The 72,089-nt window shown below is 41.2% G+C and overlaps 2 protein-coding genes and 1 long non-coding RNA gene across 3 annotated transcripts in view; all 3 read left to right on the plus strand.

Annotated features, from left to right (window-relative positions):
* Window positions 1–2,800: 2,800 nt before the first annotated feature.
* LOC311059663 lies at window positions 2,801–6,055 on the plus strand. The gene is made up of 3 exons (XR_014602185.1): window positions 2,801–2,932; window positions 5,359–5,435; window positions 5,994–6,055. It is a non-coding gene; the product is annotated as an uncharacterized lncRNA (long non-coding RNA).
* Window positions 6,056–19,190: 13,135 nt separating this feature from the next.
* Window positions 19,191–56,097, plus strand: LOC311060302 (uncharacterized protein; the record flags this gene model as incomplete). The annotated part of the gene is made up of 19 exons (XM_084078439.1): window positions 19,191–19,194; window positions 20,323–20,379; window positions 23,995–24,051; window positions 42,437–42,588; window positions 43,169–43,288; window positions 43,675–43,819; window positions 44,086–44,228; window positions 44,400–44,536; window positions 44,725–44,818; window positions 45,941–45,993; window positions 46,958–47,063; window positions 50,101–50,313; window positions 51,909–51,990; window positions 53,300–53,416; window positions 53,733–53,896; window positions 54,692–54,818; window positions 55,399–55,509; window positions 55,689–55,947; window positions 56,073–56,097. 19 exons carry the CDS (start codon window positions 19,191–19,193, stop codon window positions 56,095–56,097), a joined length of 2,166 nt encoding a protein of 721 aa, XP_083934565.1.
* Window positions 56,098–57,258: 1,161 nt separating this feature from the next.
* The window catches only part of LOC311060303 (zinc finger RNA-binding protein-like), a gene marked incomplete at its 3' end in the record, with an annotated part of 91,409 nt that continues 76,578 nt past the window's right edge, over window positions 57,259–72,089 (plus strand). The window contains exon 1 of the mRNA XM_084078440.1: window positions 57,259–57,385. The remainder of the gene's footprint in view (window positions 57,386–72,089) is intronic.

The raw sequence follows: 72,089 nt of genomic DNA on the forward strand, positions 1-72,089 counted from the left end.
TAGTTGTGATGTAACTGTTTAACTGTGTTCAAAGGCCAGGGAAAATAAGTAGTAGAAGTCTTTAATAGTGATTTATAAATGTCTATGGACTGAGAGGCTCTTATATTAAAAGAAAGGCTATTCCAGAGCCTCAGGGTGTCCACAGTGAAGGCTCGGTCGCCTCTAGACCTTTTGTTAGTCGTGAGCTCAATTAGTAGCAACTGATCAGCTGACCTTAGGGGTCTGCCTACCTAACTACTCTAACCAACCAATGTTCAAACATACATAAGTGACAACCCCTCCTTACCTAGTGTGTTAACAAAGGTTCTGCCTACAGTACATGGTGTCTATGTATAGAGGCCTCTGTGTTTCCTGTTCCAAGGCAGCAGCATATACAATACAAGAAGAAGAACAGATGTATAATAAATACCTAAAGTTGCATGACATTCTCATGCATGTCTCTACTACTGTAATGTACTTAGTTCTGTCCTTCATAAGTAAAGCACTGACAGAGTCACACTACAACTTGTTCAGAGTTTTAACTATAACCAAGATGAGAAAACATATCACTACAGGTTTAATATCTTTACACTGACTCCTGGTAACTTTTAGGATTGATTTTAAATGTGTTTTAATAGTTTTAAGGCACAATTGTTTATCACATTCATACCTTTTAGATCTCCTGTCCAAATATGTTACAAATCGTCCCCTCAGGTCATCATACTAACCTTCAAAAATGTATTATTAAAAACATGTTGAAGCATCTTTCTGCTTACATACAGTATAAGACAGGCAACCATCATAGATAGCTTTAAAAACAAGCTCAAAGACCCACTGTTTCACTCTTGTGTTTATGTTGATTCCATTGTATTTGTTGTTTTGTTCTTGCTATTTTCCTGTATTGTTTTAATTAGATCTTTGTCTCCTTTTGATTTGTTCTTCATCTTGTTTTTAATCTGAATGTTTGTGTTGTTTAATGTTGTGTTCATGTTCTTTTGCTTAGATTTCTCTTTTGTTGTTGTTTTTATATATAAAGCCCTTTGTGCTGCATGTGATGTGATGTGATGAAAGGTGCTTCCTGTATACTAATAAAGTTTATTGTTATTATTATTATTTCCACAGACTAGTCAGGTGATGAGGATCCACCAGACATCACTGTAAAGCAGAGACAGCAGTGTTTTTAGAACCAGCAGCCTCTACAGACCTCTGCCACAGCAGATCAAGAAACAACCAACTGTACCCGTAGACGAGACAGCTAGACCACACCACTCCCAGGTCCTACAACACATGTCTCTGAGGTATACAACCTTATCAACTTGTCCAGTGGGGGGTCTGGACCCAACTAATGATTTAGGGGTTTATCTTTAATGTTCTCACTCAACAGTAAACAAACCAACATACAGTAGTGTTTGATTTTAAAATAGTTTTAATAGTTTTTAAGGCACTTCATTGTTCTAAGCCCCTTCATACCTTTTAGATTGCCTGTCCAAATATGTTCCAAACCGTCTCCTCAGGTCATCTAGTGCTGACCTCCTCAAGGTGTCAAACATGAAATATAAAAAATATGTTGGAACAAGCTCCCATAGACCAATTATTTGTTTACAAACATTGAGACTGGACGCACATGTAATGAGTTCCCAACAGATCCCCAAACCTGCTGTTTTGGGGTTCTGCTGGTTTCAGTTCATTCAACCTCCTCTGTATGTAGGCTAGTGAGGTGCGCCCTAGCGAGACATATGTACTTCATCGCGCACCGAGAACAGCTGACATACAAGCTCACAACCGCGTCACGGTCACGGATGCGACTGCTGTGAGCTTGGAGATCTGCTATTCTCGGCCGTTCTCTGCGTGGAAGACCTTCTGGTGTCATGATCACAGACCGCTCCCTCCGTTCTTATGACAGACAGACAGACTGGAGGAGGGGTTTGGAGGACAACTGCTTTGAGTTGTTATCATTATTTACACACAACAGAAACCAAGGATTATATATTTCAAGAGGCAGAGATCACAGTAACAATCCTAAGCATTCTTCCTCCATACTGGGAGAAAAACAGCATCTGAAAGTTTGATGGGAAGCATTTTTACACGTGAGGCTGTGACCACTTTAACATTACATCTTATGAGCGGTGGGGTTCTTTTGCTGCTGACCTGTGCGCGCATACTGTTTCATATCAGTGTGACGTTGTCTGATAAGGCGTCTATTACATATAAGACAGACAACGACCACAGATAGCTTTAAAAACAAGTTCAAGACCCACTTTTTTACTCTTGCTTTTAGCTGATTACATTGTATTTGTTGTTTTGTTCCTGGTATTTTCCTGTATTGTTTTAACTCATTCAATGCCATGCTTATTTATGGCAGTTTGGCTCTGAGTGCCACAGGCAAAATTCATTGTAAAAAAAAAAAGTGCTTAGGAAGCGAGATACAGCCTTTTTAAGTTATAGGTTAAACAAGGAGTGGATGGAGCAGCACATCTTCAAATCATCATATTTTGGGTTCTGAACATGTTTTTTTTTTCTTTCTTTTTTTTTCCCATGACGTCATGTGGCGCACGGGGCGTCAGGCCACGTGACGTCTTAGACGTCATGTGGCACAAAATGAGTTAATTTGATCTTTGCCTCCTTTTAATTTGTTCCTGATCATGTTTTTGGTCTGTTTTTGCTTGCATTTCTCTTTTGTCGTTTTTTTAAATATATAAAGCCCTTTGTGCTGCATGTGATGTCATGAAAGGTGCTTCCTGTATACAAATAAAGTTTATTATTATTTCCACAGACTAGTCAGGTGATGAGGATCCACCAGACATCAGTGTAAAGCAGAGACAGCAGAACTAGCAGCTGCTACAGACCTCTAACACACCACAGATCAACCAGATGAAGAAACAACCATCTAGACCCAGAGAGGAGAGACAGCTAGACCACACCGTGTCCACATCCTACAACACATGACTCTGAGGTATACAACCTTATCAACTTGTCCAGTGGGGGGTCTGGACCCAACTAATGATTTAGGGGTTTATCTTTAATGTTGTCACTCAACAGTAAACAAACCAACATACAGTATAAGTGTTTACAGGGTATCTGTATGTTTATATTTAGATTACGTAAGAAAGATATTGTGAAAATAGTAGATCTACAAGCTCACACTGCGAGGCGTTATGAGCTTGTAGATATTTAACTCACAGGACCCATTTCAATTCGCTTACAAGCAGGGTCGTAGTACAGAGGATGCAGTTGTCACATTGGTTCACGTCATCTCTAAACATCTTGACAAACCAAAATCCTATGCTAGAGGACTTTTCCTAGATTTTTCTTCTGCTTTCAACACAATACAGCCGGACTTGCTCCTCACTAAAATGGTTCAGTTACACATTAATCCTTTTGTTATTCAGTTTTATCTTAAGTTCCTCACTGACAGAATTCAGTATGTAAAGGTAAACAAGACACTCTCCTCTCCCATCAGGACCAGAGTTGGTGCACCCCAAGGTTGCATTAGCTCTCCTGTATTGTTTACTCTTTACACGGCAGACTGTAACACCTGCGAGTCAAATCAGTTTCTTCTGAAATATTCAGATGACTCTACGCTAATAGCTCTGATGACTGACAGTGATGACCCGAAACAGTACCAGTGTAGCGTTGACCGGCTTGTGGAGTGGTGTGACAAAAATAATCTGATTATCAACACTAAGAAAACTGAGGAAATTATATTTGGTCCTGCTCCCGGTGATAAGACACCACCGGTGACAATCCATGGTTCAGCTATTGAACAGGTCCCATCTTACAAATATCTGGGGGTGATGATAGATGCCACCTTAGCATGGTCATCTCATATTGATTATATTTGTAAGAGGATACAGCAGCGTATGTACTCCCTACGCCGACTTAGATCGTTTGGTGCTAGCAGTCAGATCTTGTCTCTTTTCTATGCGTCTGTTGTTCAAACTGTGATGTTGTACTGTAGCACGGCCTGGTTTAACAGCCTATCAATGGTATATAAGAACAAACTGTATAGCCAAATTAAGATCTGCGCTAAAATAGTTGGTAGGCCAGTCGAGGCTGTGTTACGTTCCTTTAAAGAGGCCCAGATCAATAGTATGCTTAGACTGGCAAAGAGCATCTCCTCTGACCCCTTACATGTTTTAAATGATGAATATCAACTGATGCCCTCCGGGAGGCGGTTTAGAGTCCCTAAATATAAGAAAAACAGGCTAAAGAACTCTTTTGTACATCAGTCTGTTCTGCTTTTAAACCAAAGTCGGTAAACCAAGAGGATTTGTTCTACTGTTCTTGTTTCTGTCTGCTTCTGTGATGTATGTCCTGTAATGTACTTTGTGTAATGTATTGTGTATGTCCTGCCTGTATCTTGAACGGTGACGTCATGGACACAAAGCAAATTTCGGTGAAAGCTGACAATAAAGTTGTATCGTATCGTATCGTAGATCTGCTATTTACCCAAATCACTACTCCCAAATACCCAAATCACTACTTTACATAACAGGTTTACAAGTGAGTGTGTAAATGTGTCCTCACTCCTCACATCTATAGGCTACACTATATATATATATATATATATATATATATATATATATATATATATATATATATATATATATATATATAAATAAAAAAAGACACAGACCTCACCCCACACACCCCAAAGTGAAATGGATCTTTTTTTGGACCAGAGCCTTTATCTCTCAAGATGAGTTTAACTTTATGTTCACTAACATGTATTATTTTGTCTTATCCTGGTCAATCACTAGCATTTACAACTTATTACAACTGAACACAGTCTGTGTCTCTAGAATATAATCTAATGAAACATCAGTATAATATTGATCCAGAGTTAATTAATAACAAAGTGATCATTGTGTAAGAGAGTCTCTTTACATCCTGTTCACTGGTAGAGATTAAACTATAATAAATATGTTGTTTGTTCATAAAGTCTTTAATCTATGATCAGTGAAACATTATGAAAGATCTGTTTACTAAACAATGAACACAATAATATGTAGAATTATTATGTTTATGTTTTATCATTAACTGTTCTATATACAGCCATCTAGTTGGAGAAATCACTTCAGTTAGACTGAGAACCTGGTCCATTATATGTTGTTAGACTGCCATCTAGTGACCAAACACAGTAATGACCTAAGTACTTTATGCACATTGAACTAGACATGTAGAGAATGTAGACATAATATAATGTACACTTTAATGATATTAAAGTGTATATTATATAGAGATGAGACATTTAAATTGTGTTCATATTGAGGAGAGACATTGTAATAGTGACAGAGCTGTCATTCAGGGTAACCAGACAGTCATTCAGTTTAATGTTAATATTTATATATGTCCTCTCTCTCTCCTCATCTCATGCAGGACGTTCCAGACCAGAGCCCTCCAGACCTTCAGGTTCTGTTACGTTGACAACACGTGTGGCTTCACCTTTCTTAAGTGTAAGACCCTTCATTTGTTGAGCATGGCACCTCAGACATGCAATGGCTTTGGCAGCTGCTCTTTCCCAACCAGAGAACTTTCTTAGGTCTAGTAATGTCCCTTCTTCCTTAGTGTTTGTGTTGTACACCTGTTCCTTTTCTTCTTTTGCCTCCGTGTTATACCCCTAGCCTGGCATTGTCCAGACTGATAACGTGTATTCACCCTCTCGTTCCTCCCCGGTATCAGTCTGGACTTCAGCCTATAGGGAGTGAGTATGAGAAATAAGAAAATGATCGGGCCAATCAGTGACTGCGTCTCAACTGCTGTCCGTACAACAGTGAAAAGCATCAAAATAATGTTCTGATTTCTCATACTCTCTCCCTATTGAATAGAACGTTTGTATAGACATGTCCTCAGAGACAGAACGTTTATATAGACATGTCCTCACAGACAGAACGAAGCGTCTCTTGTGCTCCTTGTTGTACGAGTGAAGGGACTGGAGTCTGTTTAGCGGGGCTGTTGTCGTCATAGTGTCAACAGGATATACCAGTCATGTATCTGGGCTTTCCTTTTGTCAGGTTGATGGTAAGCTGCCTCTGGCTGGAGACCGGCCGGGGAGATTCCCCACAAGGACTGACAGGTGAGACACAGGCCTCAGGCAGCCGCTTATTATCCAGAGAGCTTTGTTGATGCATCATCAACCTTCTTTGATTGATTGATGTACTTTATTTAGTAAGACATGACAACAGTACATGGAAGTACAATTCACTATACAAGGTCTACTAAACTGGAAGACTCATTAAGCACTGAGCTTGTTTAAAATGAGTCCCCACACTACTGATGCGACGGTCAGGTTTTTCATACCCCGCCCTGCCCGCCCCGCCACGGAACCGAACCCGCCCCAACCCGCCCCACAAAACAATATATAAATCAACGACTCGGCCCGCCCCGTGAGTGAGTGTGAGTGAACTGCGGCGTGACACCATACATCACACATCAGTATAAACACATTAATATATGTTTTGTTTTTTACATCTCATTCACCCTGACAAGCACTTGCAATGTTGTAGTTGAGGCATTACATTTTGTTTGACTCGGTTCCCCACATAAATGTTGTGAAAATAGCAGATCTACAAGCTCACCATGCCTCACGTTGCAAGGCATTGTGAGCTTGTAGATCTGCTAAGTTCACAATTTTTACTTCTTATAGTATTTGATGATTTGGCCAATGTTTGATTGTTTTTTATAGTATAGTTTGTTAGATACTTTTGATTCCGTAATGGTCTTTTCCCCCTTTCATTTAGGTATTAAAAAGGTCTTAAAAGTCCTTGAATTGTCACTTCACTGTGATCTGGGGAACTCCCCAAAATCATGTCGCGTCCCGACCCAGAGGTTGAGAACCACGTGCTTTGAAAGCATGGCCATAGACATATATGGGCATGGCTTCCTGCTCTGAAACCCTCTCTGCGCATCTCAACCAATCACAGCCACTTTGTGACGCGTAAACCAAGGAAGCTTTTGAACACTCCGCGGTGGCTTGAAAAACAGGATAACGGATACAGGCTTCTAAATAACCAAATTAAACCGTTAATTAAAAACGGCTAGATTAGATACAGTACATATTGTGTCATTAGCAACACAAAGGAATATAAGGCAACGCTTAGCACAAGTTAAGACATGGCTTTTTTTTAACTGTGCACTGCCTTTTATTATGTGGTTAATAGAAGTGGCTTAAACGTATTTGTGGGTGAATTTGGTTAAATGTGTGCTGTTGGCTTTAATAGCCTGTAGATCCTGTGTAGTGGAAATACTGTGACAGTCACAAGTTGACAGGCTGGGAGAGTGTGTTGTTACTGTTGTCCTCAGATTGCTGGTTTTATTGTTGTTTGAGTTAGAGGTAAAACATGCATTATTAGCCTATCTGCCTTAATAACTGCAATATAACCGTTTTGTTTTTTTAAATATTTAAGTTATAGGTAAAACATGCATTATATTAGACGTTTTTAGAGACGTTTTTAACCAGAAAAAAAACTATTAATTTCCCTTAATAACTGCAATTTAACCGAAAAATGTCATTGTAACGTGTGTTTCAGGTGGTCAGAAGAAGATGGAGGAGGATGAGAAACAGACACACATCCATGATGGAGACACCTTCAGGTTGGAACACAATGTTCTCTGAGAGTCTTTTCAGAACCATGAACCTCAGCTCCAGACAAAGCTCCTGGAACACAAACATTCATTTTGTTAAAGAAGTTAAATTGTCTGAGGAGGAAAAGCATCACTTTCATTATTTTTATCAGGTGAAAACAAGTCAGTCAGCTCCATATAATAATCATAATAATAGTAATAATATCTGGAATTTATATAGTGCTTTTCTAAGTACTCAAAGACACTTTTATGGCCACAAAAGGGGGGTTATATCCTACGTGAAAGCTTCCTGTACCCCCTACTTCCTAAAGGACCCCCAGATGGACACAGGTCCATTAGGCAGCTAAACCTTGAACATGATGTGAACATACATGTTACATCATTATCAGAGCTAAAGTTACCCTTCAGTTTGTTTATCTATCACAGGTTCTGTTATAATGTAGCATTTGAAGAAATATCGATTTAAATATAAGTATTAAATATAAGATAAATAAGTATTTCAGTCAGACAACATTTGGATTGGATTAGAATATATTTAAGCAAGCTTGAGCATAGATATAGAAAGCATGAGGAAGCATAGTTTGGCGTCAGGCATCTGAATCCATTCATTCCCTGTAAGAATAACATTCTAATGAATGTTACATGCCAAATAGCATTTACAGGGAATGAATTAAACCCCCATGGGGATCTAGAAACAGAACCTACAGGTGGATGCCGGGGAGGCGGTGGGATGAGATTATTCATGGTAGCAGCATACGTAGCAAGCAAAGGCAGCAGATCCGGCAGGATCTCAGTAACAGATCAGCAGCAGGTACGGCACGTCAGCCCAGCAGAAGAGCGCAACTAGAATGAACAGGTAGGCAGAGCAATGCTTATAACCCACCGACCAGGAGAAAAATGCATGTGACTTAGTCACCTGATCGGTTGGCCCAATCCCTGAGTTGCCTGGCCTGAACTAGCTCCGTAAATTGTGCCTCATTTAATAAAATGTTGGTCAGTGTTGTCAGTGAGCCTCTATTCTGGTTAACCTCCCAGACACTGGTCTTGTCCCAACTGTCTCATCACCTGGGGTGTAATGTATATTGGTTATTGATCATGTTTGTATTCATAGACAAAGAGCTATAGGACAGTTTGTTCTCTAAACTCAAGGCTCATCGGGGCTGAAGACATGTATGAAGAGAGTCCATCATGAAAGTCCATGAACAACAAACAGGCTTTTTTCACTGAGAAATGAACATGGAGGCTCTTTGGGTTCAAACATAATCTTTTACAAAAGTTTAAAAAGTGACCAGTGTTGATGATGGTCTGAGGACAAACATCTACTCTCTGTGTCACTTTATTTCACCATGTCACTGGTTGTCACTTTTGTAAGTAAAATACTATTCTTTGCATCCAAAGAGCCTTGATTTTCATTTTTCAGCGCACAAACAAAGCCTTTATGTTGTTTGTGTATTCATAGGCAGCAATGTATTTGTTGATTGATTGATTGATGTACTTTATTTAGTAAGACATGAGAACAACAGTACATGGAAGTACAAATTCACAATATAAGATCTACTAAACTGGAAGACTCATTAAGCACTGAGCTTGTTTAAGATGAGATCCCCATGCACACAAATCATGATGACATATAAGAGACAGACAGATATACACACTACTATACAGAATGTCATACAATCAGTTTACAGGTTACTGGTATGAAGAGTGAGAAATATGTACAAAAGAATAAAGAGAGAGGGGGGGGGGTAGGTTAGGACTTGGACAGACAAACACTGACACACACTCTTTTTTTGCTGTGTTTTAGTTTGATGAATGAATTATGAATATATCTTCCAGTGTTTGAATTCCAGGCTCTGAGGTGCATTTCTGAAAAGACAACGTTTAATACTTCACTTGTTACTGTGTGTGTGTGTGTGTGTGTGTGTGTGTGTGTGTGTGTGTGTGTGTGTGTGTGTGTGTGTGTGTGTGTGTGTGTGTGTGTCCTCCTACAGAAGAAACAGATGGGTACATCACTACATAACTCTACTCTGACACCATACTGTGTGTGTGTGTGTGTGTGTGTGTGTGTGTGTGTGTGTGTGTGTGTGTGTGTGTGTGTGTGTGTGTGTGTGTGTGTGTGTGTGTGTGTGTGTGACACCATACTGCAGTAGAAAACACATTGTGAGGAACTCTGTATCATCACAGAGACACCATGGACCAGAAGACGCTGAGTTCTACTAAAAGGTGGAGTGAGATTATAAATAATAATGTTTATTTGATTTGATACTTTTAATACAATTCAACGTAGAACCTGAACTTGTTAAAACACCCTCAGAGAGTGGAATAAAAAACTAAATGAATGATAAACTGAATTCCACAAGATATCAGATAAATGTTCAACATTAACACATTCAATCCGGGAACGTGTCCCTTTAGATTTATTGGGCTATTCAAAAATAGCAGATCTACAAGGTCATAGCACAGCACCGAGTGCCACGCTGTGAGCTTGTAGATCTGCTATTTTAAGTGTTTGTGGGGCCCTTGGCACAAAAGGGTTTGAGACCTCAGGTCCTAAACACTTAAAATAGCAGATCTACAAGCTCACAGCGCGTCACTTTGTGCTGTGCTGTGAGCTTGTATATCTGCTATTTTAAGTGTTTAGTGGGCCTCGCCTCAAGCGCAGTGGTGGAAGAATTACATTCCATTACAGTCATTTAGCAGACGCTTTTATCCATAGTGACTTACAATAAGTGCATTCAACATATGTAGGAAAACTACTAATCACCAGAAGTATGAAGTGCATTCTCTTCTAAAACATCAAATGAGCAAGAGATAAAACAAATAAGTGTATTGAATAAATAACATCCAATAAAACAAGAACATCAGTGAAATGAAGATGTATAAACTCTGTAGCCACACCCTGGATTATAAACACTAGACCATACCAGGTAAAGTGTGCAGGCCAAAGTAGTTACAAACGTGGGGTTATCCTGTCCTAATTACTCTAACCAAACAATGTTCAAACATACATAAGTGACAACCCCTCCTTACCTAGTGTGTTAACAAAGGTTCTGCCTACAGTACATGGTGTCTATGTATAGAGGCCTCTGTGTTTCCTGTTCCAAGGCAGCAGCATATACAATACAAGAAGAAGAACAGATATATAATAAATACCTAAAGTTTGCTCTGGGAACATAAATGAGGGTTACACAACAAGGCTACACAACAAGGCTACACAACAAGGCTACACAACTACACAACAAGGCTACACAACAAGGCTACACAGACAGGGCTACAAACAGATGACAGGCATGACATTCTCATACATGTCTCTACTACTGTAATGTACTTAGTTCTGTCCTTCATAAGAAAAGCACTGACAGAGTCACACTACAACTTGTTCAGAGTTTTAACTAAAACCAAGATGAGAAAACATGTCACTCTAGCTTTAGTATCTTTACACTGACTCCTGGTAACTTTTAGGATTGATTTTAAATGTGTTTTAATAGTTTTTAAGGCACAATTGTTCATCACATTCATACCTTTTAGATTGCCTGTCCAAATATGTTCTAAATCCTCTCCTCAGGTCATCATGCTGACCTCCAAAAATGTATTATTAAAACATGTTGAAGCAGCTTTCTGCTTACAGTACAGTATAAGACAGACAACCATCATAGATAGCTTTAAAAACAAGCTCAAAAACCCACCGTCACTCTTCTTGTTTTTAGTTGATTCCATTGTATTTGTTGTTTTGTTCTTGCTATTTTCCTGTATTGTTTTGATTTGATCTTTGTCTCCTTTTCATTTGTTTTTCATCATGTTTTTCATCTGTTTTTGTTTGCATTTCTCTTTTGTCGTTCTTTTTTTTATATAAAGCACTTTGTGATGTCATGAAAGGTCCTTCCTGTATACAAATAAACGTTATTATTATTATTTCCACAGACGATGAGGGTCCACCAGCCATCACTGCAGTGTGTTTTAGAACCACCGTCCTCTAAGTCTAACACAGCAGATGAAGAAAGACAGACCCGTAGAGGAGACAGACCACACCACTCCCAGGTCCTACAACACATGGCTCTGAGGTATACAACCTTATGAATTAATGAATTTTATTTGTATAGCGCTTTTCCAAACAAAGTTACAAAGTGCTTTACATACATGATTAAAAACCGCAAACATCAGCAAGAGAAAGAATAAAATAAGAAAACAAAGAAAAACATAAACAAAACAAAAAACGGCATTTTAAGGTCAGTCCATAAAACAATCCTTAGGAAAAACACTTTATATACAGATGTGTTTTCAGAAGCGATTTAAAAGAGGAAACTGACTCTGCCAACCTAAGGTCCAAGGGTAGGGCATTCCAGAGCACCGGTGCCCGGGCCGAAAAAGCCCGGTCCCCCCGTGTGACAAAGTGTGTTGTGGGAGGATCCAGGAGGGCCCAATCTGAGGATCTAAGCTGGCGAACTGGCTCATGGGGTTTTAGCAAGTCCACAATGTCACTGGGGGCCAGTCCATGTAGGGCTTTAAAAGTGATCAATGAAATCTTAAAATCTTTTCTGTAGCTCACGGGCAGCCAATGTAGGGCAGCCAGGATGGGTGTGATATGTTCTCTTTTCTTTGTATTGGTGAGTAACCTGGCTGCAGAGTTTTGCACCATCTGGAGACGGCATAATGTTTTTTTATTGATACCTGAGTAGAGAGAGTTACAGTAATCTAAACGGGATGAAATAAAGGCATGTATGACGGTTTCCAGGTCTGCAGTGGAGATGAATTATTTAATCTTGGCAATATTCCTAATCTGGTAGTAGCAGGACTGGACTACTCTTGTGACTGTGTGTGAAATGATATGGCTGGGTCAAAAATTACACCTAGGTTACGGGCAGTGAGGGTGATATTTGGAGCTAACGTGCCAAGTTCAGAGTGGAAGGAGTGGGTTGAATTTGGGGGGCCGAATAAAATGATTTCCGATTTTGTGTCATTGAGTTGTAGAAAGTTCTTATCAACTTGTCCAGTGGTTCCAGCTCGTCACGTTGTGCCGCGCTGTGAGCTTGTAGATCTGCTATTTTAAGTGTTTAGGGGACCTCGCCTCAAGCGGGTGCAATACGTTAGTCCGACAGCGCATTCCTCCGACAGTGCAGTGCTCCGACATTAAACAGTAAACCCGAACCAAACCCGCACCCTAACCCTAACCGCACGCGGATGCCACATAGTCGGAGAAAAGGTCTGTCGGATTAACGCATGCCTCCCGCCTCAAGCGCAGTGTTGGAAGATGTACTCAGATATTTTACTTATGCTATTTTAGAAACATCGTGAAAGTTTGTGCAAATCTTTGAATATATATTCTGCAAATGTCTTCTAAATCCTAACAGTTTATATTATCACAATATGTTGTTCCAGGGACCCCCAGAAACACAGATCTGAGTTAAAAATGTTAGCTTTAAAACGGATATATATTTTTTCAAAGATTTGCACACTGATATTTTTTTAATAGCCAAAGAAATATAAAATGACACAGATGCGAGAAGAGTTAAAAGACGCTTATGAGAAACAAATCATTACATTACATTACAGTCATTTAGCAGACACTTTTATCCAAAGAGACTTACAATAAGTGTATTCAACATAGGTAGGAAAACTACTAATCACCAGAAGTCTGAAGTGAATTTTCCTCTAAAACAAGCAAACAAGAGTATACCTAGTGCTAAGGTAAAAGTGTAATATATCAGATACATTCTGTCTTAAACAGATGAGACACATAGGAAAATCAAATGAGCAAGAGATAAAACAAATAAGTGTATCAAATAAACAGGATCCAATAAAACAATAAATTCAGTGAAATGAAGATGTATAAACTCTGTAGCCACACCGTGGGTTATAAACATGAGTGTGTTACTCAGGTCATCCACAAACAGCTATAGATCTGTTTGTAACCTCAGCCTCCACCATGGCTCTGAGTTGAGGTTCAGCTTCTTAGGCTGCTGACAGAGTGTTGGACACCGTAGAGCGGTGGTCAACCTTACCGTACCCATTTATACCCTTTTCCACAGATTGTGTCTGTAAAAGCCAAATGGGTGAAACATGTCTAATGGATTTGTGTGACCGTGGGTGGTGCTGTTGTCTATATAGTCGTCAAGTTCACTGTCATGAGCAAGAGGTTTGACCCGGAAGGGCAAAGGTTTTTGACCTTAGGTTACTGCAGGTTACCGCTATTCAAACAGCCTGTGGCACAAATTAATTTATCTGATCAGTGTATGGAACCCCAAAAGATGCTGTTTGCACGGTGAAGTAAATAAATAGTTTTTTGCATGAAGAAATGCCTGCATGGTATCATTAGAACACTGAGTCACAGTGAGCGGTTTGGTATCAGATCAAACATAGTGTCGGCGCGTCAGTCAGGTCCAACCACAGGTTCATCTCCTCAGTAGCTCTGTATGAGACAGGAGCTCCTTTAATAGTATCCATAAAGTAACGCTAGTCCTCCCTGTGCTCAGATGTTTGACATTCTAGTGGTCAATAAACTTTAAGTGACGGGTTGAAACAAGCTTCTTTAGTTCTCTGCCATTTTCCCTCTGCGGACGAAACTGGATCAGTACTGACACCTGCTGGACGGAGGTTGACTGGACACAGGCTGAATAAAAAAGTGATTTAAACTCTTGTTTCACTTACATTTTATTGACCACTAACATGTCAAACATCTGAGAGCAGGAAGAAAGACCTTTACCATTTTGATATGATGTGTGTAAAAAGGTAAAATCTGTACTGTTGGTGGAGGGAGAGGTTCTGATAGGAGCTCAGACGACCACAGACCACAGCACCAGTATCTACAGACCACACTACCAGTATCTACAGACCACACTACCAGTATCTACAGCACAGACAAGAGGGTTTATCAGTGTTAGAAAGCCTGTTGGGTCTACTGTATAGGGATGGATTGGTAACATAATGAAACACAGTTTGTATAACCGGATATTGAGCAATGTTAAAGGGGCTACACCATGAATTAAAAAAAAATATATTATATATAAATATTGCCCCCTAATACGTTTTAAACAGGTTGTAAGCCTGAAAAACATCCAGATATTTTTTCTCACAATCTGACTGTCTGTCATTCCAAGCTTTTTCAGCTGCAATACCAAAACGTCCTATTGGGCAGGGGGGAGCTACTGAGCAATTCTGTCTGGCCATCGTCAATGCAAAATCAGTGCAAGTGACATCACTTGCACAGCCATTCTGAAATGGCCTGTTAAGACACGCCCATTCAGGAAATCCATGAAATGAGCATGAATGACTGAATGTTAAAAAAATATATTTTTTGGGGTACAAGAGACACTGGGGAGCCCAAACAATACTAAAAACCTAAAAAAAAATGAAATTCATGGTGTAGCCCCTTTAAACAAAAAACAACAATGTTACAATTCATACAGTGCAAAAATACCATATAAATACAAGCAGTGATGCATGCATAGCAGAACATAGTGTGGTAGAGACAATAGTTGTGGTGTAACTGTTTAACTGTGTTCAAAGGCCAGGGAAAAGAAGTAGTAGAAGTCTTTAATAGTGATTTAAACATGTCTATGGACTGAGAGGCTCTTATATTAAAAGAAAGGCTATTCCAGAGCCTCAGGGTGGCCGCAGCCAAGGCTCGGTCGCCTCTAGACCTTTTGTTAGTCGTGAGCTCAATTAGTAGCAACTGATCAGCTGACCTTAGGGGTCTGCCTACCTAACTACTCTAACCAACCAATGTTCAAACATACATAAGTGACAACCCCTCCTTACCTAGTGTGTTAACAAAGGTTCTGCCTACGTGGTGTCTATGTATAGAGGCCTCTGTGTTTCCTGTCCCAAGGCAGCAGCATATACAATACAAGAATAACAGATATATAATAAATACCTAAAGTTTGCTCTGGGAACATAAATGAGGGTTACACAACAAGGCTACAACAAGGCTACACAACAAGGTTACAACAAGGCTACACAACAAGGCTACACAACAAGGTTACACAACAAGGCTACACAACAAGGCTACACAGACAGGGCTACAAACAGATGACATGCATGTCATTCTCATATATTTCTCTACTACTGTAATGTACTTAGTTCTGTCCTTCATAAGTAAAGCACTGACAGAGTCACACTACAACTTGTTCAGAGTTTTAACTAAAACCAAGATGAGAAAACATCACTACAGTTTTAACATCTTTACACTGACTCCTGGTAACTTTTAGGATTGATTTTACATTTATTTTAACTATTTTTAAGGCACAACTGTTTATCACATTCATACCTTTTAGATTGCCTGTCCAAATATGTTACAAATCGTCCCCTCAGGTCATCATGCTGACCTCCAAAAATGTATTATTAAAAACATGTTGAAGCAGCTTTCTGCTTACAGTACAGTATAAGACAGGCAACCATCATAGATGTTTGTGTTGTTTAATGTTGTGTTCATGTTCTTTTGCTTACATTTCTCTTGTGTCGTTCTTTTTCTATATAAAGCCCTTTGTGCTGCATGTGATGTGATGAAAGGTGCTTCCTGTATACAAATAAACTTTATTATTATTATAATTATTTCCACAGACTAGTCAGGTGATGAGGATCCACCAGACATCACTGTAAAGCAGAGACAGCAGAACTAGCAGCTGCTACAGACCTCTAACACACCACAGATCAACCAGATGAACAATCAACCCTCTGTACCCAGAGAGGAGAGACAGTTAGACCACACCACTCCCAGGTCCTACAACACATCGGGTCTGAGGTATACAACTTAATCCAGTGGTTCCCAAACTGGGGGTCTGTACACCCAGGGGACCCAACTAATGATTTAGGAGGTTATCTTTAATGTGCAACATATAGTTTTCTCACTCAACAGTAAACAAACAAGTGTTTACAGGGTATCTGCATGTTTATATTTAAATCACGTAAGAAAGAGGCAAATGTTGTGTGAAAATAGTAATGTAAGTAGTTTTTCACAGAACGGGCTGCGTGATTGTAGCCTAATGTATACCGGACGTGACAAAAGAACAGATCTACAAGCGCACAACGTGATGCAGTGTGATGTGTAGTTAGTTAGTACATTTGGCACAATATTTGGAATGGAATTATACCATTCTATGCTTTATTTTTGCTACACTCTTTGGGCATTGCACATAGGAGTAAGAGACTCATTATTCCGCTGAATGATTGTTATATAGGCCTGGAAATTGGCTTAGGGGGTTCCAGGCCTATATAACAATCATTCAGCGCAATAATGAGTCTCTTACTCCTATGTGCAATGCCCAAAGAGTAATTCTCATTTATACTTTGGCTTTTCAAAAATAGCAAATCTACAAGTCTGCAAGTTGAATAAATCACAGATTGAGGCTTTAAACTTAGATGTGATGAAATCTCCCTGCAGACCCATCAGGGTTTATTATAGAAGATGATTCTGAACATTTATTTTATTGTTACATAAACTTTAATCTGATCTAAATCACTGAAATCACTTCAGTCAGAGTGAGGACTTGGTCCATTATATGTTGTTAGACTGCCATCTAGTGACCAAACACAGTAATGACCTAAGTACCTTATCCACATTGTGAATGTAGACATAATATAATATACACTTTAATGATATTAAAGTGTATATTATTATATAGAGATGAGACATTTACATTGTGTTCATATAGAGGAGAGACATTTACATTGTGTTCATATAGAGGAGAGACATTGTAATAGTGACAGAGCTGTCATTCAGGATAACCAGACAGTCATTCAGTTTAATGACAATATTAATATATGTCCTCTCTCTCCTCATCTCATGCAGGACGTTCCAGACCAGAGCCCTCTGTCCTCCACCGTCCTCCACTGTCCTCCAGCACCGCCCTGTCTGCAGTGTGAACGTGTGAACCTATAGGATACCAGGTAAACATTTACATTACAGTCATTTATCAGACGCTTTTATCCAAAGAGACTTACAATAAGTATATTCAGCATAGGTAGGAAACAAAACTACTAATCACCAGAAGTCTTTAAGTGCATTCTCTTCTAAAACAACTAAGAGTATACCTAGTGCTAAGGTAAAAGTGTAATATATCAGCTACATAATGTCTTAAACACATGAGACACATAGCAAAATCTGAACAAAAGAAAAGAGTCCGCACAACGTCTTAATGCTCCCGGCAAATGTAATGAGTAGAGCACTAGAGCGGTCAACATAACAACGTTTGGGCCGATGTGGGCTTGGTCAGGTATACTGAGTAGTGTGAGGAGACTGGTAGAAGAAGAACAGAGGAGGGCAGGATACACTAATCACTGAGTGCAGGCACCCGGGGACAACACCCCAGTTTGTGAGTCTATGACACACAGACTGACTCACAGATCTATGACAGTTACATAGAATAGCCATTATTCTTTAGTGGCCATCGGGAAAAAGGGAAACATTTGTAGTAAATATGTGTCTATACCCTATACTAAATACCAGTCTACCACAATGTATATAAACATAGCTCCCTGAACCATAAACAGAGAAACCACACAGTCAGATATATATGAACATTAAACATTAAAAATGCAATAAAGCAAGACAAGACTAGTACAGTGGTTCTCAAACTTTTTCACGTCAAGGACCCCCAAATTGACACTTATTAGCCCGCGGACCCCCATTTGAAAAGATATGCCAAGGACCCCCATAAGAGAAGATTTTTACGGCTCTATAGCAGTGATTTTCAAGCATTTTAATTTCAAGGACCCCCAGTTTGACACGCATTAGGCTACGGACCCCCATTTAATGGCATTTCTATCTCTTGGACCCCAATCTAAATTGTAAAATCAATGTTAATTTAACTCTGAGAGTGTACAAATGGAACCAAATGGACCCGTTAGGGTCCATTTGGTTCCATTTGTACACTCTCAGAGTTACAGACCCATAAGGGTCCATTTGGTTCCTAACTACCATTTAGCTGGGTACCTCCTGGAACCCCCTCAAGTACCCCTGGGGGTCCCCGGACCCCACTTTGAGAACCAACAGACTAGTATACATGTTACAGAAAAGGTTTAATGTCGAATTCCTCGTTTAACCCATGAGGAGCCATAGTATTTAGAGAGTAAATGTGAAACATTTCACGTTGTAACAGGCGGCGTTCTAAATTGCCTCCTCTAGGGGGCTGTGACACCTTTTCAATGCCTGTGTAACAGAAAGTACTAATACTGTGGCCTGCTTGTCTAAAGTGTAGAGCCACAGGATTGCGTTCGTCCTCGCATCTAATGTTAGGGCGGTGCTCGCTGATGCGAGTACGTAGGGGTCTGTTGGTCTTTCCTACATACCCCAAGTCACAGGGACATTTAATAAGATACACCACATGTTTGGTACTACAGGTAATCACACCGCGTATCTTAACGGTTTTACCACTGTGGGGATGTGTGTAAGTTTTGCACTTAGTCGTAAAGCCACACTGGGAGTTGCCCACACCTGTAGTTCCCGTCGGGAATGTCATCCAAAAAGGAGCTTTGTTTTAGTTCGGGCGTATAAGATCTCACCAACTGGTCCCTCAAATTAGGAGGCTGTTTAAAAACAACAGCTGGGGCTTCTTTAAAGACAGTATTGAGTCTGTGGTCCGATTTAATTATTTGCCAATGTTTTGCACTTATTTTTTTTTAAATCAAAGCCCATGGGTGAGTATCTGAGGACACAGAAAGGAGAATTTGCCTTTTGAGGTCTGATTTTAGGTATGAGACATTCCCCTTGCGTCATGGTTTTAAAACGATCAACAGCGACATCAACCCATTCCTGTTTATACCCTCTATCTCTAAATCTGTTGGTCAAGTCAGTGGCCTGTACACTATAGCCAGCATCAGTGCTGCAGACCCTGGTGCCATATGAAACTGACTAATGGGCAGGCTTCTAATCAAATGTGTGGGGTGAAAACTATCCCCTCGAAGTAGAGTATTCCTATCAGTAGGTTTTCGATGCAGGTCTGTCTGTATGGAGTTGTCATTTTTTCATGACCAACACATCCAGAAAACTAATGCTTGTGTCACTGAACTCGATGGTAAATTGCAAATGTTCGTTGGCCGGATTTAAATAGGCATGAAACGATTTAAGAGTTTCTGCCAACCCATCCATAAAATGAACAGGTCATCGATATTAACGCTGATAAAGTAGAATATTGGAATAGTAAGGATTAACAGTAGAGTCTAGAACAAAATGTTGCTCAAAATAACCCATATATAAATGTGCGTAGTTGGGGGCCATTGTGCTGCCCATGGCTGTCCCCTTAGTTTGTAAGAAGTCATTTTTGTAGAGAAAGTCATTTGTAGTCAATACTAATTTGGTGAGCTCAGTGACACAGGCTGTGCTAGGTTTAATAAGAGGATCTCTTTGCCTCAGAAAATGTTGGTGTAAAGGCTGCTAACATCCAACGTGACCAACAGACACTCTGTGGTGGGTACTGTAGGCGCACAGACTTTAATTTGCTAATAAAATCAATCAAATCCCTGGTATAAGAGGGGAGAGAAGTAACCCATGGTTTAAGGCAATAATCAACAAAGGTAGAGACATTAGCACATATCAAAATCAAATGAGCAAGAGCTAAAACAAATAAGTGTATCAAATAAACAAGATCCAATATAACAATAAAACAAGAGCTTGTACAACTAGTTAACAACAAGTAGGCAAGGCGTACTGTGTCTTTTATAGCGCCAGGAGGCCTGATCTGTCCTAACTGTCCTCATGGTGTGTTCTTCATGTTCAGTCTGTGTGAGGTTATGTTGTCCTAACTGTCCTCATGGTGTGTTCTTCAGATAACACCGGGGCAGATGACACCGATGGTGATGATGAAATCTTCCATCTTGTCTTTGGTAAGCATGACAAGAATCCTGACTTTGGAAAGATTTGAACGTTTCAGTCATATCTAACTATTGTACTCAATCCAGTAAACCTCACCCATGATTAACACATTGACCGCCAGAGGTTAATCTCATAATGTACTCACCAGTGCCAACGTTTTATTTTTGTTTGTTGTTTTTTTCACGTCGCCATAGACCTTGTTAAAATCCTTAAAATTGAGCTGCGCACAGTGATCGACGAGGAGAAGAAAACAACAAGGAGAAAATTGAGTTTCAGTTTCGTCATTAGAACAACAAGACACTTTACATGTAGAGCAGAGACCCCACAGTCCATCCTGAACAACAAGACACTTTACATGTAGAGCAGAGACCCCACAGTCCATCCTGAACAACAAGACAATTTACATGTAGAGCAGAGACCCCACAGTCCATCCTGAACAACAAGACACTTTACATGTAGAACAGAGACCCCACAGTCCATCCTGAACAACAAGACACTTTACATGTAGAGCAGAGACCCCACAGTCCATCCTGAACAACAAGACACTTTACATGTAGAACAGAGACCCCACAGTCCATCCTGAACAACAAGACACTTTACATGTAGAGCAGAGACCCCACAGTCCATCCTGAACAACAAGACACTTTACATGTAGAGCAGAGACCCCACAGTCCATCCTGAACAACAAGACAATTTACATGTAGAGCAGAGACCCCACAGTCCATCCTGAACAACAAGACACTTTACATGTAGAACAGAGACCCCACAGTCCATCCTGAACAACAAGACACTTTACATGTAGAGCAGAGACCCCACAGTCCATCCTGAACAACAAGACACTTTACATGTAGAACAGAGACCCCACAGTCCATCCTGAACAACAAGACACTTTACATGTAGAGCAGAGACCCCACAGTCCATCCTGAACAACAAGACACTTTACATGTAGAGCAGAGACCCCACAGTCCATCCTGAACAACAAGACACTTTACATGTAGAGCAGAGACCCCACAGTCCATCCTGAACAACAAGACACTTTACATGTAGAGCAGAAACCCCACAGTCCATCCTGAACAACAAGACACTTTACATGTAGAGTAGAGATCCCACAGTCCATCCTGAGCAAGCAATGTTGCGACAGTGGCAACGAAAAACTCCCTCTTTACTGGAAGAAACGTCAGGCAGACCCTAGGCTCTAGGGTGGGGGCCTTCTGCCTCGACTGTGTGGCCACAGACCACACCACCAGTATCTACAGCACAGACAAGAGGGTTTATCATCATCTTCTCATGTCTCTACTACTGTAATGTACTTAGTTCTGTCCTTCATAAGTAAAGCACTGATAGAGTCACACTACAACTTGTTCAGAGTTTTAACTAAAACCAAGATGAAAAAACATATCACTCCTGTTGGAGCATCTTTACACTGACTCCTGGTAACTTTTAGGATTGATTTTAAATGTGTTTTAAATGTTTTTAAGGCACAATTGTTTATCACATTCATACCTTTCAGATTGCCTGCCCAGATATGTTCTAAATCGTCCCCTGAGGTCATCATGCTGACCTCCAAAAATGTTTTTTTTTTTTTAAAACATGTTGAAGCAGCTTTCTGCTTTTATGGGCCAACGGCCTGGAACAAGCTCCTATTACATATAAGACCATAGCAACCCATTGCATGTATATTCCATTACATATAAGACCATAGCAACCCATTGTTTATTCCATTACATATAAGACCATAGCAACCCATTGCATGTATATTCCATTACATATAAGACCATAGCAACCCATTGCATGTATATTCCATTACATATAAGACCATAGCAACCCATTGCATGTTTATTCCATTACATATAAGACCATAGCAACCCATTGCATGTATATTCCATTACATATAAGACCATAGCAACCCATTGCATGTTTATTCCATTACATATAAGACCATAGCAACCCATTGCATGTATATTCCATTACATATAAGACCATAGCAACCCATTGCATGTTTATTCCATTACATATAAGACCATAGCAACCCATTGCATGTATATTCCATTACATATAAGACCGGCAACGACCATAGATAGATTTAAAGACCCACTTTTTCACTCTTGTTTTTAGTTGATTCCATTGTATGTGTTGTTTTGTTCTTGTTATTTTCCTGTATTGTTTTAATTAGATCTTTGCCTCCTTTTAATTTGTTCTTCATCATGTTTTTCATCTGAATGTTTGTGTTTAATGTTGTGTTCATTTTATTTTGCTTGCATTTCTCTTGTGTTGTTCTTTGTATATCATGAAAGGTGCTGCCTGTACACAAATGAAGTTTATTAGTATTATTATTATTATTTCCACAGGTGAGGACAATGAGGGTCCACCAGACATCACTGCAAAGCAGAGACAGCAGTGTTTTAAAGGGCGGCCATAGCTGAATGGTTAGTGAACCCGTGAATGGTTAGTGGCTGAATGGTTAGTGAGCCCGCCTAGGGAGCCAGAGGCCCTGGTTGCCCCAGGTTCGATTCCTGGCCAGGTCAGCATATGTGTCGATGAAATGAAATTTGTCCCTGAGCAAGACTCTTAACCCCTAATTGCTCACAGGTTCTCATTGGAAACAAGACCGCAAGGACTTTCATGAACGACCTGTTAAAAGGAATTATACTTATCCTATAGAACACCAGCCGCTGCCGGGCTCTGACACACCAGATGAAGAAAGACAGACCCGTAGAGGCAGCTAGACCACACCACTCCCAGGTCCTACAACACATGGGCTCTGAGGTATACAACCTTATCAACTTGTCCAGTGGTTCCCAAACTGGGGGTCGGTACACCCAGGGGACCCCCCAAATGCTTTTGGGGGTTATCTTTAATATGCAACACAGTTTTCTCACTCAACAGTAAACAAACCAACATACAGTATAAGTGTTTACAGGGTATCTGCACCTTTATATTTAGATTACGTAAGAAAGAGGCAAACGTTGTGAAAATAGCCGATTTACAAGCTCACAACACCTCGCAGTGCGAGGCGTTGTGAGCTTGCAGATCTGCTATTTTAAGTGTTTAGGGGGCCTCGCCTCAAGCGCAGTGGTGGAAGAAGTACTCAGATATTTTCCTTAAGTAAAAGTAGCAATACCATGATATAAAAATACTCTTGTTACAAGTAAAAGGCCTGTGTTCAAAATGTTACTGTTGAGTAAAAGTACTAAAGTAGATCTGCTATTTTAGAAAAATCGTGAAAATGTGTGCAAATCTTTGAATATCTAAATCCTAACAGTTTATATTATCATAATATGTTGTTCCAGGGACCCCCAGAAACACAGATCTGAATGAAAAAAAATGTCAGCTTTAAAATATATATTCAAAGATTTACACACTGATATTTTTGAATAGCCAAATAAATCTAAAATGACACAGATGCGTTCGCGGTCTTCAAGGGTTGTATCAAATAAACAAGATCCAATATAACAATAAAACAAGAGCTTGTACAACTAGTTAACAACAAGTAGGCAAGGCGTACTGTGTCTTTTATAGCGCCACCAGGAGGCCTGATCTGTCCTAACTGTCCTCATGGTGTGTTCTTCATGTTCAGTCTGTGTGAGGTTATGTTGTCCTAACTGTCCTCATGGTGTGTTCTTCAGATAACACCGGGGCAGATGACACCGATGGTGATGATGAAATCTTCCATCTTGTCTTTGGTAAGCATGACAAGAATCCTGACTTTGGAAAGATTTGAACGTTTCAGTCATATCTAACTATTGTACTCAATCCAGTAAACCTCACCCATGATTAACACATTGACCGCCAGAGGTTAATCTCATAATGTACTCACCAGTGCCAACGTTTTATTGTTGTTTGTTGTTTTTTTCACGTCGCCATAGACCTTGTTAAAATCCTTAAAATTGAGCTGCGCACAGTGATCGACGAGGAGAAGAAAACAACAAGGAGAAAATTGAGTTTCAGTTTCGTCATTAGAACAACAAGACACTTTACATGTAGAGCAGAGACCCCACAGTCCATCCTGAACAACAAGACACTTTACATGTAGAGCAGAGACCCCACAGTCCATCCTGAACAACAAGACAATTTACATGTAGAGCAGAGACCCCACAGTCCATCCTGAACAACAAGACACTTTACATGTAGAACAGAGACCCCACAGTCCATCCTGAACAACAAGACACTTTACATGTAGAGTAGAGACCCCACAGTCCATCCTGAACAACAAGACACTTTACATGTAGAACAGAGACCCCACAGTCCATCCTGAACAACAAGACACTTTACATGTAGAGCAGAGACCCCACGGTCCATCCTGAACAACAAGACACTTTACATGTAGAGCAGAGACCCCACAGTCCATCCTGAACAACAAGACAATTTACATGTAGAGCAGAGACCCCACAGTCCATCCTGAACAACAAGACACTTTACATGTAGAACAGAGACCCCACAGTCCATCCTGAACAACAAGACACTTTACATGTAGAGCAGAGACCCCACAGTCCATCCTGAACAACAAGACACTTTACATGTAGAACAGAGACCCCACAGTCCATCCTGAACAACAAGACACTTTACATGTAGAGCAGAGACCCCACAGTCCATCCTGAACAACAAGACACTTTACATGTAGAGCAGAGACCCCACAGTCCATCCTGAACAACAAGACACTTTACATGTAGAGCAGAGACCCCACAGTCCACCCTGAACAACAAGACACTTTACATGTAGAGCAGAGACCCCACAGTCCACCCTGAACAACAAGACACTTTACATGTAGAGCAGAGACCCCACAGTCCATCCTGAACAACAAGACACTTTACATGTAGAGCAGAAACCCCACAGTCCATCCTGAACAACAAGACACTTTACATGTAGAGTAGAGATCCCACAGTCCATCCTGAGCAAGCAATGTTGCGACAGTGGCAACGAAAAACTCCCTCTTTACTGGAAGAAACGTCAGGCAGACCCTAGGCTCTAGGGTGGGGGCCTTCTGCCTCGACTGTGTGGCCACAGACCACACCACCAGTATCTACAGCACAGACAAGAGGGTTTATCATCATCTTCTCATGTCTCTACTACTGTAATGTACTTAGTTCTGTCCTTCATAAGTAAAGCACTGATAGAGTCACACTACAACTTGTTCAGAGTTTTAACTAAAACCAAGATGAGAAAACATATCACTCCTGTTGGAGCATCTTTACACTGACTCCTGGTAACTTTTAGGATTGATTTTAAATGTGTTTTAAATGTTTTTAAGGCACAATTGTTTATCACATTCATACCTTTCTGATTGCCTGCCCAGATATGTTCTAAATCGTCCCCTGAGGTCATCTTGCTGACCTCCAAAAATGTTTTTTTTTTTTAAAACATGTTGAAGCAGCTTTCTGCTTTTATGGGCCAACGGCCTGGAACAAGCTCCTATTACATATAAGACCATAGCAACCCATTGCATGTATATTCCATTACATATAAGACCATAGCAACCCATTGTTTATTCCATTACATATAAGACCATAGCAACCCATTGCATGTATATTCCATTACATATAAGACCATAGCAACCCATTGCATGTATATTCCATTACATATAAGACCATAGCAACCCATTGCATGTATATTCCATTACATATAAGACCATAGCAACCCATTGCATGTATATTCCATTACATATAAGACCATAGCAACCCATTGCATGTATATTCCATTACATATAAGACCATAGCAACCCATTGCATGTATATTCCATTACATATAAGACCATAGCAACCCATTGCATGTATATTCCATTACATATAAGACCATAGCAACCCATTGCATGTTTATTCCATTACATATAAGATCATAGCAACCCATTGCATGTTTATTCCATTACATATAAGACCATAGCAACCCATTGCATGTATATTCCATTACATATAAGACCATAGCAACCCATTGTTTATTCCATTACATATAAGACCATAGCAACCCATTGCATGTATATTCCATTACATATAAGACCATAGCAACCCATTGCATGTATATTCCATTACATATAAGACCATAGCAACCCATTGCATGTATATTCCATTACATATAAGACCATAGCAACCCATTGCATGTATATTCCATTACATATAAGACCATAGCAACCCATTGCATGTTTATTCCATTACATATAAGATCATAGCAACCCATTGCATGTTTATTCCATTACATATAAGACCATAGCAACCCATTGCATGTATATTCCATTACATATAAGACCATAGCAACCCATTGCATGTATATTCCATTACATATAAGACCGGCAACGACCATAGATAGATTTAAAGACCCACTTTTTCACTCTTGTTTTTAGTTGATTCCATTGTATGTGTTGTTTTGTTCTTGTTATTTTCCTGTATTGTTTTAATTAGATCTTTGCCTCCTTTTAATTTGTTCTTCATCATGTTTTTCATCTGAATGTTTGTGTTTAATGTTGTGTTCATTTTATTTTGCTTGCATTTCTCTTGTGTTGTTCTTTGTATATCATGAAAGGTGCTGCCTGTACACAAATGAAGTTTATTAGTATTATTATTATTATTTCCACAGGTGAGGACAATGAGGGTCCACCAGACATCACTGCAAAGCAGAGACAGCAGTGTTTTAAAGGGCGGCCATAGCTGAATGGTTAGTGAACCCGTGAATGGTTAGTGGCTGAATGGTTAGTGAGCCCGCCTAGGGAGCCAGAGGCCCTGGTTGCCCCAGGTTCGATTCCTGGCCAGGTCAGCATATGTGTCGATGAAATGAAATTTGTCCCTGAGCAAGACTCTTAACCCCTAATTGCTCACAGGTTCTCATTGGAAACAAGACCGCAAGGACTTTCATGAACGACCTGTTAAAAGGAATTATACTTATCCTATAGAACACCAGCCGCTGCCGGGCTCTGACACACCAGATGAAGAAAGACAGACCGGTAGAGGCAGCTAGACCACACCACTCCCAGGTCCTACAACACATGGGCTCTGAGGTATACAACCTTATCAACTTGTCCAGTGGTTCCCAAACTGGGGGTCGGTACACCCAGGGGACCCCCCAAATGCTTTTGGGGGTTATCTTTAATATGCAACACAGTTTTCTCACTCAACAGTAAACAAACCAACATACAGTATAAGTGTTTACAGGGTATCTGCACCTTTATATTTAGATTACGTAAGAAAGAGGCAAACGTTGTGAAAATAGCCGATTTACAAGCTCACAACACCTCGCAGTGCGAGGCGTTGTGAGCTTGCAGATCTGCTATTTTAAGTGTTTAGGGGGCCTCGCCTCAAGCGCAGTGGTGGAAGAAGTACTCAGATATTTTCCTTAAGTAAAAGTAGCAATACCATGATATAAAAATACTCTTGTTACAAGTAAAAGGCCTGTGTTCAAAATGTTACTGTTGAGTAAAAGTACTAAAGTAGATCTGCTATTTTAGAAAAATCGTGAAAATGTGTGCAAATCTTTGAATATCTAAATCCTAACAGTTTATATTATCATAATATGTTGTTCCAGGGACCCCCAGAAACACAGATCTGAATGAAAAAAAATGTCAGCTTTAAAATATATATTCAAAGATTTACACACTGATATTTTTGAATAGCCAAATAAATCTAAAATGACACAGATGCGTTCGCGGTCTTCAAGGGTTAAAAGACTCTTATGAGAAACAAATCATTACATTTACATCACATTACATTATTACACGGCTTGGTTGAATGCTCGATTCTGATTGGTCAGTCATCGGTCATTATTTCTGGATAATGACCGATGAGCTCCATAACGGACCGCTGTGTAATCAGAGACTTAGAACACCTGCTCGTGCCAACCTGCGCTGCTTGGTTTTACCCTTCTTCGCCTCGGTGCATACCCTGCCGGGCTTCAAATTTCAATAATGACCACCTCCCCATGCATTATCCCTTGCTTACATTACATTACATTACATTACAGTCATTAATCAGACGCTTTTATCCAAAGAGACTTACAATAAGTGCATTCAACATAGGTAGGGAACTAAACTACTAATCACCAGAAGTCTGAAGTGCATTTTCTTCTAAAACAAGCAACTAAGAATATACCTAGTGCTAAGGTAAAAGTGTAATATATCAGATACATACTTTCTAACAGATGAGACACATAGGAACATCAAATGAGCACGAGATAAAACACATAAGTGTATCGACTAAACAAGATCCAATAAAACAATAAAATCAGTGAAATGAAGATGTATAAACTCTGTAGCCACACCCTGGATTATAAACATGAATGTGTGTTTACTCCTGGACATTCACAGACAGCCATAGACCTGTTTGGAACCTCAGCCTCCATGATGGATCTGAGTTGAGGTTCAGCTTCATAGGCTGCTGGCAGAGTGTTGGACACCGTAGAGCGGTGGCCAACCTTACCGTACCCATTTATACCCAACACTCCCTGCTGACAGGTTCTGTAGGATTACGTTCACCCTCCCCCCGAACATGGGCCAATAGGCTCTATGCACAGCAGCCATATGACATTCACAGGTGTTACCAATGATACTAATGAAGGCTCTGGTCAAACTGGTCAAACAGAGTCAGGGTGCTGACTCACTGGAAACACTCTGCTACACCAGGGGGTCTAAAATGTGGGGTCCAGGGACCCTCATGGTTCCTTAAGGGGTTTCCAAATAGTCCCTTACAGGTTTGTAACTCTGAGAGTGTACAAATGGACCCGTAAGGGTGCATTTGTACACTCAGAGTTCTGGGGGTTGTCGGAATTGAAACATCAGAGAACCACTGTGCTCCACTAAATGGAACAGAGCCTTCATTAGAACCACTGTGTTACACTAAATGGAACAGAGCCTTCATTAGAACCACTGTGTTACACTAAATGGAACAGAGCCTTCATTAGAACCACTGTGCTACACTAAATGGAACAGAGCCTTCATTAGTACCACTGTGCTATACTAAATGGAACAGAGCCTTCATTAGAACCACTGTGCTACACTAAATGGAACAGAGCCTTCATTAGAACCACTGTGTTACACTAAATGGAACAGAGCCTTCATTAGAACCACTGTGCTACACGGAATGGAACAGAGCCTTCATTAGAACCACTGTGTTACACTAAATGGAACAGAGCCTTCATTAGAACCACTGTGCTACACGGAATGGAACAGAGCCTTCATTAGAACCACTGTGCTACACTAAATGGAACAGAGCCTTCATTAGAACCACTGTGCTACACTAAATGGAACAGAGCCTTCATTAGAACCACTGTGTTACACTAAATGGATCAGAGCCTTCATTAGAACCACTGTGTTACACTAAATGGAACAGAGCCTTCATTATAACCACTGTGTTACACTAAATGGAACAGAGCCTTCATTAGAACCACTGTGCTACACTAAATGGAACAGAGCCTTCATTAGAACCACTGTGTTACACTAAATGGAACAGAGCCTTCATTAGAACCACTGTGCTACACTAAATGGATCAGAGCCTTCATTAGAACCACTGTGTTACACTAAATGGAACATAGCCTTCATTATAACCACTGTGTTACACTAAATGGAACAGAGCCTTCATTAGAACCACTGTGCTACACTAAATGGAACAGAGCCTTCATTAGAACCACTGTGTTACACTAAATGGAACAGAGCCTTCATTAGAACCACTGTGTTACACTAAATGGAACAGAGCCTTCATTAGAACCACTGTGTTACACTAAATGGAACAGAGCCTTCATTAGAACCACTGTGTTACACTAAATGGAACAGAGCCTTCATTAGAACCACTGTGTTACACTAAATGGAACAGAGCCTTCATTAGAACCACTGTGCTCCACTAAATGGAACAGAGCCTTCATTAGTATCATTGGTAACACGTGTGAAGGAAGTGATAATTTGGCTGCTGTGCATAGAGCCTATATTGTGCTCGTGTTGGCGCTGGACAAAACCGGATGCACCACGGGGGTGGATTCGAACCCACAACCTCCGCGGGGGAGTTGGGCCGGCACTTTTCCACTGCTGCACCCCAGAGCCTGTTGCAGCATTTGTGACTATAATGCCTAATATATAGAATAGAATAGAATAGACTTTATTTGCACAAGTGCATAGGACATTTTGGAGCTCAGCTCCCAGGGTCAGCATTTTAAAAAGAAGAGAAAACATACAGTACATCCTACAATCCTACATATATCCTACCACACTCCCTAAAGACAAATATCAAATATAATAAATAAGCACTTCATAGTCTAAAAACAACTCATATAATGTAATGTAATGTAATGTATCACTACCCTTTTGATGAACGTCTACCTTTGCTTACCTTTGTCCAGAGATAACAGAGGGTGTACTGTATAATTAAATGTACTTAAACCCCCGAGTCCCACAGATGTGTCTGGAACAACCTCCCATTACATATAAGACAGACAACGACCAAAGAAAGCTTTAATAACAAGCTCAAGACTCACTGTTTCACTCTTGTTTTTAGTTGATTCCATTGTATTTGTTGTTTTATTCTTGTTATTTTCCTGTATTGTTTTAATTAGATCTTTGTCTCCTTTTGATTTGTTCTTCATCATGTTTTCATCTTAATGTTTGTGTTGTTTAATGTTGTGTTCATTTTATTTTGCTTGCATTTCTCTTTTGTTGTTCTTTTTATATATAAAGCCCTTTGTGCTGCATGTGATGTGATGAAAGGTGCTTCCTGTATACTAATAAACTTTATTATTATAATCATTATTTCCACAGGTGATGAGGATCCACCAGACATCACTGTAAAGCAGAGACAGTAGAACTACCAGCTGCTACAGGCCTCTAACACACCACAGATCAACCAGATGAAGAAACAACCGACCCGCAGAGGAGACAGTTAGACCACACCACTCCCAGGTCCTACAACACATCGGGTCTGAGGTATACAACTTAATCAAGTGGTTCCCAAACTGGGGGTCTGTACACCCAGGGGGCCCAACTAATGATTTAGGGGTTTATCTTTAATGTTGTCACTCAACAGTAAACAAACCAACATACAGTATAAGTGTTTACAGGGTATCTGCACCTTTATATTTAGATTACGTAAGAAAGAGGCAAATGTTGTGAAAATAGCAGATCTACAAGCTCACAACGCCTCGCAGTGTGAGGCGTTGTGAGCTTGTAGATCTGCTATTTTCACAATGTTTATCTGTGGAACCGAGTCAAGTATAATGCCTCAACTCCCCAGTTCAAATATGATTATTTATCGTCGTGTCCTGAAACAGTATGTGAACCCTTGGAGTACACTAGAGGTTTCTCTCCTATCTAAAGGTTTATCATTTGTATCGTTCTCCAGAGATAACTCGTTTAACAACGAGAACCGTGATAATGTCCCATTCAATAGTCTGTAAAACGTGAAAATGTCTCATTCAATGCATTGATAGCATTAGAAGCCGGTGCCAGGCTATGAACCAGAGATAATATACACACAGCAATGTCTCAGCCACCGTCTAAGAGAAAGACTCATTCAAAGCAAACTTTTAGTTTCAGCTCCTATGATTCATGGCATTCCTTGAATTTGTATTAGTTTAAAAAGACTAAAACTAAGCTAAAAAACATTTCCTATACAAACATGTTTCCTACTTCAAGGTAAAATAAAATGTGCGCTGTGTGCGTGTGCAGTGTGCGGTGTGTGTGTGACGTCATTAACATGCTGTTCTGCCGGGGGAAAAAAATCATCAATACATCCTCTGTGGATATTGTCCAGAGACTGAACTAACTAACACTAACTAACACTAACTAAGTGACTAACAGAGTGTTAGTTATTAGTGATGCTTCATCATGTGGATGTTGTCCAGAGACTGAACTAACACTAACTAAGTGACTGAGTGTTAGTTATTAGTGATGCTTCATCATGTGGATGTTGTCCAGAGACTGAAGACCAAGAGTTTATTTGTCCTGTTTTTAACCCTTGTGTTGCCATGTTCTGCAGAATGCAATTATAGAGCAAGATGATCCATTCCACACAATAATGTGTCGGTTAATACAAAACACCTTTTTGTTATAGAGTTTTAACCAAAACCAAGATGAGAGAACATGTTACTCTAGTTTTATCATCATTAAACTGGCTCCAGGTTACTTTTAGGATAGATTTTAAAATAGTACAACAAGCTACCATCACATATAAGACAGACAACAACCATAGATATCTTATAAGACCCACTGTTTCACTCTTTCTTTTAGTCCATTACATTTTATGTGTTGTTTTGTTCTTGTTATTTTCCTTTTATATTCCATATATTTGAGTACTTTTTCCACTATTGGTGTATATCAGGGGTGTCAATTGAGTATAGCAAGGCTCCATGGGGAGCCTTGGGGAATAAAATCATGAATGTATCTATGTCTACAGCATTGATTATTATGTTATTGAATTACTGTAAAATAACTACAAATGCAAATTAGAACAAAATGATGGCTTTCACATGGTATTATATTCTCCGCAAAACTTGTATTCCCCCTATCTTGACAAATGGTATATTCCCCGGTTCAGTAGGTCAGCACAGGTGCAATGCATTATTGTTAATTAGCAGCAGTAGAAGGTTTTTCTAGTCAGTGCCACTGTTTGACAGTTCATCTTAAGGTAAGACGGCACTTGTCTTTCTTATTTGTTTTGCTTCCTTGTTGTGTATGTCTGTGTGCCATCAGATGTGTATATGATCACTTTTAAGGCATTATAGGCTTAGGTTACTGCTGGCTTATTCTCTTATATAATTTGTATTTGGTGCGTTTGGAGTGAAACTGCTCTGGTCTGTCACTGGTCTGTTCATGTGATACTGTTGTGTTTTGTTGTTGCATAGTAGGCTAATGCATTGGTTCTCAAAGTGGGGTCCGGGGACCCCCAGGGGTACTTGGAGGGGGTTCCAGGGGGTCCCCAGCTAAATGATGGATAGGAACCAAATGGACCCTTATGGGTCTGTAACTCTGAGAGTGAAATCAACATTGATTTTACTATATAAATTGGGGTCCCAGAGATAGAAATGCCATTAAATGGGGGTCCGTAGCCTAATGTATGTGAAACTGGGGGTCCTTGAAATTAAAATGGTTGAGAATCACTGTTAGAGAGCCGTAGAAATCTTCTCTTATGGGGGTCCCTTGGCTTATCTTTTCAAATGGGGGTCCGCGGGCTAAAATTTGGGGGTCCTTGACATGAAAAAGTTTGAGAACCACTGGGCTACATACTCAGGTTCAGAAGTACATTATGTGACTGTGTTCTCGTTCACACATTAATGAGCTCAAACTCGGGAGACTTGGGCGCACGGCGACACTAATCGTCCACACATGCACGCCCAACCAACCACGCACGCACAACCACGCACGCACAGGCACTTGCCTGGAAGGCCTTGTATTGAATGAGAATCTGACATGGAAGATACCGTAAATCCTCTAATAGTGACCTCTATTCCAGTGGTTCTCAAACTTTTTCATGTCAAGGACCCCCAAATTGACTCTTATTAGCCCGCGGACCCCCATTTCAAAAGATAAGCCAGGGACCCCAATAAGAGAAGGTTTATACGGCTTTCTAGCAGTGATTCTCAACCATTTTAATGTCAAGGACCCCCAGTTTGACATGCATTAGGCTACGGACCCCCATTTAATGGCATTTATATCTCTGGGACCCCAATTTATATTATAAAAATCAATGTTAATTTAACTCTGAGAGTGTACAAATGGAACGGGTCCATTTGGTTCCATTTGTACACTCTCTGAGTTACAGCACCAAGGGTCCATTTGGTTCCTATCCATCATTTAGCTGGGGGCCCCCTGGAACCGCCTCAAGTACCCCTGGGGGTCCCCGGACACCACTTTGAGAACCAATGCTCTATTCAATTAAAAAACGTTTCTATTAATGACTAATGTTAATTAATCACTTAATTATTTAGGGGTGACTTAGCAGGATGCATTAAGGTTTAATGCATCCTGCAGCAGCTATATTAATTCATGACCAACTGAAAATAATTGATGCGTCAAATTATTTTACACTCCCCCAGGTGCTGATAGCCTCCCACCTGCCCTCCTATGAGCTCAGGCACAACCAGGTGGCCTACACTTGACGGACAGCACTTCAAACTCAGGGTGGAGCGACAGCACTCATAGGTATGGTATGAGCTCAAGCATGTGGGCGACCTCAATCACTCTGCTGGGACAGATTTGACAAATTTAAGTGAAGGCCTCACCCAAGTAATGCCATCTTTTTAACTTTAAAGGGTCTACACCATGAATTTTAACTTTTTCTTCATTTTTGTGTGTTTTTGGTCTCCCCCACCTCTCTTCTGTTCCAACAAATACCCGACTTCGAGCATGCAGGCTTTCATAGGCTATCTGTGTTTTTTATGTAAAGTGGTCTGAAAACAGTCCGTCAGATTTGTTCCCCCACCCTACGTCACGTCTGGGAACAATTCCTCCCGTTTTTCAGTTCTAACCAACAAAAAAAAAATCCCCCCAAAAAAAAAACATTTTTTTTTTCATTTTTTTTTTTTTTAATTTTTTTTCTTATTTTTGTTTTTTACTTTTTCCACACAGAACCAGGACATAACATGCATACAAACTGGCTCAATAGCGCCCCGTGCCAAACAGGACAATGTGGTATTGCAGGTGAAAGTGCTTTATAAGCCAGAGAGAAGTTAGTTGGAATGAGTATATCTGAGGCTTGATTTAGGCTCAAACCTTTTGAAAAACGTTTGAGGGACATAAACAATATGATATCAAATATTATTATTATTTTTTAAATTCATGGTGTAGCTCCTTTAACCTGGTTACTAAAAGTTTTATGAGATTGCAATTTCATTTGCGATAAACCAATGGTATGTTGTAATGCAAATGAGCTGAAAGTAGTGGCAGTATAACTATGATCTATGGTCTCTTCACTTGACTCTACAGATGTACAGATATTTCCAGACATTCTGACATTCTGCATTTGGGCAAGGCCCGTTCTCCCGCTCTGCAATACAGACACGACACCCGGCCAGGCGTTTGGAGCAGGAGGACAGCATGGGCTGTATCATTGGTTCTATTTAGAAAAAGAAAGAAAAAATACACGCAAGAAAAACACACATTTTATCATTTATCATTGATATTATACACACATTTTTCAGTGTCCACACCAGCCATAACTGGTGTGGACTACTCTAGGTGGACAAATGTCCGTCTTGTGACATGATGTCATCAATAGATACAATTTTGGTTTGATAAAAAGTTGGGTTTGAAAATCAGACATTTATCTATGCTAGTATAGATAGCTGACTCCATTCATATTTGTTGAATGATTTTTGATTCTCTTTGTTTTATTTCCTGAAAAGCAAAGTCTTAACATTTTATTTACTTGTCTCTCAATCCATATTTTTTTCTTTTACGTCAAAATTTTATATACGGTCAATATATTTTAACCGTTCAAGCCAGTTGTCACAACACTAATTCCAATACTATATTGGATTATTACTGTGTTACCGATGCAAAATGGAAACAATACCTCTGCAGAGTAGGCAGGCATTTTGCCTGTGGTTCCACCAGCTCCTGGGTAGCAGACACTACACCTTGAATTTTCTGTGTGACCTATTGCAGGCCTTGAGCTCCATCTAGAAGGTCGCCCACATGCTGCCTCAGGGACTGCAGTTCGGACGGCTCAGTTCTGGAACTGAGACATTTCACAAATCATTAGCAGATCAAGTTTAAGCTTTGAGAACAAACATTCTGGAGTGAAAAACAGGTGAAGCAGGATTATAGTGCATACTTAAGCACTTGACAGACTTAATGCTGCTGTGAAAAAACTGAAAATACAATCTTAGGCCTACTGCATGCCTTATGGTTTAAGTTGCATTGCACAGCCATCAGTTTGTAAGCAAGAAATATCCCTGATATTAGACATAGAGGAACAATTTCTCTTATTGATGGAGTGATTCAAATTCAACAGCTAAAAACTCACTCAACAGTAGCTCTCACTCTCGATAAAGCAACTGTTAATTAAAAAAAAAAGATATTTTGTTTTACAATACCCGACTCTGTCTTTCGCACCACTACCTGAAGGCCGTTTCATCCACAGCCAGCACCTTCCTGGCATTTTTGCTTCCAGTAGCTGGACCCTACATTGAGAATAATGCAGAGTCAAGCTAGCACATTTAAGAAGGTGCTCATTTACTAATGACACTAATTTCAGATCATTTTAATTACAACATTCAGCAATGCATATATGAGCACAAATGACATGAGGATTGACCTGTAAAACAAACAATAGTTAAGTAAGCCAAGCTAAGACAACATGTAGTCTACACTGCAGTGAATCATGTTGTCTAGCGACAGACCAAAGTGAGACTTATGCACTTGACAGACTTTATGCTGCAGTGACAAACATGGGATTAAACTAACGCATTAAAGTAACTGTTTTCCTGTTCTCTGTTATACATTATAGTTCCTAAGTACAGTAACCAGGTTAAAGTTACTAAAGTTTAAAAAATGGCATTACTTGGATGAGGCCTTCACTGAAATCTGTCATGCACGTCCCAGCAGAGTGATTCAAATTCAACAGCTAAGAAGTATCAAAGTAGCTCTCTCACTCGATAAAGCATATGTTAATTCCAAATATTAACACCTCAGTCTACAGTCTTTCTATGCTTATGTGTTCACTAATGATTATTTGTCCTAGTGTCTATGCTGACCTGGTCTTGGCTAGACACCTGTCACTCCCCTTCTCTAGATTAGAGCCTGACACTATAAAGAGGAGCTGTAGCCAGCTCTCGGCTATTCCCCCCCAGCACCCCAGCAGAGCACAAGAGTTTATTGGTTCCCTTGACTATTTGTACTTTCTTTATTTCAGTTACGATGGGCTGATTGTAATAATAATAATAATAAACTTTATTTGTATAGCACCTTTCATGACATGAAATGCAGCGCAAAGTGCTTTACAGAGCAAGAATACAGTTACAGTTACAACCAATTTAACAATAAAGCAAACAAAAATAAAATGAAATAAAAGCAAAAGCATAAAACAACATTAAAATAGGCAATACAGTGAGGACTTAAAAATCAACCAAAGAATCAGCTAAAAGCAAGAGTGAAGAAATAGGTCTTGAGCTGTGCTTTAAAGCTATCGACAGAGGCTGCCTGTCTTAGGTGTAATGGGAGTTTATTCCACACTGTTGGTCCGTAAAAGCAGAATGCTGCTTCACCGTATTTTTTATGTCATTGTAGGCACCTCGAGCAGGTCAGCACTTGAAGACCTGAGGGGCCGGTTTGGAACATATCTCTCTAGGCAGTCATAGAGGTAGGAAGGTGCCAGACAAAAGCTATATAAGTGTTTTTAATGTTTGGTATGATTTTCGTTATTGGTTACTTTGTACTTTGTCTTTTGGTAGTTCATGGGAGTCTGGTGAAAGGACACAATTGTAACTTTAATTAGAAATATAAATAAAGATTCTTTATTTAACTGCTGTCCCTTCAGACTCAGTGATTTCATTTCCCATAGAGTGTGAGGACGTAGTCTTCTTCGTTTGCCACCTTCACCTTCTTGACGATGACAGGGAGTACTGCTTCTGCTTCGACAAAAGATTAACATGTATTTGTCCACAGACCCCCATCTGATAAGATTTGGTTTTAAATATACTTATTTTCAGGTTTGTGTGTGATTGTGTGCTAACAATGTGTGTTAACATAATTTATACACTAGTCTTGACTTTCTGTTCTGATTCAGATTACACAAACTAGGTATACCACCTGTTTGATGAATGTAACCGATATAGGGTGATGAGTTAAACAAAGGGGCTTTGAGGAATGTTCAGGATGATCTTATACAAGACCATAGATGTAATATAGTTGGATGATTACATTATATGATAAGATGGCGGACAAGTTTCAAATAACTTGATCATTGAGAGACAAATCCTTTAAGGTGTGCATCTTTTTTGGAAGCATATATTCATTCTGTAGATTTATTATTCACTGTAACACCTAATTCAAGGGCACAGAAATGTGGCAGTCATAGGGGTCTTAAACGTTTTCAGGCCAGGGACCCCCGTTGGGGGGTGGTACAGCATATATTGTATAATGCAGGGGTCTTCAACGTTTTCAGGCGTTTTCAGATATACTTTTGCTGCTCTTTTCTCCCTCTACACCTATAACTCTTTGCCAAAAATAGCCGATCTACAAGCTCACAACGCCTCGCACTGCGAGGCGTTGTGAGCTTGTAGATCTGCTATTTTTGGCTAAAGTTCTCCTCAGAAAAGGGATGCTAGGGTTCAAGTGGTTAATATAAAAAAAGAAAAATCATATCACACAAAGATTTGGCGGACCCCTGTAGTAACTCTGAGGACCCCCTAGGGGTCCTGGACCCCCTGTTGAAGATCCCTGGTATAATGTATAACATTGTGTTTCATATGTATAGACATACGTACCATGTTGTGCATTCAAGCTATTCAAATAATAGATTAATATATTCATTCATATCCACTGCCATTAGTAAACATACTTTACTAACTGAGAAGAATGTAATACTATCAACAATCTACCACACTTTAAGTATATTTTGATGCCGATACTTTTGTACTTTTACTCAAGTAAATTTTCATTACCAGACTTGTACTACAATTGCAGTATTGATATAATTGATTCATTGATATTCATTGTTAAATAAATATTACAATGTATGTCTATTATTATTATTATTATTATTATTATTATTATTATTATTATTACCCTTATTATTATTATTGCTGTTATATATTTCGCTAACTTCTTCTCTTTAACTTTTAAATGAGTGAAATGACGTTTGCATTGAAAACAAATGTATCTATTTTTGGTTCGTGCACATGTGCGTGCTTGTAATAGTGTGTGTGTGTGTGTGTGTGTGTGTGTGTGTGTGTGTGTGTGTGTGTGTGTGTGTGTGTGTGTGTGTGTGTGTGTGTGTGTGTGTGTGTGTGTGTGTGTGGGGAGGGGGGGGGCTTGTGTCGTGTTTGTGTGTGCACGTCATAGAGCTGTTTGGGTTACGCGAGAGGGCATTCCCGGGGATGCCCTCTTGCATGTACGCATGTCTGCTTGTCAGACCAATCACAGCCCTTGCTGTGTTGTCCCTCCCTTTAACTACGCTGCTCTTGCAGAGCTCGGCTCAGTTCTCAAGGTTTCCAGCGGATGCAAGGTCCCTCGATACTAGGTCTCTCCGGTCGATGATAGATTACTATTGGAAACTGTTCTACTTGATTTCGGTTCATATATCACGGATCTACTTTAATTTCGTCGTCTTTTGTCCAAGGTGAGTAATATTACTTGATATATACTTTTCTCCCGCCTTTATTACTTTATTTTTATTTTTTCCCGCCTTTTTTGGACTACATGAACGTTCAGATTTCAAACACAGTTTTTAATCCATGGCCACGGATGTTATGATTATGTACGGGCCCTCAGAAGTAGCTGTATCTTCCGTATTGTTCAATAAAAACGCATCTTAATCCGATCGGTGGCCATTTGCTCATAGCTGGCTCCACTCTATCAGAGTGCAGTACACCTACCAACCGATGGGTAATGCAGTTGAAAGCATGGCGGACATGCTGAGAAAATGGCCACCGATCGGATTAAAATGCTTTTTATTGAACAATACTGAAGATACAGTTACTTCTGAGGGCTCGAACAGAATCGTCACATCCGTGGCCGTGAGGTGAGAACTTTATATTTGAAATTTGAACGTTTATGTACATGTACGGGCCTTAAATGAATTAAGTGCAAACGCCAGGTTACGTTTGTTTCAGGCCCCAGGACTCTGTTGGTTTGTTTATAAACTTACGTCACAATCGACCTGTCCATAACAATTCATTATACAACGCAGAATGCCAGCTTTTAATCAACATTGCATTTGTTATATCTTGTCTGTTAAAAATTGAGCTTGTAGATCTGCTAAAACTAACTTTAAGCAGCAACGATTGCTCTGAAACTGGGTTAAAAACAAAAGGGACTAGTCAGCTAGGCTAACCAGTGCTAACGGCTATAAAAGTATGCTTACAACTTCCGCATGGCAGTGACGTAAATGATTACATTATCAACAGTATTGCTATCATGTTTATGTATTTACCAGGGACACAGTGCACATTAATCAACATGTTGGTTTTCACATCCGTGTAATGAACCAGAGTTAGCCAGAAGCTAGCTTTCATCTGTAGTCCCTGAGCAGGCTGTTAAAAGTGCTGATATAACTATCCATACATAAACGGTTGTATTAATAATACCATACAAGACCAGTAGACATAGTACAGGAGACAGAACAATTATATTGTATATGTTGGTGGACTTTACTGAGACAATGGCAAACAACGTGGCTTTGACTCAGTATAGAGTAACATGAGTTTAACTCTAGAAGGAGATGCTGTTGTAATTTGACTGTTTTACTAGCAGTAAATAGACATTCATTTGACGCACTGTTTGGTTCAACAAGTGTTTATCTGTACCGAGCATTGTACTGGGTTGACTAATGTTAGAGGACGCCGTGGCTTTGGGGTTGTTTAAATTAACCTTGTTGCTTGTTTCTCTCGCTGAACCTGGCAACTGCCATGTCAATAGCAGATCTACAAGCTCACAACGCGTCGCGCTGCGAGCTTGTAGATCGGCTATTTTCAAATAGACTATGTATAAAATAAGGCTAAAGTGGTTAAGGTATGTTTTATAATGTAATAATTTATATCTTAAAAGTAACTAGTAACTAAAGTTTTCAAATAATTGTAGTGGAGTAAAAGTACAATATTTGCCTCTGAGATGTAGTGGAGTAGAAGTAAAAGTATTGGAAAAGGCCGCGGACCCCCATCAAAATATTTTGTTCCAGGGACCCCCCAGAAGCAACGATTTGAGTTAAAAATGTTCGCTTTAAAAATATATGTATTCAAAGATTTGCACACATTTTCACGATTTTTCAAAAATAGCAGATCTACAAGCTCATAGCGCGGCACTCGGTGCCGCGCTATGAGCTTGTATATCTGCTATTTTTGAATAGCCCAAAGTGTAAAATAATGCTTTTTAGCTCAAATCTAAAAATGACACAGTTCCAGGTCTCAATGGGTTAACCAATTCAACCACATGAATCCTAGCGTCCCTATTCGGGGCTTGTCGTAATAGGCAAACATTCAGTGAAAACAAAAATCGTCTCACTACACGTCACGAGGCATTGTGTGAGCTTGTAGATCGGCAGAGATTGATGAGTGATAGAAAAGGACGGGGCCAATTACAGACCCCCTTGCGCACCCATCTAAGTATATAGGGTTTAAGTCATTGAACCCCTATATGTACTTCACACAATGAATAAAGAAAACGACTTCCATTTTCACTTTAAAAATTATAAAACATTTTTTTGCACTCAAAGGCTACATGCCAATGTCTGGATAAGTCTCTGCCACCTTGTGTAGTGATGGACGGCGACCAGGCGTGTGTTTCCAAACCTAACATTTCTTGAAGTTCTGTGCCTTGTAGAATAACAAGTGTATAACCTAGTTTAACCATGCAGTCAAATGGCCAATAGTTCACTCCTGGCCCTTGCAAATGGAAACGGTCATTGTTTTCCTTTTTTTTTTTATTATTGTGATTTATTGCATTTGTATATTGTACATTAGTCAAAGCATCTGTGGACTAGTGACTCCTCAGTAAAATGTAAAATGGAATGTCACAGTTTTAAGTAAACCAATACTAAAAATCTTTGAATGGGATTGTGTGTTAATAGTGATGTTTTGTTTGTTTTTGCATGATCAAAATTTTGATTTGCAAATTCTTATCTGTATTTACGATTAGAGGTTGGGTGTTCACTAATGTCTATGGTAAGTTTACGGTAACTTTTGATTGAAAAATAAGGCCCTGCTACAAATAATAACTTCTCTAGCTGTGGTCTTTTGGAGCAGTAAGGATGAAGTCATTAGTAGACACAATTTCGGGTTTTATCGTATTTGTTGGCTATTCACTAAATCCAATGCCATCTGCAAACTCACAACACCTTGCATCGCCTATTTTCGCCACTAAATAGGCAATTTATGAAATATTGGAAGAGGGTTTGTGCCCAATAGCAATGGTCTGAGACTAAAGAACCCTACCTCCCCCTTCGCCCCTTGCAGGAGGAAACAAACTGCAGACCACGGCGAAAGCGGATGAGATGAAGGCGGCGGAGATATCCAAGCCAACGCCACCCTCCATGGCTGCCCCAGAGACCAAGAATGATATCTCTGATTGGCTGTCTGCGGCGGCGCTAGCTGCACTGCAGAACGACGTGTTGGACACGACTACGTTGAAGAGGTATTCTGACAGTTCACTTGGGTGTTGCTTGCCAAAAATAACTGATCTACATGCTAACACGTCGCATCACGACACATTGTTAGCTTGTAGATCAGTTATTTTTGTGAGTATAGATTATATTGTTAAATTGTCCTTTTTTTTAGTAAGGCAAAAAAGTGTGCACACCTGCAGCAGCCCAAATAGGGAGACAGCTGTTTTTTGTTTAACAAACCCCACTGGCCATGAACCAGAGGGGAAGGCCAGTGCTGTGGATGTGGGGATGTAATCGTTATATATTGCACTCCATCAAACACAAGTATAAAAGAGTTAAAATGAAGACTGGCTCTGAGTCTGCCGTACAATTGTATTTTTACGGCGTTGCTCGGCAACACCCTACCTGTCTATGAGAGGGTCTGTGTGTCACAAACCACAGGACCGATCAGTGCTAAACTTTGCATGCACGCTACACAGAATTAACTCCACATTGGAGCCATGCTGTTGGATCCTATAAGAGTTCAAGTTAAAAACCACTGCTATAGAGGGAATTGAACATTTTGTGTTACCCATCTCCTTAGGTCCGCAACGATGAAGGCAAAGTCATCCGCTTCCACTGCAAGCTGTGTGAATGCAGTTTCAACCATCCCAACGCGAAGGAGATGCATCTGAAGGGAAGGAGGCATCGACTGCAGTACAAGGTTGGTACATTTTCATAGGTGCAGGCACAAGTGTTATTATGCCTAATGTATTATCTTTGGCTGATGTCGCTTGCTGATAAGAACTGATCTTCAAGTCATGTTTTAGCTGGGACAACGTTATTTTTAGCATGACAGATTTTTAGACCGAAGCGAGTAATCTACACGACCCAGGACACTAGACTGAACTATTTTGAATGGTTAAACAATAAGTCATAAGTTGATCATGCCGTCATCTGTCCTGACATTTCCTCTTCACCTGGTCTTCCTCATATGATTGAATTTTCTGTGGCTATTTTAATCCATTTTATGACACATTAATACAAATTAAATCAATTGCAGATTTATCAATAAGCTTGTGCAATCTTGTTTTGTCTTCATTTGCCAAGAAATTTGAAATTCCTAGTACCTCAGACTTAAAAGTCTATGATGACTTGAACACTGAAGTTGACGAGGAGGCGTTTCAGTTTTTTATAAAGAAACCAGACCTTGGTGTGTTGGAGATTTGTTCACCCCAAGACCCAAATCCTGAAGGTGAGTTCTGTTGCTTATCAACATGGAGCCTTATAGCCTCATCCATACAGTCCTGGCTAACCTAAAATGTCACACAGGTATATTGTTGTACTTTGAAATGATCTTTGTTTCTATACGCCCAATGTAAGTAAAAGAGAGAAAGTGTCTGAGGAAGAACTTTGTTGGTGTGTGGATCCTTCCGTATCTAATGTGAGCTTTTTACATTACACTTGCCACAAACATTCCTCTCTTGCTAATCACACTTGTTATGTCAACATTATTGCTAGATTCAGTGAGCCCCTCTGCAAGCAATTCCATTGCCAGCAGCAGCAGCTCCTTTCTCAGCTCTGGTGCAGACAATGACGGGGACTCGGATGACACCATCAGTCCTGCTCCAAGAAACAGAGCTGACCTGACTCGTCTCGCTCAGGTAAGCGTTGCTTTTTTGGGGGGGGGGGGGGGGGGGGGGGGCGGTCATGGTTTACATTTTTGTCACCTTAAATATACTTGGCCACCAAATGTAGTGGCCTGTACAACCAGTGCTTTAAAATATTACTGTCTATCCCTGTGTTTCCCCTCCCTTTTTTTTACTTCCACTTAGATGGTTGAAAAAATTCTGAAGGACAGACCTGGCGGAGAGAGGATCCTTACCGAGTATGCTCGGACAAAAAGCCTAACGGATACCAGAAGACGCGACATGGTGAAGATATTGGTTGCACACATGGCAAGTGAACATGGGTATGTTGTCATCTAAAAATTATGCACCCAATGCGCAATTTTGGTTGTACTTGGTGCAGGCCAAAATCCTCCTTTTTGCAGAAGGCAGCGGCACAGCAATACTTTTGTTTGGATCTCATACGTGTGTGTGTGTGTGTGTGTGTGTGTGTGTGTGTGTGTGTGTGTGTGTGTGTGTGTGTGTACTGTAGGACGAGTCCTTCAAGGCGTGTTAAAGAGGACTATGCACAGGGCATCACTGCCTTATTCCCATACCTGGCCGATCCCCAGGGAAATATGGGCTATGTAAGTACATAAAACACCAGTCTAACGCACATTTACACATGCTCATTAAAACCAAATGACACTTTTCCCCCCTCTTTTCGTCTTGTGTTTTAGGAACAGTATTACAATCCAGTAGATGGGAGTGGGTTTCTGGCATGGCGAGTGAAATCCCTTCAAAAAGAAGCATCAGACGGACAAAAAAAGAGCAGAAATGTTCAGCCACTGACGGGTGTGTGATTTTGATTGTAGCTAGAATTTAAGGGGGAAGTCACATGTTCACACACACACACACACACACACACACACACACACACACACACACACACACACACACACACACACACACACAGACACACACAGACACACACACACACACACACACCACACACACACACACACACACACACACACACACACACACACACACACACACACACACACACACACAGGAAGAACCAGTGCAACATGTCATGTTTCCCCCAGTCCACTGTCTAGCAACTGTGAAGATGGATCCTTATAGTAAATGCATATCACTGGAAAGTATTGCAGCAGTATATGTTGTTTCTACACTGTTACAGGTGGTCCAAATGCTGGCGACAGAGCTCCCGTCTGTGAGGAAAACCAGCTAACCACAGAAACCCAGTGTCGTGAGGCCATTGTATATGTGGCTGTATGTATGTATGTATGTGGCTCTTCAACTGCCTTGCATTAACCCACTAAGACCTGAGGAAGCGTCTGTGTCACTTTTTCATTTGAGCTAAAAAGCATTATTTTACACGTTGACTATTCAAAAATAGCAGATATACAAGCTCATAGCGCGGCACCGAGTGCCGTGCTATGAGCTTGTAGATCTGCTATTTAAAAAAAATATATATTCTTTTAAAGCGAACAATAACTCAAATCTTTGCTTCTGGGGGTCCATGGAACAAAATATTTTGAGATGGGGGTCCGCGACCAAATTCATATCATTTTGGGGGGTCCTTTACATTTAGTCTGCCTGTAGATAGTGCTTTTGTAATAGTTTCTAATTGTAACACTCCTCATACTGCATGAGTTGTTGTAGCCTATATCGTCTTAGTAACATTATTATGTTTTCTCCATCAAAGCATGCATGCTGTACGTGTGAAACATCTTGACCGGCAGAAATACATCTGCTTTGAGGGACTGACTGTCTTTTACATCATTTCTGGAGTGTGGTGAGTGAAACATTGTTCCACAGCATGCCCTATGCCATTGATGGTGTACAAATGATTGGGGTCCATTTGGTTCCATTTTTACACTGTCTTAACATTGATTTTACAATATAAATTGGGGTCCCAGAGATAGACATGCCATTAAATGGGGGTCCTTGATATTAAAATGGTTGAGAATCACTGCTAGAGCCGTAAAAGTCTTATTATGGGGGTCCCTGGCATATCTTTTCAAATGGGGGCCTGTGGGCTAATTGTCAATTTGGGGGGTCCTTGACATGAAAAATTGAGAACCACTGTCATATGCAACAACATGCTGGGTGTACAGTACAAGGCACAATCCATTTTATTTAGGATAGAGTGATTCAATGTCTTCAGTAGGGCTGTCAATCTTCCTCATATGATTGAATTTTCTGTGGCTATTTTAATCCATTTTTATGACACATTAATACAAATTAAATCAATTGCACAACAGATTTATCAATAAGCTTGTGCAATCTTGTTTTGTCTTCAGTTGCCAAGAAATTTGAAATTCCTAGTACCTCAGACTTAAAAGTCTATGATGACTTGAACACTGAAGTTGACGAGGAGGCGTTTCAGTTTTTTATGAAGAAACCAGACCTTGGTGTGTTGGAGATTTGTTCACCCCAAGACCCAAATCCTGAAGGTGAGTTCTGTTGCTTATCAACATGGAGCCTTATAGCCTCATCCATACAGTCCTGGCTAACCTAAAATGTCACACAGGTATATTTTTGTACTTTGAAATGATCTTTGTTTCTATACGCCCAATGTAAGTAAAAGAGAGAAAGTGTCTGAGGAAGAACTTTGTTGGTGTGTGGATCCTTCCGTATCTAATGTGAGCTTTTTACATTACACTTGCCACAAACATTCCTCTCTTGCTAATCACACTTGTTATGTCAACATTATTGCTAGATTCAGTGAGCCCCTCTGCAAGCAATTCCATTGCCAGCAGCAGCAGCTCCTTTCTCAGCTCTGGTGCAGACAATGACGGGGACTCGGATGACACCATCAGTCCTGCTCCAAGAAACAGAGCTGACCTGACTCGTCTCGCTCAGGTAAGCGTTGCTTTTTTTGGGGGGGGGGGCGGTCATGGTTTACATTTTTGTCACCTTAAATATACTTGGCCACCAAATGTAGTGGCCTGTAGGACCAGTGCTTTAAAATATTACTGTCTATCCCTGTGTTTCCCCTCCCTTTTTTTTACTTCCACTTAGATGGTTGAAAAAATTCTGAAGGACAGACCTGGCGGAGAGAGGATCATTACCGAGTATGCTCGGATAAAAAGCCTAACGGATACCAGAAGACGCGACATGGTGAAGATATTGGTTGCACACATGGCAAGTGAACATGGGTATGTTGTCATCTAAAAATTATGCACCCAATGCGCAATTTTGGTTGTACTTGGTGCAGGCCAAAATCCTCCTTTTTGCAGAAGGCAGGGGCACAGCAATACTTTTGTTTGGATCTCATACGGTGTGTGTGTGTGTGTGTGTGTGTGTGTGTGTGTGTGTGTGTGTGTGTGTGTGTGTGTGTGTGTGTGTGTGTGTGTGTGTGTGTGTGTGTGTGTGTGTGTGTGTGTGTGTGTGTGTGTGTGTACTGTAGGACGAGTCCTTCAAGGCGTGTTAAAGAGGACTATGCACAGGGCATCACTGCCTTATTCCCATACCTGGCCGATCCCCAGGGAAATATGGGCTATGTAAGTACATAAAACACCAGTCAAACGCACATTTACACATGCTCATTAAAACCAAATGACACTTTTCCCCCCTCTTTTCGTCTTGTGTTTTAGGAACAGTATTACAATCCAGTAGATGGGAGTGGGTTTCTGGCATGGCGAGTGAAATCCCTTCAAAAAGAAGCATCAGACGGACAAAAAAAGAGCAGAAATGTTCAGCCACTGACGGGTGTGTGATTTTGATTGTAGCTAGAATTTAAGGGGGAAGTCACATGTTCACACACACACACACACACACACACACACACACACACACACACGAAGAACCAGTGCAACATGTCATGTTTCCCCCAGTCCACTGTCTAGCAACTGTGAAGATGGATCCTTATAGTAAATGCATATCACTGGAAAGTATTACAGCAGTATATGTGGTTTCTACACTGTTACAGGTGGTCCAAATGCTGGCGACAGAGCTCCCGTCTGTGAGGAAAACCAGCTAACCACAGAAACCCAGTGTCGTGAGGCCATTGTATATGTGGCTGTATGTATGTATGTATGTGGCTCTTCAACTGCCTTGCATTAACCCACTAAGACCTGAGGAAGCGTCTGTGTCACTTTTTCATTTGAGCTAAAAAGCATTATTTTACACGTTGACTATTCAAAAATAGCAGATATACAAGCTCATAGCGCGGCACCGAGTGCCGTGCTATGAGTTTGTAGATCTGCTATTTTTTGAAAATATATATTCTTTTAAAGCGAACAATAACTCAAATCTTTGCTTCTGGGGGTCCATGGAACAAAATATTTTGAGATGGGGGTCCGCGACCAAATTCATCGTGATAATATCGTAATCGTGATATTTTTGGCCACCATTATCGTGATATGACATTTTCATATCGTCCCATCCCTAGCTGAGGCATCTGGTGGGATATAAACGACAGACAGGATGATAGAAGAGAACTCTCTCGGCCGATAGAAGGGCTTACACATGAGCATCAGACACTCCAACTCCGGTGTGCAGGTTCGTGACGTTAAAGTATTTTAACGTCAGAACACCATCTCGTGTTGATATAACAACAAACACCGCCCCCGCATTGTTTGCGCGAGTCTACTTTGGAGCGGTCGGCTCGGTGTAGCGTGAAGCCAGCCTGTTGCACCGAGGAATCCGGAATCTCCTCATCCAGCCATGTTTCTGTGAGGCATATAGCTGCGGCGTCCTTATAGTCCCTCTGAGTACGGATGAGCATAGCAAGTTCTTCTGCAAGGGAAAGTGCGACATTGTATCATATTGGTCCCTGAATCTGAACAAAGCAAACGCACTACTGGTTTGAAAACACACTTAATGCGTTACTTTTGAGCGTCCTGTGTATCACAAAAACCTTAACGTTATCGGTCTCTCCACTCTCGCCACTTCTAACATTATCTGTCCTTCCATTGTCATGTCCTCCTCTCATCCAGGGCTATGAGTGGCTGCAGTGTGGAGGTGTTTAAGAGGATGGGCACGCTGTACTCTGAAATGAGCGTCCACGAGCGCTCTCTGGACTACTTCATCGACCTGCTGCACAAAGACCAGCTGGATGAGACCATTCAAGTGGAGCCACTCACCAAGGCCATCAAATACTACCAGGTAACAACAATACAGGACCTCTAGGCTGCCATCTAGCATTTAAAACATGCACACATTTGTGTGTGTGTGTGTGTGTGTGTGTGTGTGTGTGTGTGTGTGTGTGTGTGTGTGTGTGTGTGTGTGTGTGTGTGTGTGTGTGTGTGTGTGTGTGTGTGTGTGTGTGTGTGTGTGTGTGTGTGTGTGTGTGTGTGTGTGTGTGTGTGTGTGTGTGTGTGTCTCTCTCCATGGAAAAACTGTGCATGTGCCTGTTCTGCATTAATACGCATTCAACGTATTCATGCTTGTTACTTGTCTGTAAGTTACTCACTACTGTCACCCAACGTTTCCCCCCCTGAGAGAACATTTGGCAACAGTGGCAAGGAAAAAACTCTCCTTTTAACCACTTAAACCCTATACTTAGTTGACTGGATTCCCAAGAACTCTATTCTAGATCCACTCCTGTTTTCGCTCTACACTGAAATACATCGTCATCAAATGTTTGCGATAGGGTTCATGTGGTTATTGGGAAGAAACCTTGGGCAGAACCAGGCTCTACAGGGTGGGCGCCCCTGAGATACAGGGGAATGGAGAGAGAGAATAAGTGCCTGGTGTGCATGGATTCAAGTTCTCGCCACGACTGATTTCAGTCATTTGTATTCCATAGCCAGCATGTCTTCTATGGCATCATGTTGCGCACCTATGCTCTCAATGCGCCTGCGACTGTTTCACAAATCACACATTACGACTTGGTCATACAAACCTTTTTCAGTCGTGAGATTGTATTTTGCTTTAATCCATGGGTGTGTCTCAGTTCATCCAGAGTGGCCTGGACTGTGTGGCAGTGGCGTCGGCTCGCCTGCGGGCCTTCCTGACCGCCGGTCAGGAGAGCTCCAGCCTCTGCATCCTGCTGAAGGACCTGGACACCTCCTGCTCCGACATCAGACAGTTCTGCAAGAAGATCCGTCGCCGCATGCCCGGAACGGACGTGATGGGAGCACCCGCCGCTGTCATGTTTGGACCACAGGTACACATACACCCATTCTACTGTCTGTACGGGTCAGTGATTCTCAAACCTTTGAATTTCAACGACCCCCCCCCCCCCCCCTAATTTCTATGTGCACTAGGCCACAGACCCCCATTTGATGCAATTCATCTCTGGGGTCAATTCTTCATCTCTGGGAACCCCAATCTACCCTGTACAATATTTTTTCAATTAAACAAAAAGCTACTTTTTGATATAATCTTTCACTGATATATTTTTCACAATGACCATTCCACATACAGCTTCTCTTAGAGTGTTTGCCGTTGACAACCGGGAATGTATTTCTTTGTGTACTTTTACAGTTAATAACAGGATTCCCACTGTCATGAATTTCCTGGATATATTTTGAAATGAGAAAAACTGTCTGCCAGGCCTGGAAAATGTTTGGAATTCATCAAATGTTTTGGAAGATGTTTGGATATACATAGTTTTTGGCTATTGATTTTGTTCATAAAAAACATGTCTAACATTTCATGAAATATGTAACATGGTAAAATGCAGTGCTGCGTGAGAGCTGCCTATTATACAGAACATCACGTAACAAAAATAATACATCTACAAGCTAAGAACAAACGTTGTTAGCTTGTAGATCTGTTCTGTCATGTGACGCCTTTGCTCGAGGTCTGTCTTGGGGCATTGATGGAGTAAGAGCCTCATTATTGCCACCATACGATTGATATAGGCCTGGAAATAGGGTGAAAAAGTTATGGAAAAGTTTTGAAAATGACCAGGTAAAAATGTGTGGGAACCCTGACCAGTGCTTTAAAATATTACTGTCTATCCCTGTGTCTCCCTTTTTTTTACTTCCACTTAGATGGTTGAAAAAATTCTGAAGGACAGACCTGGCGGAGAGAGGATCCTTACCGAGTATGCTCGGACAAAAAGCCGGATACCAGAAGACGCGACATGGTGAAGATATTGGTTGCACACATGGCAAGTGAACATGGGTATGTTGTCATCTAAAAATTATGCACCCAATACACAATTTTGGTTGTACTTGGTGCAGGCCAAAATCCTCCTTTTTGCAGAAGGCAGCGGCACAGCAATACTTTTGTTTGGATCTCATACGTGTGTGTGTGTGTGTGTGTGTGTGTGTGTGTGTGTGTGTGTACTGTAGGACAAGTCCTTCAAGGCGTGTTAAAGAGGACTATGCAAAGGGCATCACTGCCTTATTCCCATACCTGGCCGATCCCCAGGGAAATTTGGGCTATGTAAGTACATAAAACACCAGTCTAACGCACATTTACACATGCTCATTAAAACCAAATGACACTTTTCCCACCTCTTTTCTTCTTGTGTTTTGATTCCAAACATGCAAACATGACCCGCTTTAATGACTTCAGTCTATATTAGTAGCTTAATGACTAGTATTAACATTCTATTGTCTTTTTTATGTCCAATGTATTTGTATTTAAGTTCATAAAGTTAACATAAGTATAACTAAATGCATTTGAAATGAAATAAAAATGATACTTTTCAGGATTCCAATAGCAAACATTAGGTCATCAAAGTTGCATCACCCCTGGTCTAGATAAAGAGCATCTGATAAGTGACTACATTGTCCTGTGTTTCCTCAGGTTGTAAACACAGACAGGGTGACGATGGACCTCGCTCTGAGCCCCCTGAGACAAGACCACCTGAATAACAACAGCACAGGCAGTACCGTAGGACCATAGAGGTATGCGTAGGACGCGCAGCTTGTCAGTCACCGCGGGGAGGCGGGACATGGGAAGTGGAGCAGAGTGTGAGAGAGGAGCTTAAGTTTTACTAAATTATTAAAAATGTTAAACGGCATCGCCGATCCGAGCGCATTAATGCAGATTAACCGCGCGCTAGTATTGCTTTTTTTGGTACCTTTGAGAAATCTCTGCAACTTCTAAGCGACGAGCTATTAGCCCGAGACGAGACAGTGGTACCCGCGACTACGAGAGAGAGTGCTTTAACCGACAAGGGACCCTGGATACCGCCTTCCCAAATACAAAAAAGGTAAACAGGGGCTAGTGTAACCCTATGAGTCATGAGCCAAATTGCAATACCGAAAATCTCGGCCACTCGCTCACTCCCACTCGGTCACTCCGACTTCGAACCGGAAGTAGTCGCGGTCCAATTGTTCATGTGCGTCTTGGAGGAGGCGAGTGGAGTCGAGTGGAGGAGGCTCTCCACTTCCGCATTGAGCGAGTGTACATCAAGTGTATCCTCGACCACTCTCAACAGCTCCTCCGCGGCAGATTTCCGCATCACGTGTACACTTGTTTTTGTTTTTTTCCCCTTCTCCCGTGACGTATACATGGTCCGCCTCCTCCACATGTGCCGAAAACACCGCCCCCCCCCCCCCCCCCCCCCCCCCTTGCCCCCGCCGCTCACTCGTTGCGCATCTCTCACACACACACACACACACACACACACACACACACACACACATTCTGGGGGGAACATTAGCCGAAAATTGCAGATCTACAAGCTGAAGGACATTTTGTGTCAAATCTTCATTATCATGGCTGTGACCAGACGAGGTGCCATTAGCACTGTCTTGATTAAAAATGTTTACTCTTGCAGTGTAACGACGAGGCTCTCTTTGCAATTTCACTGCTATCTTTAAGCTGGCGCCCATTATAAGCTGATATGGACATTAACCTCAGATACAGTATGAAATTCTCATTTACTGAGCGATGCCCACATTTATTGCACTCAATAAATGTCATGATCCAATTTAGCAGGTATCACTTGTTACAACAGTGTCTGCAAATTCTGCATGTTTGATATGGATCCCTTAACTCGATTGAACCGAGAACTTTCCAGTTCCAAGACAGCTGCTCTACCCCTAGAGCCACTGCCTGATTGTTGGCATTGTTAAGGATGAAGAATTTAACAGTGTTCAATTTCTTGCTAGAAGTGGTTTAGCAGTTCAATAGGATCTGGTAAATCCTGGTAGTAATCTTTGGCCTTTTCCCGTCTTTGCTCTTGACAGCATTGGATGCCCGCCTGGAAGTGGGGCTGGAACAGCAAGCAGAGCTGATGCTCAAAATGATGGCCACTCTGCAGGCCGACTCCATCCTACAAGCCCTCACTTCAACTTCACCTACAGGTACACACACATACGGAGCAGGGAAGCAGCAGCAAATATTAAAATCTTAATACATTAATTGATTGGTTTGTAACTTGTTTTTAACGGATAATAAAGTAAATCTTGAATCATAGGACAAAAAAATCTACATTAATCACCCTTTTCTTATCAGTGTTTTACACTACGAAATAACTTGCACCTTTTTGATTTAGGTTCAGAATAGGTACTATTGGTGTACAACATTAGCGATCAATGATAGTCATTGTAGGTTCTTCCTGGTAGTCAAACCAGATGACATGACGTGTGTGTGTCTCTTCTCTCCACCCCCTGTCCCCAGTGGCCCAGGCCTCCAACGGGACAGATGACTCCCTGCTGAGGGGGCTGCAAGGGGGAGGATCCTCTCCTCCAGTCAGCAGCTTGATGGTGCAGGCCTCTTCTATCCCCATGCTGAGCGCTTGCTTCAACAAACTGTTCTCCATGCTGCAGGTCCACCATGTGCAGGTCAGAATGCAGTACCACTACCTAGTTAGAAAAAATCACACCCTGTGTGAAGAGAGTGGTGCCTTTGATGAGCCCCGTATTGATGTTGTCATCAATGTTTGTTTATTGGACACACACCCGGACAGACACACACCCGGACACACGGACACACAGACAAAGTCAGATATAGGAGTGGTTGGCACCACTCAAAAATCACACCCTGTGTGAAGGAAGCGGTGCCTTTGATGAGCCCGGTATTGATGTTGTCATCAATGTTTGTTTATTGGACACACACCCCGACAGACACACGGACACCCGGACACACGGACACACAGACAAAGTCAGATATAGAGCGGTTGGCACCGCTAAAAACTAAACAATAAATACAAGTTGAACCTGGTTTCAGGGCAGGAGGAGACGGAACAAATATCAATCTTTGCCATTCAGCATGGCTACATTACAGCAGATACTGTGCAATCAAAACACACATGCAAAAGGTTAGAGAGTTATGATGCGTTACGGCATGTCACTCTGTCCTTGTCCACCCATTCCCTTTCGACACTCCACAGCTTGGTATTTGGGAAACAGTGGCGGTAATGTAATGTGCCCCTTACCCTATGTGTCTGTGTTTTTCCATGGGTTCATGAAACCTTCGTCCGTTTTCAATTAGCTGTACTATAAACTCCCTGAATTCAATACCACTTCTACAGGCTTAGATTAAAACTGACTTCAAAGGCTTACAAGGTCACCATCAGTTGCATTTATTTACACATTTGGTGTGTTTCCATCCCACTGATGAGGTGTTTTGTGCTTTAGTTGGAGTCCCTTCTGCAGCTGTGGCTGACCCTCAGCCTCAACTCCTGCTCCAATGGCACAGAAGAGAGCGGCTCTGACATATTCATGTTCAATGCCAGCCGAGTGCCCGCCATCCCACTCAACCAAGGTCAGTGTTCATCATAATGCTGTATGTACTTTTCTGAGGGTGCCTGGTGACTCAGCCAGTTAGTGCAGGATAATTATGCTCCTAGGGAGCGTGAGGATATGGGTTTGAATCTGAATCCCCCATCTTGTCTTGCATTTCTCTCCTCCCTGTCTGCCTCTGAAATAAAGCATAAAATGAAAAAAAAAGAGAGAAAATAATCTATTCAAACGTGTAAAGTTTTGACCTACAGTGATTCCTCTAGTGGAAAAAAAAAATAAAGTACTGTGTGGAAACAGGTTTTATCTTCTCCGGCTTGCTAGTGAAAAAACTGATTTATGGGAGAGACGAGAAAAGGCTTTCAGTGTTAGAAAGCATGCTGTGTAGCAAGATGACTTAACCCCCAGCAGTAAATCTTGATTTGGCAAGCTGGCCGTCTTTAATACACGCACAACATACTATTCTTTGAATATTGTATTATTATTCGGGAAAAATGTACTGAAAGACCATAAAAGCTATCTTAATTTTAAAGGCAAAAAACATTTGTACACTATCAGAGTAATATTAACAACCAGGATTTTACTGCATGTGTATGTGTATTCAGCCTCCATCAGCAGTTTCCTTACCGTGCTGGCTTGGTATCCCAACACTTCCCTGAGGACCTGGTGTCTGGTTCTTCACTCGCTCACCCTCATGACGAACATGCCGGCCTGTGGTCAGTACTCAACACTTGGTATGTTTTTTTTAGAAAGAGGTTTATATATATCTAATCTGAATTAAGTCAGTGTTGTTGTTTTCAACCTTACCATTTTGTATGTGTATGATGAATGAATTAATAAATTACCCCCTTGGTTCCCTACGTAAGATACTGCTGACTTCCTTGGTTTTTTGCAGCCTCCAGCAATGGGCTGGGTGGTCAGGAAAGCACGGCTCAGCAGATGGTGTCCGACCCCACACTGGTGCATGTCCTGGTTCGCTTCCTCTCCGGCAGCAACCCCCACGGAACCAGCCAGCACAGCTCCCAGGTGGGCCCCACTGCCACCCAGGCCATGCAGGAGTTCCTCACCCGACTGCAGGTGCACCTGTCATCCACCTGCCCGCAGATGTTCAGCGAGTTCCTGCTCAAGCTCATGCACATCCTGTCCAATGAGAGGTACGAGTGTCTTGTCATGGTGTTCTGTGTAGTGACAACTTATGTGTTTCACTGCCATCATCCATGGACATACTTTGGTCCATGGAGTAAGTGCTTGTAATCCTAGGGTCTCTGTTTTGAAGCAGGAGTCGTCTTTACCACAAGTATTAACACCATCCACATAAAGCCTAGACATTGTTTTTGTGTCCATATATAAAGTATTTAAAATGGTCCTGGATCTGGCCCCTCCTGGATACCTGGCCCCTTTATGCGGAAAGTGTTATGCCATTTGTCCTGCCCTAAGACTCCATAAAACAATTATTATAATTATACCACTAGCCACAAGCTAGGCCATTAACCGGCTGATGGAATGCATTGGCATAAATAAGGAATACTAATAAGCCTTTAAGGTGAACCCAAGTGTAGAAACCCTGTTACAATGTGACAAGTGTCTTTTGTCAAAGTCAATTATTTATTTTTCCATCTGACTGCATTGCTTCCGGTTTGAAATGATGAACTTTCTAGTTACGCGTTAACAAGCTGAAGAAAAGCAAGACAACTCTGTGAGGACTTAACTTGATCATGTTGCTGCCTTCTGTATCGGAAACCATTACTGCATGTGTTCAAATCTCATTAATAAACTGGCTCAGTTGATGGTGGTTGTTTTCCCTCTGTAGGAGCCAGTGGTCTTCACCTGACCAAACACGAGAACTTCCACGGTGGTCTAGATGCCATCTCCGTGGGCGACGGCCTGTTCACCATCCTCACAACTCTCAGCAAGAGGGCCACCTCGGTCCAGGTCATGTTGCAGCCCATACTCACATACATGGCCTGTGGCTACATGGGCAGACAGGTGAGGAAAGAGCACACGTTGAAGGCAGCTTGGGGTTTACATGCATCACAGATGCTCTGGAAAATAGTTTGCACTTTCTGATAAACGTTCCTTGTGGTTTGTCAAAATGACAAATGACATTGACCTGTTTTACCTAATCTCAGGGGTAAAACGTGTTTAGCTTCATGAGTGTTAAGTGGGACATTGCAGGAAAAAAGAACATGCATGCTCAACACATTTTCCTAGCACATGCTAATTCATGGAGGTTAAAATTGAATTTATGACAAATTCAGTGGGTTTTGGCTGTATTAAAAAGTGGTGTATTTCATTTTCCATTTTCCTAGGGTTCTCTTTCCACCTGTCAGCTCTCTGAACCTCTACTTTGGTTCATCCTCCGAGTGTTGGACACCAGCGAAGCTCTCAAGGCCTTCCATGACATGGGTGCATATGCGCGCGCACACACAAACACACATACACATTTCTATTAGGACACATATTCGTATGTGCGGTCTACAGCCCCGGCTGTCGCTTATGACCCCAAGCAATACTACCAGCAGCCCATCGCTACATCAGCTGTGGCCGCAGCACAGCCCCAGCCCACAGTGGCAGAGTCCTACTATCAGACAGGTACGTTCAACTCGCCACTGACTGGACTCGTCATGGTGAAGAAAAGTCCTCCGAGAGCTGTCATTCTCAAAGCTTTTTAAAAACTTTGATGACCTCCAGTTTGGTGTGCATTAGGCCAGTGGTGCTCAAACTTTTTAATTTCAATGACCCCTCATAACTCTGAGAGTGTACAAATGGAACCAAATGGACCTGTACGGGTCCATTTGGTTCCATTTGTACACTCTCAAAAGTTCCAGACCTGTATGTGTCTATTTGGAACCACCTCAAGGAACCCTGAGGGTCCCTGGACCCCACCACTGCATTAGGGTCCATTTGGATACAAGCTCACAGCTTGTCTTATGAAGTTTTATACATTGACTATTTTTCAAAATTTGAGAACTTTGATAAATATATTTTTTAAGTCTTTAAACCTTTGGCTATAATGGCATGCCCAAAATGGGTAAGCCAGGATTAATGTGGTTAACTACATTAATCTACAATCTTTCAACGTGTCGCACTGTGAGATTGTAGATATTTGTAAAGGGGTAAAAAAGGAGGGGGCCCATTATAGACCCCTGGCTGACACCGATAAACACATTATTTAGGAACATAATGGATTGTAAACGGTCACAAAAGATATTAACCCTCATTCAATATACACACGCCCACACACAGGCAGGCTTACTGGACGTTGTGTACTTGTCTCTATACTGTGTATATTTGGCACAGATGTATGCATATTTGACCGGTACGCAAGTTCTATGCTTGGTTCAGGTGTTTGGAAGGACAAAAAAAACAGAACATATTTGCATATCTGGTTTAATAAAGACATAAGCCAATCCTTTTACAGCTTCATAAGTCATAAGGGGAACTTTAGCTTTGACGTGTTTTGGCAATTATAACAAAGATGTCAACATGTGTGTTCCCAAATATGAGATTTATGATATGAGAGCATTGTTGTTTGGAAAACAAACCCTCAAACGTGTTGCTCTGCTCCGTTCCCCAGGTGGTGAAGCTTCACACCAAGCTGGGGAAACCCATCCCTTCACCCAGACCTCCTCCTCCTCCAGTAAGACCCCCTCCTCTGGCCTGGGCAGCTCCAGCACCACCTCTTCGTCCCTGGGCACCTCCTCCTCCAATGCTTCTGCCTCCACCCACAACTCCTCCTACCTGAAGCCGGTCAACATAGTGAGCGGTGGCGGGGGGACCAACTCTGTCGGTCAGTAGGTCAGTAGGTCAGTAGGTCCCCTTTGAATGTTGACGTCTCCTGGCGGTATTTGACAATGACTTCATTCTTCACCTTGTTGCCATTATGCTCTGTTCTGTGTTTTTGCTGTATTCCTGTTTGATTAGTATAGCTCTGCATTTAGCCAGTTCAACCACATGAATCCTAGCGTCCCTATTCGGGGCTTGTCGTAATAGGCAAACATTCAGTGAAAACAAAAATCGTCTCACTACACGTCACGAGGCATTGTGTGAGCTTGTAGATCGGCAGAGATTGATGAGTGATAGAAAAGGACGGGGCCAATTACAGACCCCTTGCACACCCATCTAAGTATATAGGGTTTAAGTCATTGAACCCCTATGTACTTATCACACAATGAATAAAGAAAACGACTTCCATTTTCACTTTAAAAATTATAAATCATTTTTTTTTGACAATTTGCACCTATAATGACGTGCCCAAAATAGGGACACCAGGTTGAAAGTGGTTCAAACACTCATCACTAATAAAGAGTGAAGCTGGTTTCACAGAGCGTGTTTTGCACTCAAAGGCTACATGCCAATGTCTGGATAAGTCTCTGCCAACTTGTGTAGTGATGGACAGCGACCAGGCGTGCGTTTCCAAACCTAACATTTCTTGAAGTTCTGTGCCTTGTAGAATAACAAGTGTATAACCTAGTTTAACCATGCAGTCAAATGGCCAATAGTTCACTCCTGGCCCTTGCAAATGGAAACGGTCATTGTTTTCCTTTTTTTTTAAATTATTATTGTGATTTATTGCATTTGTATGCTGTCCATTAGTCAAAGCATCTGTGGACTAGTGACTAGTGACTACTGATTATAAATATCACTGTGTGCATCAGTTTGTGACCCATGTCCTTTGTGTTTGACCTCAGTGTGGATCCATTCTTGAGGGAGTGGATCAGGATCCTGATGCAGGGAACTCCACCTTCTATAGACCATGCACACCCTGATTGAATGCTACCAGAGGGTAAGAATTTAACCCTAGCACCACAAGAATATATACCCTGACACCACCCTAACACCACAAAAATATACCCTGACACCACCCTAACACTAGCATGGCATTGGCCAGACTGATAACGTGGATTCACTCTCACGTTCCTCCCTGCATCAGTCTGGACTTCGGGAGCGAGTATGAGAAATCAGAAAATGATCGGGCCAATCAGTGACTGCGTTTCAACTGCTGTCCGTACAACAGTGAAAAGCATCAAAATCATTTTCTGATTTCTCCTACTCGCTCCCTATGGGCCGAAGTTCAGACTGATACCGGGGAGGAACGTTAGAGTAAAGATACTAGGTTCTTTGTTTACCTGGTATCCTATAGTTTCAATGTACAGATAAAATTGTGTGGCAGATCAAACTTTCACAGATAGCTTCATAGACTTGTTTGACAGCACTGTCATCAGTGTTTTGTTGCATTCATGTTAATGTATTAGTGTATTTTCAGACATTTAACCACTTAAACTCTCAATACTTACAAAACTTGACAGTTTGGCTCTGTGCTGTTCATTTTACCCTCTACACCAAATGTCTGGGATGCGTTGTGAGCTTGTAGATCAGCTATTTTACGGTGAATGTTTCGACCAGAATAGGGATGCTAAATAGGGTTCAAGTGGTTAACCCATTAAAACCGTGAAAAGCATATGTGTCATTTTAGATGTTGCTAGTCTGCACTTCCAATGTTCCGTCATAATCTGAAGACTCACCTCTTCAGACTGAGCCTCAGCCCTTCAAGCACTTCACTTTCCCCATACTCCTTCAGTCATTATTTCCACCATAACCAGCTTACATTAGTAACTACAAAGTGGGCTGTGGCTGGTCGACTAACACAGTGGTTCTCGGGGTCCCCAGCTAGTTTAATACCTGCAAAAAAAGAAAGAAAGAAAAAGACCATTACTCCATCAAAAACAAACTATACTATGAAAACTTGTCAAACATTGGCCAAATTGTCAAATAATATAAGAAAGAAGTAACTCCTACAATTCCAAAGGGTGGGGGTCCCCAGAAATATTATTATTTTGGGGGGTCACGGGCTGAAAAGGTTGAGAACCACTGGACTAACACTCTAGCCTGGAGGAGAAAAGAGCGTGAGACCCTTCACATTCTGCTCCATTGATGCTACAGTATAGTGACTGACCTAGATATGACGACCATGCAGACACACCCTGGTCATTTGTTCTCATGTGTTTGTTACTTAGGCTTGTTTTTTCTTGACCACAATGTTAAAAATGTTAATTTAGATAGCATGATATTTAGACAGATACAAGGTTCATTGTTTACCTGGAATCCTATAGTTTCAATGTACAGATAACATTGTGTGGCAGATCAAACCTTCTCATAGATTTCACAGATAGCTTCATAGCCTTGTTTGACAGCACTGTCATCAGTGTTGTGTTGCATTCATGTTAATGTGTATTTTCAGACATTTAACCACTTAAACCCTCAATACTTAGAAAACTTGACCTTTGGCTCTGTACTTGGTTCTGTTCATTTTTCCCTCTACACCAAATCTCTGTGATGCGTTGTGAGCTTGTAGATCGGCTGTTTTACGGCGAATGTTTCCACCAGAATAGAATAGAATAAATACCTAAAAGTTTTACTTGAGTACAGTACTGAAGTACTTAGTTACTTTCCACCACTGTTAACTTCTTTGAACACAGTTGTAGATTAGAGGTGCAATCTGAATCACTCACAAAGGGCCGTAGTTGACCCAACATACCACAGGTGAGCGCTAAACTACAATAACCTTCCCCACCACCCCACAAGCCCCAGTGTGACCGCTCTGGCTGCTCTGTCTATGGCTGTATTCTACTGTTAAAAGAGCAACAGTGAAATGAATGGATTATAAATATCACTGTGTGCATCAGTTTGTGACCCATGTCCTTTGTGTTTGACCTCAGTGTGGATCCATTCTTGACGGAGTGGATCAGGATCCTGATGCAGGGAACTCCACCTTCTATAGACCATGCACACCCTGATTGAATGCTACCAGAGGGTAAGAATTTAACCCTAGCACCACAAGAATATATGCCCTGACACCACCCTAACACCACAAAAATATACCCTGACACCACCCTAACACTAGCCTGGCATTGGCCAGACTGATAACGTGGATTCACTCTCACGTTCCTCCCTGCATCAGTCTGGACTTCGGGAGCGAGTATGATAAATCAGAAAATGATCGGGCCAATCAGTGACTGCGTTTCAACTGCAGTGAAAAGCATCAAAATCATTTTCTGATTTCTCCTACTCGCTCCCTATGGGCCGAAGTTCAGACTGATACCGGGGAGGAACATTAGAGTGAAGATACTAGGTTCATTGTTTACCTGGTATCCTATATTCAATGTACAGATGAAATTGTGTGGCAGATCAAACTTTCACAGATAGCTTCATAGACTTGTTTGACAGCACTGTCATCAGTGTTGTGTTGCATTCATGTTAATGTATTAGTGTATTTTCAGACATTTAACCACTTAAACTCTCAATACTTACAAAACTTGACAGTTTGGCTCTGTGCTGTTCATTTTCCCCTCTACACCAAATGTCTGGGATGCGTTGTGAGCTTGTAGATCGGCTATTTTACGGTGAATGTTTCGACCAGAATAGGGATGCTAAATAGGGTTCAAGTGGTTAACCCATTAAAACCGTGAAAAGCATCTGTGTCATTTTAGATGTTGCTATGTACTGTATGTACATAGCAACAGGATTTTTGTTTAAATTTTTGGGAAAATTAGGAAGATTTTCTGAAAATGTAGGTTAGGATTTAGAAGGCGTTTTTAGCGTAGGGTTACTGTGTGTGTGTGTGTGTGTGTGTGTGTGTGTGTGTGTGTGTGTGTGTGTGTGTGTGTGTGTGTGTGTGTGTGTGTGTGTGTGTGTGTGTGTGTGTGTGTGTGTGTGTGCGCGCGCGTGCGCGTGCACACTTAACCCCTTTAGAATCATGAAAATGTGTGCAAATCTTTGTATGTATATATATATTTTTGTAGGGGAACGTTTGTAACTCAAATATTTGATTCTGGGGGATTCGCCAAATGTCTTCTATCTAAATCAGTGAAACGTATGATGACATGAAACCTTTTCATGTCAAGGACCCCCCAAAATGATATGTATTTGGCCGCAGACCCCCATCTCAAAATACGTTGTTCCACAGGATCTGATCATTATTCTACTGTTGTAAAAGAGCAACAGTGAAATGAATGGATTGTAAATATCACTGTGTGCATCGGTTTATGACCTATGACCTTTGTGTTTGACCTCAGTGTGGATCCATTGTTGAGGGAGTGGATCAGGATCCTGATGCAGGGACCTCCACACCCTGGTTGAATGCTACCAGAGGGTAAGAATTTAACCCTAGCACCACAAGAATATACCCTGACACCACCCTATATAACACTATACCCTGCCAGAATGTTACCAGAGGGTAAGACACCACAAAACGACACTATTTGAGATCCGCCTGATGCAAACACTGTACTCCTTTAAGTCCGCACTGAAGAGACACTTATTTACTCAAGCTTTTGGCAATTAATGTGTTTATTGTGTGTACTGTAAAGCGTCCTTGGGTTTCTGAAAGGCGCTATATAAATCCAAGTTATTACTCTCCGCCAGGAGAGTATTGTTATCACTGCGTTTTCACTTTCTAAACATGACACACCGATTGGTCAAGCCTCACGTGACACGTGAAATACTGTGATCTGATTGGCTAGTGACGCCACCGGGCCTATATGTGAGGTAAGACGGGAACCATGAAATGGCTGCATGGCTGATACATAATTGGCAGATAGGACAGATAGGACATTTATATAGACAGGAGGGATATGACATAGGACACTTATACAGACAGGAGGGATAGGACACTCACACAGACAGAACGGAAGAGGACACTTACCCAGACAGGTTGGATAGGACACTTACATATACAAGAGGGATAGCGACCTATAAATACATGTGTCACTGTGATAAGCCAGATTCCAATACCGAAAATCCGGCCACTAGCTCACTCCCAGACCTTCGAACCGGAAGTAGTCAAGTAGTCGCGGTCCAATTGTTCCTATCTGTCTTATTGGACAGATAGGACAGATAGGACACTTATATAGACAGGAGGGATATGACACTTACATAGACAGGACGGATAGGACAGGAGGGATAGGACACTTACACAGAATGAACGGAAGAGGACACTTACCCAGACAGGATGGATAGGACACTTACATATACAAGAGGGATAGCGACCTTCGCGACCTTCGAACCAACACAAGTCTTCTGGCGGAGAGTTGTGCTCCGAGGAGCACTTTTTCTAGTTATTATTATTATTTGAGATTCAAAACAGGTTCTATACACCCATATTGTTAAATGTAGGGTATGTGAGTTACTTTGGTTAAAATAAGTGTTAAATAGCTCTATATTGTGATAGTACTCATCCCTATAGAGTGTTTGTTCAGTAAAAGGAGTCTCTCCCATGTCTCTCCAGCTCTTTATTAAACAGAAAATGCCTTTTCAGTGCTCTCTCCTGATTGGCTTACATTTTGTCACCTACCTGAAAATGTGCTATATTCTGTTATATATATATATATATATATATATATTCTATAAGCTCACAACACATCGCAATGCGAAACGTTGTGAGCTTGTAGATCGGCTATTTCCACTACTTTAAAAAAAAGAGAGAAAATGATTAAATATGGCCTATTTTGGCCATAGTATATTATTTATTTTGATTATTGGTATCATTCATTTCTTTGTATATTTAAGTTATATGCCATATGCAATTTCTGTTTGCAAAGCCTAAACATAAATTAACGTAATTTATATATTCCAATGTTCACAGAAAAAAGACAATTAAATTGTTAATCGCAATTATTTGTAAGACAATTAATCGTCAAGTGGAATTTCATGATAGTCACTGATCTAGGATCTGATCCTTAGGCCTATACTCCTTACTATTGGTTGATTGTAACAGTTGTAAATACTCTGTTTCTCTCTCTGTTTCGCACTCTTCAACCTGCCACTCAGGTTGAAGAGTGCATCGCTGCATGTCTGGCTGACATCTCACAGTGGATATCTTCTCTTCTCACCACCTTAAGCTGAATCTAGACAAGACCAAGGTTCTCTTCTTCCCAGGTAAGTCCTGCCCCATGTAGGATCTCACTATTTCCATAGACAAACTCCCTGGTGGCTTCTGTTGGTGTTGTCCTGGACGGTCTCATTCAAGGCACACATGCAGCGGCCACTTGATCCTGTAGGTTTACACTCTATAACATTCGAACGATCAGACCCTTCCCTACCCAGGAATCAGCCCAGCTCCTTATCCTGGCTTCAGTCATATCAAAACTTGTAACTCGCTCCTTACTGGCCTCCCGGTATGTGCACTTAAGCCCCATCAAATAAAGCATGCCTGGTCTTCAACTAGTTTACAGACCTACAGAACCTACAGAAGTTCTCAGGTCTCCCCCCTTTTCAGCTCCCTCCATTGGCTCCCAGTTGTTGCCTGCACCGAGTACAAAACACTGATGCTGGCCTACAAAGCAACCAAAGTCATAGCCCCCCCCCATACCTTCACAAAGCCTGATCCAACCCTGCAACCCCTCCAGCTCACTCAGATTAGCTAACACAGGGAAGCTGTCAGAACCTTCCCTAAAACATCCGGGACAACGCTCCACACGTCCCAGACTCTTCTCCCTTCTGGCTCCCAAACTGTGGAATGAACTCCCCATTGCAGTTAGAACTGCAGACTCACTTCCAATATTCCGTCGTAATCTGAAGACTCACCTCTTCAGACTGAACCTCAGCCCTTAGCACTTCACTCTGTGGGACCCCCCCCCCCCCCCCCCCCCACATGATTTTGGGGGGGTCCTCAGCTAGTTTAACACCTAAAAAAAAGTAAAGAGAGAAAAGAAAATTTAATCAACAAACTATACTATAAAAACTGGTCAAACATTGGCCAAATTGGCAAATAATATAAGAAAGAAGCAAACATTTTGAAAATAGCCGATCTACAAGCTCACAACGCCTCAAGTTGCGAGTGTGAGGCGTTGTGAGCTTGTAAATCTGCTATTTTCACAATATTTATCTGTGGACCCGAGTCAAACTAAATGTCATGCCTCAACTACTACAATTCCAAATGCTTATCAGGGTGGTGGGGTCCCCAGTTCAAATATAATTATTTTGGGCGGTCACGGCCTGAAAAGGTTGAAGTTCCTATCACACAAAGATTTGGTGGCCCCCCTGTAGTAACTCTGAGGACCCCTTTGGGTCCAGGACCCCCTGTTGAAGACCCATGGTTTAGACTGATGCTAGGTTCTTGGTTTACCTGTGATCCTAGTGTACTGAGGCACTACACTGGCTCACTGCATTCTATGTACTGTATGTGTTTATCTTGCTTAATGTGAGTCGCTCTGGATAAGAGAGTCTGTCACTGATCTAGGATTTGATCCTTACTCCTTCCTATTGGATGATTGTCATCAGTGGAGTGTTCTACCGTGTTACGCTGTATACGTCATATACCGTGCAGATTTTTTGGGGAAAAAGTGTATATTGTCTAGTTTCTACTAACCATTTCATCCATTGAAAACGCGCTAGCGTATACCCACGACCATGTGCATGTGGTCGTGGGTATATGAATTAAATAATTATCGTATACCCCCCTCAGTGCAGGCTGTTTGTGTGTGTGTGTGTGTGTGTGTGTGTGTGTGTGTGTGCGCGCACACACTTAATGTTACTTGTTAACTTCTTTGAACATAGTTGTACATTAGAGGTGAATTCTGAGTCACTCACAAAGGGCCGTGGTTGACCCAACATACCACAGGTGGACGCTAAACTATAATAACCTTCCCCACCACCCCACAAGCCCCAGTGTGACCGCTCTGGCTGCTCTGTCTATGGCTGTAGGATCTGATCATTATTCTACTGTTGTAAAAGAGCAACAGTGAAATGAATGGATTATAAATATCACTGTGTGCATCGGTTTGTGACCTATGACCTTTGTGTTTGACCTCAGTGTGGATCCATTTTGAGGGAGTGGATCAGGATCCTGATGCAGAGAACTCCACCTTCTATAGACCATAGTATATTATTTTTTGTGGATTATTGGTATCATTCATTTCTTCTTATATTCAAATTTGCATATTGCCATATGCAATTTTTGTTTACAAAGCCTAAAAGCTAAACATAAATGTAATTTATACATTCCAATGTTCACAGAAAAAAAGACAATACAACTGTTAATCTCAATTATTTGTAAGACAATTAATGGTCAAATGGAATTTCATGATCATGATAGTCACTGATCTAGGATCTGATCCTTATACTCCTTACTATTGGTTGATTGTAACAGTTGTAAACACTCTGTTTCTCTCTCTACCCTCTGCCACTCAGGTTGAAGAGCCTCGCTGCATGTCTGGCTGACATCTCACAGTGGATGTCTTGTCTTTTCACCACCTTAAGCTGAACCCAGACAAGACCGAGCTTCTCTTCTTACTAGGTAAGTCCTGCCCCATGCAGGATCTCACTATTTCCATAGACCAGTGGTTCTCAACCAGTGGTCCGGGGTCCACAAGTGGTCCTTGGGGGGGGTACCAGGGGGTCAATCATTTTAACCACTTAGCCTTGGCTATTCAAAAATAGCAGATATACAAGCTCATAGTGCGGCACAGACTGTCCCGCTATGAGCTTGTAAATCTGCTATTTTTGAAAAATCTTGAAAATGTGTGCTAATTTTTGAATATATATTTTTAAGCACATTTGTAATTCAAATCTTTGCTTTTGGGGGTCCTTGCCACAAAAACAATTCAGATGGGTGTCCGTGGCCAAATGTATATCAATTTAGGGGTCGTTGGCATGAAAAAGGTTGAAAACCCCTGCCATAGACAACTCCCTGGTGTCCTCTGTTGGTGTTGTCCTGGACAGTCAGCTCTCATTCAGAACCTTGGTGTTGTCCTGGACAGTCAGCTGTAATTCAAGGCACACATTGCAGCGGCCACTCCATCCTGTAGGTTTACACTCTATAACATTGGAAGGATCAGACCCTTCCTCACCCAGGAGTCAGCCCAGCTCCTTATCCTGGCTTCAGTCATATCAAAACTTGACTACTGTAACTCGCTCCTTACTAGCCTCCCGGCATGTGGACTTAAGCCCCATCAAATAAAGCGTGCCTGGTTTTCAACTAGCTAACTAGTTTTCAGGTCTCCCCCCCATTGGCTCCCAGTTGCTGCCTGCACCGAGTACAAAACACTGATGCTGGCCTACAAAGCAACCAAAGTCATAGTCCCCCCCCCATACCTTCATAAAGCCTGATCCAACCCTACAACCCCTCCCTGCTCACTCAGATCAGCTAGCACAGGGAAGCTGTCAGAACCTTCTCTAAAACATCCGGGACAACGCTCCACACGTCCCAGACTCTTCTCCCTTCTGGCTCCCAAGATGTGGAATGAACTCCCCATTGCAGTTAGAACTGCAGACTCACTTCCAATGTTCCGTCATAATCTGAAGACTGAGCCTCAGCCCTTCAAGCACTTCACTTTCCTCATACTCCTTCAGTCATTATTTCCACCATAACCAGCTTACATTAGTAACTACAAAGTGGGCTGTGGCTGGTCGACTAACACAGTGGTTCTCGGGGTCCCCAGCTAGTTTAATACCTGCAAAAAAAGAAAGAAAGAAAAAGACCATTACTCATCAAAAACAAACTACTAAAAACAAAAAACAATTACAAAGGGTGGGGGTCCCCAAAAATATTATTATTTTGGGGGGTCACGGGCTGAAAAGGTTGAGAACCACTGGACTAACACTCTAGCCTGGAGGAGAAAAGAGCGTGAGACCCTTCACATTCTGCTCCATTGATGCTACAGTATAGTGACTGACCTAGATATGACGACCATGCAGACACACCCTGGTCATTTGTTCTCATGTGTTTGTTACTTAGGCTTGTTTTTTCTTGACCACAATGTTAAAAATGTTAATTTAGATAGCATGATATTTAGACAGATACAAGGTTCATTGTTTACCTGGAATCCTATAGTTTCAATGTACAGATAACATTGTGTGGCAGATCAAACCTTCTCATAGATTTCACAGATAGCTTCATAGCCTTGTTTGACAGCACTGTCATCAGTGTTGTGTTGCATTCATGTTAATGTGTATTTTCAGACATTTAACCACTTAAACCCTCAATACTTAGAAAACTTGACCTTTGGCTCTGTACTTGGTTCTGTTCATTTTTCCCTCTACACCAAATCTCTGTGATGCGTTGTGAGCTTGTAGATCGGCTGTTTTACGGCGAATGTTTCCACCAGAATAGAATAGAATAAATACCTAAAAGTTTTACTTGAGTACAGTACTGAAGTACTTAGTTACTTTCCACCACTGTTAACTTCTTTGAACACAGTTGTAGATTAGAGGTGCAATCTGAATCACTCACAAAGGGCCGTAGTTGACCCAACATACCACAGGTGAGCGCTAAACTACAATAACCTTCCCCACCACCCCACAAGCCCCAGTGTGACCGCTCTGGCTGCTCTGTCTATGGCTGTATTCTACTGTTAAAAGAGCAACAGTGAAATGAATGGATTATAAATATCACTGTGTGCATCAGTTTGTGACCCATGTCCTTTGTGTTTGACCTCAGTGTGGATCCATTCTTGACGGAGTGGATCAGGATCCTGATGCAGGGAACTCCACCTTCTATAGACCATGCACACCCTGATTGAATGCTACCAGAGGGTAAGAATTTAACCCTAGCACCACAAGAATATATACCCTGACACCACCCTAACACCACAAAAATATACCCTGACACCACCCTAACACTAGCCTGGCATTGGCCAGACTGATAACGTGGATTCACTCTCACGTTCCTCCCTGCATCAGTCTGGACTTCGGGAGCGAGTATGAGAAATCAGAAAATGATCGGGCCAATCAGTGACTGCGTTTCAACTGCAGTGAAAAGCATCAACATCATTTTCTGATTTCTCCTACTCGCTCCCTATGGGCCGAAGTTCAGACTGATACCGGGGAGGAACATTAGAGTGAAGATACTAGGTTCATTGTTTACCTGGTATCCTATATTCAATGTACAGATGAAATTGTGTGGCAGATCAAACTTTCACAGATAGCTTCATAGACTTGTTTGACAGCACTGTCATCAGTGTTGTGTTGCATTCATGTTAATGTATTAGTGTATTTTCAGACATTTAACCACTTAAACTCTCAATACTTACAAAACTTGACAGTTTGGCTCTGTGCTGTTCATTTTCCCCTCTACACCAAATGTCTGGGATGCGTTGTGAGCTTGTAGATCGGCTATTTTACGGTGAATGTTTCGACCAGAATAGGGATGCTAAATAGGGTTCAAGTGGTTAACCCATTAAAACCGTGAAAAGCATCTGTGTCATTTTAGATGTTGCTATGTACTGTATGTACATAGCAACAGGATTTTTGTTTAAATTTTTGGGAAAATTAGGAAGATTTTCTGAAAATGTAGGTTAGGATTTAGAAGGCGTTTTTAGCGTAGGGTTACTGTGTGTGTGTGTGTGTGTGTGTGTGTGTGTGTGTGTGTGTGTGTGTGTGTGTGTGTGTGTGTGTGTGTGTGTGTGTGTGTGTGTGTGTGTGTGTGTGTGTGTGTGTGTGTGTGTGTGTGTGTGTGTGTGTGTGTGTGTGCGCGCGCGCGTGCGCGTGCACACTTAACCCCTTTAGAATCATGAAAATGTGTGCAAATCTTTGTATGTATATATATATTTTTGTAGGGGAACGTTTGTAACTCAAATATTTGATTCTGGGGGATTCGCCAAATGTCTTCTATCTAAATCAGTGAAACGTATGATGACATGAAACCTTTTCATGTCAAGGACCCCCCAAAATGATATGTATTTGGCCGCAGACCCCCATCTCAAAATACGTTGTTCCACAGGATCTGATCATTATTCTACTGTTGTAAAAGAGCAACAGTGAAATGAATGGATTGTAAATATCACTGTGTGCATCGGTTTATGACCTATGACCTTTGTGTTTGACCTCAGTGTGGATCCATTGTTGAGGGAGTGGATCAGGATCCTGATGCAGGGACCTCCACACCCTGGTTGAATGCTACCAGAGGGTAAGAATTTAACCCTAGCACCACAAGAATATACCCTGACACCACCCTATATAACACTATACCCTGCCAGAATGTTACCAGAGGGTAAGACACCACAAAACGACACTATTTGAGATCCGCCTGATGCAAACACTGTACTCCTTTAAGTCCGCACTGAAGAGACACTTATTTACTCAAGCTTTTGGCAATTAATGTGTTTATTGTGTGTACTGTAAAGCGTCCTTGGGTTTCTGAAAGGCGCTATATAAATCCAAGTTATTATTATTATTATTTGAGATTCAAAACAGGTTCTATACACCCATATTGTTAAATGTAGGGTATGTGAGTTACTTTGGTTAAAATAAGTGTTAAATAGCTCTATATTGTGATAGTACTCATCCCTATAGAGTGTTTGTTCAGTAGAAGGAGTCTCTCCCATGTCTCTCCAGCTCTTTATTAAACAGAAAATGCCTTTTCAGTGCTCTCTCCTGATTGGCTTACATTTTGTCACCTACCTGAAAATGTGCTATATTCTGTTATATATATATATATATATATATATATATATATATTCTATAAGCTCACAACACATCGCAATGCGAAACGTTGTGAGCTTGTAGATCGGCTATTTCCACAACTTTAAAGGCATTGTAGGGAGTTCAGACATAATCAAAGAAAAAAACTGTTGTCAAACACCGCCCCTCCAGCAGTTCTTTTCCCCGACCACCAGGGGGTGACGCAGGGGGGACTTTTTAAATGAGTCATGCCCAAAATAGGTTGCCTTATGCGGATACAATTCGCGGAAATGCCCGACCCTACGGTTCTCTGAATTTATATTTTTAAATAGGCTCTTTCATGATAAATTGACCACATATATGAAGCTAAACAACTAAATTCTATCCAAACGATTTTTTAAAAGTAAATTATGTGCCTCAAAAAAGAAGTTTGAGAGCGTTTTAAAACCGAAAGTAAAAAGTTGATACGGGCACGGACGCGCACGGACACGCACATGCGTGCGTTAATTTACGACCCGGACATAAACAACATGAACATAAACAGAAGGGAAAATACGGATTTCAGACAGAGGACTGTGTTTCAATGAAGGAAAACACCCCAGCATCATTATATAGTGGCTGATAGAGGGGAGAAAATGCAAAAAATATATATATACATATTTTTAAAATTTAGGCTTAATGTTCCCTACAATGCCTTTAAAAAAAAGAGAGAAAATGATTAAATATGGCCTATTTTGGCCATAGTATATTATTTATTTTGATTATTGGTATCATTCATTTCTTTGTATATTTAAGTTATATGCCATATGCAATTTCTGTTTGCAAAGCCTAAACATAAATTAACGTAATTTATATATTCCAATGTTCACAGAAAAAAGACAATTAAATTGTTAATCGC

Source organism: Gymnoscopelus microlampas (assembly GCF_963454915.1).
Source record: "Gymnoscopelus microlampas genome assembly, chromosome: 14".
Classification (NCBI taxonomy): Eukaryota; Metazoa; Chordata; class Actinopteri; order Myctophiformes; family Myctophidae; genus Gymnoscopelus; species Gymnoscopelus microlampas.